The sequence below is a fragment of the Nuphar pumila genome, chromosome 5 (genome assembly GCF_984573655.1).
Source record: "Nuphar pumila chromosome 5, dmNupPumi1.hap1.1, whole genome shotgun sequence".
Taxonomy (NCBI): Eukaryota; Viridiplantae; Streptophyta; class Magnoliopsida; order Nymphaeales; family Nymphaeaceae; genus Nuphar; species Nuphar pumila.
In genome coordinates, this window is record NC_143253.1 from 133,532,749 (window position 1) to 133,588,532 (window position 55,784).

At 38.1% G+C, this 55,784-nt stretch overlaps 1 protein-coding gene across 1 annotated transcript; it reads right to left on the bottom strand.

Moving 5' to 3' along the window:
• Window positions 1–5,488: 5,488 nt before the first annotated feature.
• On the bottom strand, window positions 5,489–51,596 carry LOC149838830 (mitogen-activated protein kinase kinase kinase NPK1-like). The gene is made up of 17 exons (XM_090008331.1): window positions 51,236–51,596; window positions 51,080–51,121; window positions 50,624–50,689; window positions 50,429–50,539; window positions 50,265–50,345; window positions 50,079–50,156; window positions 49,861–49,943; window positions 48,944–49,025; window positions 48,709–48,809; window positions 8,785–8,824; window positions 8,628–8,687; window positions 8,503–8,549; window positions 8,195–8,411; window positions 7,915–8,115; window positions 6,566–6,900; window positions 6,420–6,487; window positions 5,489–5,746 (listed from the first exon to the last, which is right to left on the bottom strand). Exons 1-17 carry the CDS (start codon window positions 51,530–51,532, stop codon window positions 5,664–5,666), a joined length of 1,992 nt encoding a protein of 663 aa, XP_089864457.1. The 5' UTR covers window positions 51,533–51,596; the 3' UTR covers window positions 5,489–5,663.
• Between the last annotated feature and the right edge of the window lie 4,188 nt (window positions 51,597–55,784).

The following is a 55,784-nucleotide window of genomic DNA, read 5'->3' on the forward strand; positions in this document are numbered from 1 at the left end:
AGATATGAGTTGGATTCTAGAAATTGTTATATTCATTTTATTCTAGTCTATATATAGTTAATTTTCTGTCTTTTCTTACAATTTCTTTGATTCTGCACCTTGTTCCTCACAACTGCGGCCAAGCTACTGAAGGGCCTCCGTGATGAATTCTTGCTGATCTGCCCACTCGTTGGGTGGTTCGTCATTTGTCGGGCGAATCATCTTTGATTTGAGTCAGCAGTTTACAAATAAAAATGACCAACTTATTTTTATATTTATTTCCCGTTTTTTCCTAAATAATTCATAATTGATCTGATTTTCCTCGTAAATCCAGCTTCTGATTTATATCACAAAAGCATGCATGTACCCTCCATCCTCATGTTGGGCCAGAAGACTCACGTAGGTTGGTGGTTTCAAGGCCTCAATCCTCCTGTTTAAGATTCTCCAGTAGAGACCTAACGACACCCTTAGCCCACAAGAGTTCCACACATTTGGCTAGGTGGTTCAGCATAAGACATTCAAGTTGAAGGATGTCACAAGTTCGATACACGAGCATGCATCCCTTGCTTTATGGCCAAAGCAGCAAGCTGTCTCGTGGGCAAGGCGGACAGCCCATGAGTTCCAACTGCTTGAAGGTGGGCCATATGGCAGAGCACCAATCTCTCTCCGGCCCCATCACCTGAACTAGGTTTTTCTCTTGATAAATATCCAAAAAAAAAAAAAAACCCTTAACACACAGACCTTTCATTTCTAGTTTGTTAACCTACCCTTTCAATCTAACAACCTAACACCCATGTCTTAACTTAGATTATGGATGGACGGCTGCAAGCATTACTTCAATTTTGACAAGTTCGACAGAGAATGCATGAACATGAAACAACAAATGCTATGTCATCTTCAAATAAGGAAACTTAACATCATATTTCCAAAGCAGGAATGTTGATATAAAATGTGCACCTGTTGCAGGTGATTAACTAGACTGGCAAAGTATTCCAAATTTTAGCTTACACTGTATGGTCCCACCAATAAGGCAAACACAATAATGGTAGGCATGTAAGTCTGCCTGTCACTTGATATCTAGGAACATTTATAGGTAGGACCTGTTCAGGGTGCAGGATCCTACAATTCATGGGGACCAATGTTTGCAGCTCCTAGTTTTATTCCCTTGGTAGTTTCAAGAACTCCATGCGCAGATTTGTAACTAAACCCACAAGTCCACAAGCCAATCTGTTCCAAATTTGCAGGCATAAAGAGTCGGAAGTAAACTAGGCTCGAGCTCGGTTCAATGGCCAATTTTCCAGGTCCTAGTGAGTGATACAGGCTGATCCAGATGGATATGCAACTCAATGCATGATTAAACTTCACATACCCGACCTAATGTGGAACCAGTAGCCTTTTCATCGTAGATGGATTTGGGTGTGATTCTTCAAACTAACACGACACCGAATCGAACCCAACCTGATTTAGCCATACATGATCCAGGTCAAAGTCAAGCAGTCAAGATCTTGGTCACTTGTAAGAACAAGTAGAATGTACCCAACTAGATTGAACAGTGCCCCATGCCCAATGGAGCCAACCAGGATTTGCTCATCCCTGCTCGGCCAATCACATGACAGCATTTTGAATGGGGCCCACATAAACACGGTCGGGCACGGATGTCGAGATGACTTAAGGGATGAGTATATCCCAGTTGCCATGGAAACAAAAGGGCAGAAAAACAAAATGTAATCAATCAAGATCAGGTAGTCCAGCCCTTGGAATGAGGACATGAGGATGAAGCAGCACATGGAATCAGAGCCAGCTATGTGAAGGAAAACAAAATAGCTTTGATGATAGTTTCAGTGCCACCCCATAATCTATGTAGGCAGGTTCAGCACCCCCAAGGTAAAAGAAAATATAGGAAGGGTATAGCCTGAAAAGGGAGGCCCCAAAACCATTGAAGGCCACAAGATTCAGAAGATACCAACCGTTGCACCGCAACAATTGTTTGGAATCTTGGTCAGTCTGTTAGCCTCATGGGGCCTGCTATTACAGCCAGTGGGTGCTGAGGGAGCTACCTTCCAAAAGCAGGAGCTTTTTGAAGTTCTAGATATTAGTGACACTTATTCAGTGCTACCACCTAAATCTATCACTGGTAGGTCATGGTGGGACCGACATTGGATGCTGCCATTTTCATGCTCCCACTGTGGATTCTTTTTGGATAATTTACATATAGGTCCCTAACATATGGTAGATTTAGGTTTAGGCATCTTAATTTTTAATTATTTAGGATAATACACATCTTTCTAAGAAATTGCCCAAATGACGGCTAAGTTAATTTTGGTTATCACCTAACCCAAGTTTGCTCTTTAAAATGATACTTTTAACCTTTTTTTTTAAATTTTTTGAACGTCACTTTTGTGGTAGCTCTCCATTTTTGTGGTTAGGAGTAAATAAGTAATTTCATAAGGTAAAAGTAACATAGGCAGCCATGCGAGCAATTTCTAAAAAAGTGAGGTGATTTCCTTAAATATTTAAAACATGAGGTGGCTAAACATAAATTTAGCATAAATTAGGTGCCTACATGTAAACTACTCTTATTTTTCCTTTGGGAGTCATGTAATAGGAAGGTCCTGCAATGACAAAACCATAATACCTTTTTCTCAAATTGTTGACAACGATTGAAGCGATTAGTTGATCTTGACTTTAAGAAATTTTATAGTTTGGATATGATTCAAGTGAATCCTTTGGTGTCTAAGTAGTTGGGAATTGTAAATTTTGGGACTCAGGATGCAGTTCCAAACATAACTTCAATAGAATTGGATGACAAATAAATAAATAAATATATATATATATATAACCAGGTTTCTAGTAAACTTGGTTTGCTAAAAAACTGAGTTTTCAGGTGTTTGGGTGACAAAAATGGTGGATTTTAAGATTTTTTTGTAAAATAAAAAAAGACCGGGCCACCCACTTTGTCTCTGAGCTAGATTTATCAAAGCCTGTTTTGCTGGCATCCAAACAGTAACCAAAAGTGACTTTTATATGTCCATGTGTAACACCAATTATAAATACTTAGTAGGTGCTATTTGTCTAGGTGCTTTACAGTGTATTATTGCAAGTAGATGAACTGTTTCACAAGAATCACAAGCATGGCCCATATAAAGCTCTTAGAAGCAACCTGATTAGGTTCCGTAACGCCACCAGGAGCCTCATAACATCATATAAGATGACAAACTTTCGTATTGGCCCCTATAACAATAGATTTTCATGCAATCACATCATTGCACAATTTATGAGGATGGGACCGTTATGGACCTGTGGTTGCTTGGAGTTAAGAGTTGCAAAGTTGGAATCCAACCAGGAGCTATTCCTCAGCTTTCCTTTAAAAAGTGAAAAGAAAAATAAGGATGACATGCAGAATTGCTGATGAAGATGAGGCCAGGCATGTCTATAAATCCTATGTTTGTTGTCCACACGCTTAACTATTTCCATGTTGGAATTAGGTGTGGACAACCCACAGGGCGGCCCCATGGGCCAAGCCGACCCGGCCCACCATGAGTCAGGTTTGGGTTAAGATTATAGGTTCAAGGGCTTTAGCTACCGGGCCGAAACCCAACCTGTTATATACGTGGGTCAGATTCAGGTTGGTTTGCAGGTTATCGGGCCAGCTCGATGAGCCTGAGCTATTTATTAATTTTTAATAATATTAAAAACAAAAAATAATTATTTGTATAGTAACTTGATAACTATTATTATTTACCTAATTAGCTGTGCATTAGTTTTATGAAAACTAGAAAGATAATTAGTTGGATACACGAAAACTTGTTAATTATTTATTATTTAGCTAATTAGTTGCACCAATTAATTGGGTTTGGCTCGGCCGGCTTCACATTGGCCCATTGGCCCAATGAGCCAGGTCATGGGCTGGTCTTCAAACCCAAGGCTGTTAAAAACTGGGGCAAAGCCCAGCCCGTTAGTAAATGGGCCGAGTCATCTCCAGACCGGGCTGCACTTAAAGCCCGGGGGATGATCTCTAAAAGGGCTCAGACTGGGCTGGGCCAGCCGGATGCCCACCCCTAGTTGGAACAAACATAACCCTTCGGCTGATATGGTATCTCCATGGTCAACAAGCAAACATGGCAATTTGCAATGCAATTTAGTTAAAATTGCATAATTTACAAAGAAAACACTTTACTTATCAGCTATTTAAAAAAAGCTGCCTAACATTAGGCACCTGCTTTATCCCCAAGGGGTTTGGCATAGCGGGAGGGAGACCTTGGCGGACAGACAGGTGGTCAGGTTTTCATTTCCACAGGCATCAGCCCCTTGAATAAAAAAGAGGGCAAGGGTATTAAGTCTTTGCTTGTGCCGAAGCAAAGTGAGTCCTTGGGGACAAGGGGTATGCCATGGGTTTACACCATCGAGAAAGCAACAGCAGGCACAATCAGTTGGAGGTGGTTTTCCCATTTCTGGTGGAAAAAAAAAATAGCCACTTTTATAATTTATGCTTCAAAGATGTGGTTGGTTCTAAAATCATTCAATCATTCAGTTATCATGTTTAATCAAACATAATGACTAATGTCCACTTCTGAATTTATTAAAAAAGACGATAACGTGGCATAAAATGAGTAGTTTTATTTTTTTAAAAAGGACAATGTCATTTGAAATGCATTCAGATAAAATAGGCAGGTAAATGCAAAATGTTGAGCGGCTTTTCATTAATAGCTGATAAGTTGAACATTTTTTCTGTAGATTACCACAAATATTGAACAAGAGCAGCAGTAACTTGACATGTTGCCACAATGCCTCATCTTTTTTAGAACCTGTGTATAACTTGATCCAGTTCCTGGACCACAAACATATTATCCTGGAACATGAGATCTTAAGAATGATCTTGATTATTAAGAATAACTGTTATTTAATTTTAAGGTGCAATAAGCGGATCTTACATAAAACAAATCAAATCCTGTAATAAAAGTTTTTTATAACGTAATTGAGGTATTATGACATTTCTTCTCTCTAGAGGTATTTGCCAATTCCAAGATTTGGACGCCTTTATTTTCCCAACTCTCCAGCTCTATTTAATGTGCAGCTCCCTAAGAGATCCTATGCATAGAACTGTGTCAATATGTTTTGAGACAATAAATCCAGAAAATAGTACTTCATTATAAATGTTTGAGTAGTGATAACTGAAAGTTTGGGTGTCAAATCCAAACATCGTGTTATTGCATGCATGCAACGTAGTTACGTAGGGACGGTAGGGTATTGACATAAGAGAGGGTAAACTCTTGAAAAAAGTAAACTACATCTTCACATTGGCAGTATATCAAAAAGAATATTTACAGGTGACACCAAAAGTTATTGTTACTTTCTTCATAATCAGGCAATCATTTGCCCCTTCCAAGATTCTGTAGCTTTTCTCGAACAGATAAAACTGTTATATGCATAGGAACTGTCTGAATATATTACAAGAGGTAATTATGAAAAAGAAAATGTAGCATTGTGTGCTACCTGTGACATTAGGGGCTGTGCCCAGGCAATAGATTTCAAAATTGTTGCACATGAATCTGTTGATTTGGGGATGGTAGGATGAAGAAGCAAACACGAGGCATAAAAAACTGTGCCCCGGAGGAGCTCACATTCATATTTCCACAGTTTTGAGGATGTGAGAGCTATGAAGGAATATGCTGACATCAATATTTTCATGGAGATGCAAATGCTGCCAATCCTGTGTCCCTTGGAGAAGATGATTTCCTGCCATTGGCTGCCAAACACTTCTTTCTTTCTGCAAGCATCCATCACAAGAATGATAATGATTATTAGACTGTTTGAAGATAAACAACCGAGGCTAACTGGTGCTTGGCCCACGTGCATGCTTTCTATTACATCCTAAAATGTCCCTCGGAAAAAAAAGCACATCAACACACATATTTCAGGGATTTATGCCATTGGATGTGCCTATTGACAAATCATGCATGTATGTTTGCGTTAAATAACTAGGAATAGTCTTTTTCTGGTTAGGCAAGGGAAAACTCCCTTGTCACCAACCACACATTGGCAGGCCTCCAGTTGGTAAAACCCTTGAGGTCCCTCCTGCCCACCAGCAAGTAAGCCCAGCTTTTACCTTGCAGCAATGAATGCCCCTTGGGTTTTTGAACTTGTGACATCGAGTCAATTTGGTGTCATGCACAAGTTGCCCCCATCGCCCCCACCAGATGAGTGAAGCCCTTGTAGGAACTAGGAACACAATCTTTATTCTTCTTTTATTGCCCCACGTTTCAACAAATGAAAAATTCAGTGACTAAACAAGAATTTTGCAAGCGCAACTCATTCAATCAATTTGTCCTTCAGAAAAGATACTCTTGTGCCATTGGTTTGATCCTACTCATACAATGTAATCTGTAGCCGCCCCTTCCTCTACAGTAGCATAAATTGCTATAGAGTTTAGATGCCAGTACCTCGTTCTCTCTCAAGTTCCCTATCTAGCTCTTCTTTCCACAACCTCTGCCGCTCAGAATAGCTTACGCTGCATGATAACGATGCAATTTAGATGACATATATCAGGAGATACAATGGCTAATATAGTTGACAGTTATACACTGACCTCCGAGTGTCAGGTTCATGCTGACCATCTTGTGCTAGACCTTGCCCCACATTCAGCCTTGAGGATGGAACTTCCCACAAAGCACTGCTACTCACAGAGTTTCCACCATTTGAGATGCGACGACTGCAACTCTTTGGACTCATAATTCCTTTTGTAGCATCTATCACTCCCACTGGTTCATTCCTTGTTACTTTGCTGGGTGATCTGCTCTTGGGAGGCAATTTCCAAGTGGCATTTTTTCCATATCCAGTCCCCTCAATGGTTGGAGGAACAGCATTCAGGGTATTGTAGAATTCTTCATACAGTGGTGTCTGCAATTTCTTTAGCTCCGAGGCCTATATACAAATATAAACAAAATGAGGTTGCAGTAGCAACAGAAGCTCATATTTGCAATCCTGCCTAGAGATTATGGCAAAATAGTAATCTTAATTGGAAAGGACCGTGATTCTTATGCAATATGATCAATGCATTAAGGCAGAAACTTTTTTCTTTTGAATGTTGATTTCTTTACAAGGTCTATTCCTCAAACAGACAGCCATGAATACACGAAATTATAGAACTGTAAATAGAAAAAAGGGGGAAAGCACAAGAAGAGAAGGAAAAAGAAGGATGAAGTGTTTAGTTTCCATTTTTGTTCACTTCAGGTAAATTATTATTATTATATTATACATTACATTTGCTCAAATAATTAAAGAAATTTTTGAATTAATACTAAATCTCTTCGCTCAGTTTATAAAATTTATCTTTTAACAAAAAGTTTGATAATTTCCATCTTTAATGCAAGAAACTTTTCCACATTATTCAAAACTGAACACAAAACTTAGATAAGTAAAAATGTCTACTATTAAAAGTTTCAATATGTATGTATAGTTTCTATCTTGTATATGCGGACTAGGAGATTGCAACCAAAAGTTCATTTTTGCAAAATATAATTTTATAAAAATCGGTATTTCTTCAGATAATGGAAAATATAATATGTTTATTCCAACCTTTCCTATTTTTATTTTTAAATATATATTTTAAATTTAAACAGAAAAAAAATTTCAATTTGTACAATAAAATTCACAAGTAAATTGTGTTTTCCCAAATGAATCACTAAATTAAAATCTGCAGACAAACTTGTGCATATTCTTTGGTGTGGCAAGTAATGCCATGTAAGCTGGTGCTTGGATTTTACAAAGTTACAAGGAAAACTTAAGTGTAGTTTGACTACTGCAATCAATGCAATGGAGAATTTTTCCAAACCATTTTTTTATCTGTTTTTTTGTTTTTAATTCTCTCTTAACGGGCTGCACTACAAAGAAATCACAGAAAAAGCCTGCTTGGTTCTATGTAAATGACATAGATACCTTCTCATCCAAGAATGCTCTTATTTTAGACTCCGTCACTTCATCATCATCTTCGCACATTGATTGACCACAAGGAAAGCTGAAATCACTCTCCCTATCATCAACATCTGCAGCCATACTGAGACTGCTACCAGTTCCATTCTTAGACTTACCAACATCATCTCGCCAATCTTCAAATGGCTCAGACATGGGATTGAAGCTCTGGAGTCAAAACCAAAAATGTAAGTTCTAATGTTTATTACTGTGTAACTATTTCATAAAAAACTGCAGTTCATATTACCTTTGTAAGAGGGTCCACTGCTGAAGCAGGATCAATCCTTGAGACATCCTCCCTATCTTCTTCACCTAGTTGACACAAATCACCACTTGTGCTGGTCGCCCATATGGGACCTGTTCCAGATTGCCTCTCGAGGTATATAGTGGAGCACCTCACACTGCCAAGATTTGGGACATCATGAAGGCTGCTAATTGTGCTTGGACTGTTCAATGGGTTAAATCTGCCACAGAACTCTTATATTTCCATCAAAGAGTAGATAACAATTAATGATTTATAAATTACTAAAAGATGGCACATCAATATAAACTTACGAGCTTTTCAGAAAAGAACCTGACTGTTGGAAGTTCACGGGTTGCTCCTGAGGTGATAATATGCCATTTGATCAGGCAAGGAGACTATTATTTCCAGTGTAAAGAAAGTAAGAAGGTAAACTCACAATAGCAGATGAACGAGAAAAAGGATGAACATCCTGGCATTCACCTACAACAAATGGATGCTGCAAGCAAGGGAATAATGTGCAATTAACTTAGTAAACTAATATGTTGGAATATGTGAAGATATTTTCTTTCCTCTACACCAGTTTGAGAGATTACCTGCAACAAATCAGAAGCAGATGGCCTCGAGTTTGGTTCCCTGTTGTCATGCCATGTTAGTCATATGGGAATATGAACGGAGTGCTAAGACTTCAAAGGCAACCAACTTCAGTGGAATTATCTTCAAATATTTACAACAAAATCAAGCCACAATTAACCGTGTGAACTAGCATTGGACATGGTAAAGGCACACCACTGAACTGCTATAGCAAATAACTGCATAACCATGACATAAATCTCAGCAAGTGCATAATGTTGTTCACTAATAGATTACTGAACAGCAAAAAGGGTATTCATAAAGTACCCCAACAAATTCTCAGCAGATGTATGTGACTTGGCACTTGCGTATGTCACAACACCAAATCAGAAGCAGTGTAAGCAGACTCCTACTTAACAATGTAAAGCTCTATCAGCAAAAATTAGTCAAGATCATTTATTTTACATCTTGAAGATAAAAAGGGTTGTAAATCCAATTAACTCAAACTTTTTCAATGTTTCTAATGCACGGAATGAGGCAAGAAAAGTTTCACTACATGTTGAAAGCGTAAATGAAGTAAAACATGACACAAAAGGGGTGGAAGTAAGAGTGGAAACAGTTATGAGATCACTCCTGACAAAACAAAGTATTTGAATCAGGCCCCAATGGTAACGTGTCACTTCAGCTTAAATCCAAGTGGCAACTGTGTCTTAGCTATTTAACATTTGCATTAATGTCATGATGGATGTTTGACATCTGAGGTAGTAGTCTTGAGACTTGAGAGAAATCAGAAGCTTGTCGTTCACTCTAACCATTGACATCCATAACGCTGATTTGACCGACCACTTGCAAAAACATGTTCTTTTTAATTGCCCAAAACAAACACCCTGTGGTTCATCCCATCCAATATGCCTTTCGCCCATGCCAGACTGTCAAAAATAGTTCAAGTAGGAAAGTACATCAAACTTTCTAAACATTAGAGGAAGGAACAAGTCACATCCTGCACCAAATAAAGCACATCTCATGAGAATATGGTAGACCTTTGAGAGGCTATGCAACTTCACCTAAGAACTGGGGAAAATGGGGAGATGCTCAATATAGTACTCGTGACACAACCCCACATCAGCATATGAAGTTGTTAACATGGATTTTGAAAAGTGAATATAGTAAATGCCATCCACCTGCAAAATTAGGTACCTTTGAATGATTTTATTGATGCTTGGCCTAATTAACTGTTAAAGGAAAATATCTTTTTGGTTTTGGGTAGCTTTATGTAATTAGTAATAAGTAGATGGGTTCTTTTAGTAACCTAATTTTGTACTAATTCCTTTAAGTAGGGATTAGGGACTAATGAAACAGACGATTACTCTTTCTCTCTCTCTCTCTCTCAGTTACTGTTTAATCAGGAACCCAACCGACGTTAACATGGTACAGAGCAGCGTGCGATCTTGGGTGCCTGAGTTCCCGTCTCAGCCTCCTTCAAGCAATATCTCATCGGATAGTCAGAGAAGATCAACATCCCATCGCTCCTCTGCTGATCAGTGATCAACGCCTCTTGGTGAAGATCAGATCTGGCGACAGATCTGTAGTCAGACGTAGTCACGACAATGAAGATCTGACTGGAGGTCATGACTCACATCTGAAGCCAGATCTGGAAGTTGGATGAAGACCCAATGGCCGTGGGTGCCCGATCTCGTCGTGTACAGGGTGAAGATCTGAAAAAAAAAGGGGGGGAGGAATCAGATCTTACTCAGATCTGGGTATGTCTGTCGTGATTAAGGAAGGCTTGGGAGAGAAAATCAAGTCTTCGATTTTCTGTCATGGTTGAAGTCGCCAGCTGCTACCCATCAAGTGGAGATCGGGTCTGCTGAAGATTGACGTGGAAGTTGATTGTGGCGTGTGGATCGTGGAGAAGACCAGATCAGGTGGAGATCGGGTCTGCTGAAGGTATTTTTTTTTGTCGTTGTGTCAGACGTTGATCTGAAACCAGATCTAACGACAGGTCTGGTTGTGAAATAATCGTGGTGGAGCCCAACCTATATCAGATCTGACGAGTCCCTATGTCAGATTGGAAGTGCCTTTCCTGTATCATCTGATTTTGATTGACGTATTTTCTTGGTTCTTGCGTGATTTCCTGTTTTGTGTGTGCCACAAATCTGATCTGGACTGATCAGATCTAGATAAAGTCTGGTGACTGTTTGAGACTAAGTCAAGATGGCGGGTGTGTTAGAATACAGTTTGCATATGCGTATGGATCTGGATCCAGATCCATACGCATATTATATGAAACACATGTTAAATAGGATCTCATTAATGGCATTCTTGTAATATGTATATGTTTTTACTTTATAATGCTTAGGGTTTTGGAGGTCGTGTATTGCAGTGCCGCCCCAACCATTGTGAATTTCTCTCTCTCTCTCTCCTTATTTCCTGTGAATGAATCTGATATGGTATCAAAGCTTAGGTTAATCCTGTGCGTGAAGAAGTTCTAAAACTTGACAAATCGTGATTCTTCAGCATGAACAGTAACAGTTCCAGCGTGAGTTCATGATTCTTCAGCGTGAACAGCAACCCCAGATCGTGATTCTTCAGCGTGAACAACAACCTCAGCGTGAACAACCCAAATCGTGATTCTTCAGCGTGAACAACAACCCCAGATTGTGATTTTCCAGCGTGAACAGCAAACCCAGCGTGAACAACACCCCAGATCGTGATTCTTCAGCGTGAACAGCAACCCCAGATCGTGATTCTTCAGCGTGAACAGCACCCAGCGTGGACTGTTTTAGCGTGATCATCTTCTCTTTATCTCAAATCTCATCTTCTAAATCAGAAATCTCATCTTCTGAAAGGTGGTCCCTTTTTTTTCCCTTTTTCCTTTCAGCCTATGTCACAGGGATTCGGCTAGCAGGGTGCCGCACCCACGTCGACGCGACTCGACGCGGGTGCGGGTGCGGCACCGGGTGCGGTCAACCCGATCCTGGGTGCGTTGACCACACCCAGGATCATTTAGGTCCATTTTATTTTTTGGATTTTTTTTTTTAAAAAAAATTGCCCAAATGGGCTGCGAATTTTTTTTAAAAAAAAATATGCTGACACCTGCTGACAGCAGCTGTCTGTCAGCTACAGCAGCTGCTGTTGTGAAATTTGAAAAAACCCGACCCCCTTTATATATATATATATATATATATATATATATATATATATATATTACATTTTTGCCCTTGCCGCACCCCTGCACCCGGGTTTTTTGGAAGTGCTGAATCCCCGCACCCGCACCCGCGCCTGCACCCGCACCCGCACCCATGTGACGTAGCTTTCAGCGTGCTCATCTGTTTTTTTTCTTTTCTGTTACCCATTTTTATTATTCTCGTTCATTGGCATTTGTTTATCTTCTTCATTCCATCGTTGTGTTGATTCCATCTTTTCCTCAACATCAACGACTGTTTTTCAGACCTGTGTTGGTTTCATTTCTCCTTTCCTTTATTGTTGTTTTAGTGTTCTTTGTGCAACACTTTTGGTAGTACAGGTATTTTTCCTCTATTCATCTTGTTTGCTTATTCATCGTTTCACTGCTATGGATTTCTCTTCGTCATCTGGTCCCTCTGCCAATTTCTTGAGTCAGCTTGTTACTGAAAAACTTACTCATTCTAATTTTTTGACCTGGAAGAGGCAAATCCTTCCTTTTATACGGAGTCAGGATCTCGATGAACATTTGGGTGGTTTAGTTCCTATGCCACCACGGCTTATTTTGCAGGAAACCAAGGATGAGAAGGGTGACACAATTACCATTTCTATTAAGAATCCAGAGTATACAGCTTGGAGGAAGCGGGATCAGTCTTTGGTTGCTTATATTACGTCAACACTCTCTAAAGAAGTGTTGGTTACTCTTTCAGATGATTGCACTGCGGCAGATCTGTGGAGTAAGTTGTCTCAGACATACTCTCAGATATCAGAAGCCCGAGTTATGTACTTAAAAAATGGATTTCAAAGTTTGAAGAAAGGCTCCATGACCGTCATGGAATACATAGGCCGCTTGAAGAGTATTACTGATCAATTGGTTGTTGTTGGAAGTGCTATTGCAGATAAAGATAAAGTTCAACAACTTCTCGATGGATTGGGTCCTGATTTTGACATGTTTACCACAGCTTTATCCTGCCTTCCTCACTTGCCCACTTTTGACGACCTCCAAGCGAAACTTCTCCAGCATGAGATGATTATGAAGCAAAGGGCAGAAGGAAATGAGTCAGCTCGTCCTCATTCAGTTTTGGCCATGGACACTTCTGTAGGTTTTGGACGAGGGAATGGAGGGTATCAAGGAGGCAGAGGCCGCGGACGTTTCGGGCAGGGAGGACGTGGTATCTTACCTACACCTAATATTTCAGGGGTTTTTAATACAGGGAATCAGAGGAGAGTGCCCACTTGTTTCTTATGTAACAAAAGAGGACATGTGAAAGCTGATTGTTGGTTCAATCCACAGAATAGAGAAAAACTAAACAAAATTGAGAATAAATCAACTATTGCTGTCGACACAAAAGTGCCATCCACAGATGTGCAACAACTTTTGTTATCAGCATTGTCACAGATGACGATCAAGCAAAATGAACAAGGCAAATGGTATGTTGATTCAGGTGCCGCCACACATGTTACGGCTAATGCGGGTAAGTTATCTCACTTATTGCCTTATTTTGAAAAAGGTAGTATAGTTACGGGAGATGGAACTTATCACTCCATTAGTCATACTGGCAATACACATATCCCTATGTCAAAGTCCTCACTTCATTTGTCAAATGTCCTTCTTGCTCCTAATATTAAAAAGAACATTGTTTCTGTAGCTAAACTTGTTGACGATATGAATTCTTCCGTCAAATTTACTCCATCTTCTGTTTATGTTAAGGATCTACGAACGAATGAGACGTTCGCTAAGGGGGAGCGACAAGGAAACATGTACGTCTTCAAGGAGATTCCTCCAGTGTCTTCGCCCTCAGTCCCAGTTCTCCAGTTGAAGTCGTCCAAGCATTCTTCAGTGTCTTCGCCTTCAGAGTCTTTGTTTTTTCCTTTATTGGAAGTTTTTAATTCATCTCATTGTAATAAGCCAGATATTTGGCATAGTCGTTTGGGACATTGTAGTCGAGGTTTCGTTGAAAATCTTGTATCTGATGGTCTCCTTCCAGAGTCTAGTTTAAGTTCATTTTTTGATAATAATAATAAATGTTCTTCATGCGAACTCTGCAAAAGCCATGTTCTTCCTTTTCATATTATAAATAAAAGAGCTTCAAAGTCATTTGAGATTATTTGTTCCGATGTTTGGGGACCCGCACCTATTCCTTCTCTTTCTGGCAGTCGTTACTATGTTGTCTTTATTGATTCCTATTCCCGTTATACTTGGATATATTTCTTAAAACACAAGCATGAAGTTTTTCAAATATTTCGGGAATTCCATTCGATGGTCAAAACAAAGTTTGCTTGTGATATTGTGCATTTACAATGTGATGGTGGAGGAGAGTATTCGTCGAACGAGTTTATTGCCTTTCTTCGAGATAAAGGAATAAGCCGACAGGTTTCTTGCCCTCATACTCCTCAACAAAATGGGGTTGCAGAGAGGAAACACAGGCATATTGTCGAGAGTGCGATGAGCATGTTACATGATAGCAATGTGCCTGTTAGTCTCTGGACAGAAGTTTTTCACACATCAGTTCATATCATAAATCGTCTTCCTATGGCACTCTTGGATCGGAAATCTCCCTATTATACTTTATTTGGGCAACATCCCTCTTACGATGAACTGCGTGTTTTTGGTTGTGTATGTTATGTACATATTGATTCATCTCTGCGAAATAAGTTTCAGGACAAGGCTGTCAAGTGCAGATTTGTTGGGTATGCAGATGAATACAAAGGTTATCGATGCTATGACCCTACTATAAAACATATTAGGACCTCCAGAAATGTTGTTTTTGATGAACAAAATTTTCAGGTCAATGACTCTGCAGTGTTGCCACCTCGAGAATTAGAAGTATATGATCCATGGATGAGCGCAGATCTTTTTGCTAATACAGGAGAAACATGTCAAACAAATTGTCCTTTCTTCGGCTTGAGTAGGGAGTTGAATGACTCACAAATGCATGGTGAATTATCTCCAGTTGAGCCACCCCCAGTAGAACGTTTCTCTGGACAGATATACACTAGACGGGACAAAAATACAGAGCCGAGGAATGTGGAGGAAAGCATCGCCAATGATTCGGCTCAAAGGCCGTCACGCATTAAGCATCCTATTCAACGATGGGTGAGTTATGAGACCTTCACCCTTGATTTCCAGTTGTTTATGTCTCAGCTCACAAAACAGGATGAACCCACTTGTTATAATCAAGCTCTTCAATCCCGTCATTGGACTGAAGCTATGAATGAAGAAATGGAAGCTCTTCATGAATGCTAGACTTGGGAAATAGTATCTCGGCCAGAAGGAAAGAATGTAGTTGGCTCAAAATGGGTTTATAAAATAAAATATAAGCCTGAAAGAAGTATTGACAGATATAAGGCGCGACTTGTTGCTCGAGGATTCACACAACAATATGGTGAAGACTACGATGAAACTTTTAGTCCCGTAGTCAAAATGGGTACTATTCGTATCATCATATCCCTAGCAGTCGATCAAGGTTGGAGCCTTAGCCAGATGGATGTTAAAAATGCATTTTTGCATGGAACTTTAAAGGAAGAAGTGTATATGGAGCAACCACCTGGTTATGCCGAGAAGGATCCTATTGCCTGGGTGTGCAAACTAAGAAAATCTCTGTATGGGTTGAAACAGGCGTCCCGTTCCTGGTTTGAAAGTTTCTCTATGCAGATTCAGAGTTATGGTTTTAGAAGATGCTCTCTGGATCACTCACTTTTTATTTACCAAAAGGCGGACATTGTTATACTTCTTCTTATATATGTTGATGACATTGTGATCACTGGGAGCTCAGATAGTCATGTGCAAGACGTGAAACAGTTTTTAATGAAAACTTTCAAGATGAAAGATTTAGGGGAGTTGCGGTACTTCCTTGGTGTGGAAGTTGACAGACAACAAGACACATTGACACTCATGCAACAAAAATACACTCTTGACCTTCTGGAAAGAGCCGGGATGACGAATTGCAAACCAGTCAGCACTCCTAGTGTATTACATCAAAGGCTGAGCTCTGAAGATGGTCGGTCATCTTTGTGTCAACCCTACAACGTATAGAAGTCTCGTGGGGATGTTACAATACTTGACCTTTACCAGACCTGATATAGTTTATGTTGTCAATCAGGTATCCCAGTTTATGCATGCTCCAACGGAGGGTCATATGGAAGCTGTGAAGCGCATTCTACGCTATTTAAAAGGAACTATAGGAGACAGACTTGTTTATCGCAAGAACGATAATCTGCATAGAGGACATGCACTTATCACTTATACAGACGCAGATTGGGCAGGGGATCCAGATGAGAGACGATCTGTCTTTGGATATTGTGTTTATATTGGGCACAATTTAGTGTCTTGGAGCAGCAGAAAACAAAAGGCAGTGGCACGATCGAGTACAGAGGCTGAATACAGATCGATGGCTGCAGGCACGGCAGAAGCCACATGGATTAGACACTTATTGAGTGATCTTGGGGAGACAATTATTCGATCATTTCTTTTATGTGACAATCAAAGTGCAATAAACATTGCATGTAATCCTATCCAGCATAGCAGAACGAAGCACATTGAGATTGATCAACATTTCATACGGCAGAAAGGAGATAGAACTACGTCATGTTCGAACAAAAGATCAAGTGGCAGACCTGTTTACCAAGGGATTAACAGGACGCCAATTTTGGCTATTGAAGAGCAAGTTGTACATGCTCCAAAATCACGTACAACTTGAGGGAGGGTGTTAGAATACAGTTTGCATATGCATATGGATCTGGATCCAGATCCATACGCATATTATATAAAACACATGTTAAATAGGATCTCATTAATGGCATTCTTGTAATATGTATATGTTTTTACTTTATAATGCTTAGGGTTTTGGAGGTCGTGTATTGCAGTGTCGCCCCAGCCATTGTGAATTTCTCTCTCTCTCTTTCACTCTCTCTCTCCTTATTTCCTGTGAATGAATCTGATAGGGTGATCTAAAGAGGGAACTGATTGGAGATTATAAAGCCTTTGCGAATCCTTTTTCGTACGAGTCATCTGTCAAGCTAGACGACTCTAACTATGCAAGGTGGTCCCGAACTTTTATGATGTCCGTCTTTGGTCATCGAAAAAAGCATATTCTTTTAGAACCAGAACCACCTGATAAAACTAGGAAATATAACACATGGGATGAAGATAACGACATCGTTATGTCGTGGATGAAGAACAGTGTATTGCCTCATATCGCTGATGGACTTATTTACTACACCACTGCTAAAGAAATGTGGGACAACCTTCGAGATACGTACTCTCACGAGACAAATGTGAGCCACATCCTACAAGTCGAGCAGGAGATTTACCAACTACAACAAGGAGATCAGACGCTGGCTCAATATTATGCATCTATCAAATCTGCATTTGAGAGGCTGAATGCACACAGGCCCCTATGTTGTACAACGCAGAAATCCCACCAGGAGCAAACCATGGTTGCAAGATTCCTGACAGGACCATCATCTGAATTTGCTGTTGCCAAAGTTCAGATGTTGACATGATCGGATGTCCCTACTCTTGCCGAAGCCTACAACCGCCTGAGTAGATTGGCTATCGCTCTTCCACAAACTCATTCTGACTCACAAACATCTGTTCTGGTAGTCACCCCAGGTCGGGGAAGAGGAAATTTCCTAAATATGCGTGGCAGAGGTCGAGGCAGAGGTACAGGGGGAAGAGGTAGATTTCAGTGCACCTACTGTGGCAAATTGGGACATCTTGAGGATAGGTGTTGGGATAAAAATGGTAGACCGCCTACTTCTTATCAGATATCAAATGTGTCCAAGGCTCAAATTGCAAAGCTTGACATGGAGGTGTAATGAGATATTGCGGAAATATAAAGAGTGCATACAAGCACATACAACAATGAAAAAGAGACAATATCACAAGTCTACGAAGGGACAATACAAGCACAAGCCTTTAAGAAGGCAACAATATACAAAGCCTCTTATTGAAAAGAGAGAGAAGCTCTCAAGAATGAAAAATATACAAGGGGATCACCCCTATTTATACAAAAGGAAGAGGAGAGAGGAGGAGGCAAAATGCCTCAAAAGGGGAGCCAAAAAGGGGGCTCCCATGGAGTCGTTGGGAGCCCCCAACGGTCACATTTGTGACCGTTGGGGGCTCCAACGACTCTATGTTGGAGCCCCTTTTTGATATTTAAAAAATACAAAAAATAAAAGGAAAAAAATAAAAAAGAAAAATACATTTAAATGAAAACTGAAAATAGTTGTTTTCTAAAACAACTATTGTGAAATTACAAAACTACCCCTATCGGGTATTTTGTAATATACAGAATATATATATATATATATTATATATATATATTATATATATATATATATATATTAGATACATTTTAACACCCCCCCTCAAACTTTACGGGGAGATGACGGAAAGTTTGCCAAGAAGAAACATGAAGCGAGGAGCCGGAAGAGCTTTAGTGAAGAAGTCCGCCAACTGATATTCTGAAGTGACATACGAAAGAGAAATAGTTCCTCGCAAGAATTCGTCACGGACATAGTGGCAATCCATTTCGATATGTTTTGTACGCTCATGAAAAGTATGATTGCTCGCAATATAGATGGCACTCTTGTCGCAACACAGCTTTGAGGCTTCGGTGATATCAACTCCCATGTCTTTAAGCAAATTGCGAAGCCATACAAGTTCCATTGTCGTGGTTGCCATAGCCCTGTACTCAGCTTCAGTGGATGATAGTGAAACTTTCTGCTGCTTCTTGCATCGCCAGGCAATCAAAGAGTCTCCTAGAAAAACACAAAAACCAGTAGTTGAGACTCGATCATTGGGATTACCTCCCCAATCAGCATCAGTATAAGCAAGAAGATTCAAGGAAGAAGAGGAGGATAGAAATAGCCCTTTATTGATGGTATTCCGAATGTAGCGAATGATTCGGAGAACAACACTCATATGCACAGTTGTAGGAGCATGCTGAAATTGGCTAACAGAGTGAACCGCATGAGTGATATCTGGTCTGGTGATAGTTAAATAGGTAAGAGACCCAATGAGTTGTCTGTAAGGTGTAGGATCTTCCAGAAGAACCCCATCTTCCAACCGCAATTTGGCATTAATAACCTCGGGAGTCTCTACTTTCTTTTCATCGGAAATCCCAGACTTAGAACATATATCTGCAGCAAGCTTCATCTGTGACAAAATATATCCTCTAGGAGAATATGCAACTTCAATTCCAAGAAAATATCTGAGAAAACCTAAGTCAGACATATCAAAATTATTTTTTAACATATTTTTAACATTAATAATACTATTTTGATCATTTCCAATGATAATCATATCATCAACATAAAGCAACAAAATTACGATACTAGAACCTGCATGTTTGACAAAAAGAGCAGTGTCAGTATAACAAGAGTGAAATCCTAACTTTATCATGATATTACTGAAACGATCATACCAAGCCTTAGGAGCTTGTTTAAGGCCATATAATGCCTTTAAAAGCCGAAGAGTTTGACCTTGCTTAAGATTTATTCCGGGTGGCGGATCCATATAAACTTCTTCACTTAAACTTCCATTTAAAAAAGCATTTTTTACATCAAGTTGATAAATGGGCCATTTTTTGGTTGCTGCAACAGCTATTAAAGTCCTAACACTGGTCATTCGAGCTACAGGAGCGAATGTTTCTTCGTAATCAATGCCATATTCTTGGGAGTATCCCTTAGCAACTAATCTAGCTTTATATCATTCTAAAGAACCATCGCTTTTAGTTTTAACTTTGAAGACCCAGAGACAACCAATAGGTTTTTTGTGTGAGGGTAGATTAACTATTTCCCAAGTATTGGCCTTTTTTAATGCATTAAGTTCAACTTGCATTGCTTCAACCCAATGAGGTATAGATTTAGCTTGATTATAATGTGCCGGTTCAAAATAAGAGTGTAAGGTTATTAAACATGCTCGATAGTTGGGAGTTAAGGAATCATAGGATACAAACCTATTTGGAGGTATTGATATTCTATAAGAATGCCTAACTTGTGGTTCCTCAGTGGATTCAGAAATTTGAGAGTATTTTTCGAGGGCACTAATAGGATTTTCTTGATTTCTTCTTGAGTAAACATTTATATTGGTATCACTATCATGAACATTTATATTCAAATCACTATCATTTGAGGGAGTTATGTCAAGAGGGGATACCTCATGAGAATGATCAATGTTTTCAAGAAAATCTTCTTGTATGTCATCAATAAGATCATATAAGAATATGTAGTCAATTTCATTTGTTTCTTTTAGTTTATCAAAACTGTTTTCTTCTTCTAGAAATGTTACAACTTTTGAAATATATAGTTTATCATTCTTAAAATCATAACATCTATACCCTTTTTTATTTTCACCATATCCTAAAAAAACACATTCAATTGCTTTTGGAGATAACTTATCTCTTTTATGTAATAGGACAAAACATTTGCAACCAAAAATACGAAGACGATTGAAATCGGGTGAAAATTTAAAGAGTTTTTCATAGGGAGAAACATTTTTTAACTTAGAAGAGGGCATTCTATTGATTAGATAGGTTGAGGTTAGAACGGCTTCGGCCCAAAACTTCTTTGGAATATTTTTAGAAATAAGTAATGTTCTAGTGGTTTCTATAATGTGCCTATGTTTCCTTTCCGCTAGGCCATTTTGTTGGGGAGTCCTAGGACATGACTTTTGATGGCAAATGCCATTTTGGATTAAATAGTTTTGGAATTCATGAGATAAGTACTCGCCACCGGAATCGGATCTTAACATGGATATGTTACTTTGAAATTGATTTTGAACTTTTTTATGAAAATCTTTAAAGAAAGCAAATACTTCCGATTTATGACTAAGGAAATAAATCCAAACATACCGAGTAAAGTCATCAATAAACGTAACATAATATGAATAACCCCCTTTAGACATAACCGGAGAGGGCCCCCACACATCCGAATGCACCAATTCAAAAGGCCTTGATGAAAGAAAAGTTCTATTTGGAAATGGAGTAGACTTCATTTTTCCAAAAATGCAATCTTTGCAATTAATTTCTTTTTCCTTACAAAATTTGTTTCCAAAAGGAAAGAGATACATTTTAGAATAACTTGGATGACCAAGTCTTTTATGCCAAGTTTCCATGCTTTTCTCTTGGACATAAGAACAAAAAAAGTTTGTAGGGAGATCAAGATGGTCCAGATAATAGAGGTCTCCCTTTCTATGGCCTTGCCCAATCCGCTTCCCGGACCGGAGATCCTGCACAAAGCAACCATTAGATGAGAAAGATATTTCACATCCATGGTCGGCAATTTGAGAAACCGAAAATAGGTTTAAATTTAGTTTGGGAACAACTCTTACTTTTGGAACACAAAAATTTTGTGCATCTTTAAAAGAGCCAATACTTGAAATTTTTAAAAAGGTTCCATCGGCCGTAGAAACACAAGAGTCCTTTGAATTGGTGCAAACATCAACAAGTGCATCCTCATGAGGGGTCATATGAAAGGAAGCTCCGGAGTCAAGGATCCAAGAATACGTACCGGGTGAAGATGATGAAGCAATAGCCGCACCCGATGTGGAGGAAGAAACCTTTAGCATTTGTTGGAGAGCCATGGATATTTGTCCAAGAGTTTCTTTGATGTCATTGTTCTTGCCTTCATCTTCTTTGGTGGTGGTTTCCTCAAGAGAAGCCACTTTAGGCTTGAAGGTTCCAATAAGCTTTGGACAAATGGGTCTAATGTGACCCGGCTCATTGCAATAATGGCAAACAATCATTTTTCTTCCTCCATTGTAGTTTCCTTGTTTCCCAAAATGAGGAGGTTTATAGGTTCTAACATTATTACCCGGTTTTGATACGGCAAGGACTTCATCGACATGCTTACTCATGCCAAGCCTTGTCTCCTCTTGAGTGATTTCGGCAATAGCATCCTCAATAGGAGGAAAAATAGATCTATGGAGAAGTGAAGATCTCACTTGCTCAAATTCAGGACGTAGCCCAAAAAAAAATTGGAACAATCGCTCTTGTTCCATTTGTTTTTGCCTTAAATCAATATCTTCCATAGAAACCCATTTTGACTCCAAGAGAGCCAATTCATCCCATAGTGGGTTTAAAGCACTATAATAGTCTTGAATGCTAGAATCACCTTGCTTGGTGGTTCTAATCTTTTCTTGCAAGAAATAAGCCCTTGCAAGATCCTTTTGGGTATACATACCCTTCATAAAGGACCAAGCCTCATTGGCTCTACGAAATTTAGCTATATTAGCACATACCTTAAGCTCCACATTGTTCATAAACCACGCAAGGATTTTTGCGTGATTGTTTTCCCAATCTTCCACTTCCTTTTGATGACTTTCAATGGCCTTGAGGCGAGCATCTCCTTCAAGAGCCTTTTCTTGACCTTCTTCCATCTTTGTGAGCATAAGCTTAGGTTCCGGAACGGTACCCATGACAAAACCCCAAACCCCAAAGCTTCTTCACTAGTCATGTGTAGGTTGTTAAAAGGATTCTTAGGTACCTTAAAGGTACACTAGGGAATGAACTTTATTATAGAAAGAGAGATGAAAATGATGATATGATTATAGTAATGGCCTTCTCAGATATAGAGTGGGTAGGAGATCTAGATGAAAGAAGGTCAGTTTCAGGATACTGTGTCTTTGTCGGAAGAAATTTAGTTTCATAAAGTAGTAAGAAGCAAAAGGCAATAGAACGTTCTAGTATAGAAGCTGAGTATCGAGCCATGGCTGCAGCCTCTTCAGAAGTAACTTGAATCAGATATTTGTTGAGCGATTTGGATCAGAAAATACCAAGTTCTATTTTGTTATGTGACAACCAAAGCGCAATTAAGATTTCCCTTAATCCTATTCAGCACGGAAGAAGGAAGCATAATGAGATAGATAAGCATTTCATCCGGAGTAAGATAGAAAATGACGAAATTGAGTAAAAAATCATTGGAACAGAGGATCAAGTGACAGATTTGTTTACAAAGGGACTGAACAAACAACGATTTTGGTACTTGAAAAGCAAGTTATCCATGATTCTCACCATATACAACTTGAGGGAGGCTAATGAGACGTGATAATGGGTCTGGATCCAGATCCATGTATGGATTCATATTCACATCAATCATAGATTCATATTATTTTATTCCTTTATAATATTTTGCATTTCATGTTTTAACCCCTACTAAATATTATGTTGTATATTAGTGAGAGGGGTAAACTTATACTTGTAGCAAATCTGTTTTGTTATATTAGAAAGGAAAACCTCCCACATGGTACACATTGGAAGGACGTGCTTTGGAAATTTCTGCAGCCTCTCTCTCTCCTTGCTATCTCCTTTTTTCTTCTCTCTTTTTCTTTAGTGGTGCAGCTCTGTTTCACATCTTATTCCTGCCAGAAAAAATCAACATGTGATAGGGTGCAAGTAGATCTATAAAATTAAAAGAAGAGCAGATTGATCCTTAGAAAGTTATAAAGCGAGGTTGGTAGCCAAGGTAATCAAGAAGGATTGGACTATTTTGAAACTTTCATCCCTGTCATAAAACCAACCACTATCAGAACTGTGGTATCCTTGGCAGCCAGTAATAATTGGGTGATTCAATAGCTAGATGTAAATAATGTCTTTCTAAATGGGCATATTTCTGAAGTGGCATTCATGGATCAACCTCCTGGGTTTGAAGACCAAAATCATCACAATCATGTGTGTTTACTAAAGAAGGCTCTATATGGCCTAAAGCAAGCACCTAGAGTTTGGTTTTCTAGATAGTTCTTTTTTGAGATCTCTAGACTTTAAAGATTCCAAGACAAATACTTCTTTGTTTATTTTTCACAAGAGTGAGGTAAATTGTATATTTTAGTCCGTGGATGATATTATTTGTAATGAGATATTGCGGAAATATAAAGAGTGCATACAAGCACATACAACAATGAAAAAGAGACAATATCACAAGTCCACGAAGGGACAATACAAGCACAAGCCTTAAAGAAGGCAACAATATAAAAAGTCTCTTATTGAGAAGAGAGAGAGCTCTCAAGAATGAATTACATACAAGGGGATCACCCCTATTTATACAAAAGGGAGAGGAGAGAAGGGGAGGCAAAATGCCTCAAAAGGAGAGCCCAAAAGGGGGCTCCCATGCAGTCGTTGGGAGCCCCCAACGGTCACATTTGTGACCGTTGGGGGCTCCAACGACTCTATGGTTGGAGCCCCTTTTGTGATATAAAAAATACAAAAAATAAATGAAAAAAATAAAAAAGAAAAAAATACATTTTAACAAAATATGAAAATAGTTGTTTTCTAAAACAACTAGTGAAATTACAAAAATACCCCTATCGGGTATTGATGTAATATACAGAATATATATATATATATAAGATACATTTTAACACCCCCCCTCAAACTTTACGGGGAAATGACGGAAAGTTTGCCAAGAAGAAACATGAAGCGAGGAGCCGGAAGAGCTTTAGTGAAGAAGTCCGCCAACTGATATTCTGAAGTGACATACGAAAGAGAAATAGTTCCTCGCAAGAATTCGTCACGGACATAGTGGCAATCCATTTCGATATGTTTTGTACGCTCATGAAAAGTATGATTGCTCGCAATATAGATGGCACTCTTGTTGTCGCAACATAGCTTTGAGGCTTCGGTAATATCAACTCCCATGTCTTTAAGCAAACTGCGAAGCCATACAAGTTCCATTGTCGTGGTTGCCATAGCCCGGTACTCAGCTTCAGTGGATGATAGTGAAACTTTCTGCTGCTTCTTGCATCGCCAGGCAATCAAAGAGTCTCCTAAAAAAACACAAAAACCAGTAGTTGAGACTCGATCATTGGGATTACCTCCCCAATCTGCATCAGTATAAGCAAGAAGATTCAAGGAAGAAGAGGAGGATAGAAATAGCCCTTTATTGATGGTATTCCGAATGTAGCGAATGATTCGGAGAACAACACTCATATGCACAGTTGTAGGAGCATGCTGAAATTGGCTAACAGAGTGAACCGCATGAGTGATATCTGGTCTGGTGATAGTTAAATAGGTAAGAGACCCAATGAGTTGTCTGTAAGGTGTAGGATCTTCCAGAAGAACCCCATCTTCCAACCGCAATTTGGCATTAATAACCTCGGGAGTCTCTACTTTCTTTTCATCGGAAATCCCAGACTTAGAACATATATCTGCAGCAAGCTTCATCTGTGACAAAATATATCCTCTAGGAGAATATGCAACTTCAATTCCAAGAAAATATCTGAGAAAACCTAAGTCAGACATATCAAAATTATTTTTTAACATATTTTTAACATTAATAATACTATTTTGATCATTTCCAATGATAATCATATCATCAACATAAAGCAACAAAATTACGATACTAGAACCTGCATGTTTGACAAAAAGAGCAGTGTCAGTATAACAAGAGTGAAATCCTAACTTTATCATGATATTACTGAAACGATCATACCAAGCCTTAGGAGCTTGTTTAAGGCCATATAATGCCTTTAAAAGCCGAAGAGTTTGACCTTGCTTAAGATTTATTCCGGGTGGCGGATCCATATAAACTTCTTCACTTAAACTTCCATTTAAAAAAGCATTTTTTACATCAAGTTGATAAATGGGCCATTTTTTGGTTGCTGCAACAGCTATTAAAGTCCTAACACTGGTCATTCGAGCTACAGGAGCGAATGTTTCTTCGTAATCAATGCCATATTCTTGGGAGTATCCCTTAGCAACTAATCTAGCTTTATATCGTTCTAAAGAACCATCGCTTTTAGTTTTAACTTTGAAGACCCAGCGACAACCAATAGGTTTTTTGTGTGAGGGTAGATTAACTATTTCCCAAGTATTGGCCTTTTTTAATGCATTAAGTTCAACTTGCATTGCTTCAACCCAATGAGGTATAGATTTAGCTTGATTATAATGTGCCGGTTCAAAATAAGAATATAGGGTTATCAAACATGCCCGATAGTTGGGAGTTAAGGAATCATAGGATACAAACCTATTTGGGGGTATTGATATTCTAGAAGAATGCCTAACTTGTGGTTCCTCAGTGGATTCCGAAATTTGAGAGTATTTTTCGAGGGCACTAATAGGATTTTCTTGATTTCTTCTTGAGTAAACATTTATATTGGTATCACTATCATGAACATTTATATTCAAATCACTATCATTTGAGGGAGTTATGTCAAGAGGGGATACCTCATGAGAATGATCAATGTTTTCAAGAAAATCTTCTTGTATGTCATCAATAAGATCATATAAGAATATGTAGTCAATTTCATTTGTTTCTTTTAGTTTATCAAAACTGTTTTCTTCTTCTAGAAATGTTACATCTTTTGAAATATATAATTTATCATTCTTAAAATCATAACATCTATACCCTTTTTGATTTTCACCATATCCTAGAAATACACATTCAATTTCTTTTAGAGATAACTTATTCCTTTTGTGTGATAGGACAAAACATTTGCAACAAAAAATACGAAGACAATTGAAATCGGGTGAAAATTTAAAGAGTTTTTTATATGGAGAAGCATTTTTTAACTTAGAAGAGGGCATTTTATTGATTAAATAGATTGAGGTTAAGACGGCTTCGACCCAAAACTTCTTTGGAATATTCTTAGAAATAAGTAATGTTCTAGCGGTTTCAATAATATGCCTATGTTTCCTTTCTGCTAGGCCATTTTGTTGGGGAGTCCTAGGACATGACTTTTGATGGCAAATGCCATTTTGGGTTAAATAGTTTTGGAATTCGTGAGATAAGTATTCGCCACCGGAATCGGATCTTAAAATAGATATGTTACTTTGAAATTGATTTTGAACTTTTTTATGAAAATCTTTAAAGAACGTAAATACTTCCGATTTATGACTAAGGAAATAAATCCAAACATACCGAGTAAAATCATCAATAAACGTGACATAATATGAATAACCCCCTTTAGACATAACCGGAGAAGGCCCCCAAACATCCGAATGCACCAATTCAAAAGGCCTTGATGAAAGAAAAGTTTTAGTTGGAAATGGAATAGACTTCATTTTTCCAAAAATTTGTTTCCAAAAGGAAAGAGATACATTTTGGAATAACTTGGATGACCAAGACCATAAAATTAGTTATACACTGTTCTAGCGGTTTAACTCCGCCTGTGTAGTTATACACTGCCGGTCCCAAGCCCGGATAAAGGAGGAGGGTTGCGGTAGGCCTGTGACAGCCAGCATAAAAACTTTGTCATATCCTATGAAAATGAACCAATATGAGAATTTCGTTGGGGCGTTCCCTACTGAGCGACGCGCTGTACTCTCTAGGCCCGGAGGCAGTGATAAATGTGCAAGGGTTGCTAGGTCGTCGCCCAGAAGCGACGCGTCACACCGGCGCCCGGGTGTGGTGTCAAATAGGCAAGGGTTCCCTCACTTTGTTGGACGGGTGGGGGTAAAGAAGTTAGTCCAAGACCATAAAATTAGGTTAGCCACTTGGAACATAGGGTCTTTAACTGGTAAGTTGGTAGAGTTAGTAGATGTTATGTGTAGGAGAAAGATTGATATTTTATGTCTTCAAGAGACCAAATGGGTAGGTGAGAAAGCTAAAGTGATAGAACCTTGGGGATATAAGATTTGGTATACAGGAATAAATAGGAATAGGAATGGAGTAGGGATTGTTATGAGTCGTCAGTTTATAGATAATGTAGTTGAGGTCCGTAGGAAGGGTGATAGAATTTTACTTATTAAATTAGTATTAGGTACGAATATTATTAATATTATTAGTGTTTATGCACCTCAAGTAGGTTTAGATGATTCCATTAAGCATCAATTTTGGGAAGATTTAGATGGAGTAGTACAAGAGACATCTTATGGAGAAAAGCTTTTCATCGGCGGTGACCTTAATGGACATGTAGGCATTAGTAGGGATGGATTTGAGAATATCCATGGAGGCTATGGTATAGGAGAAAGAAATGAAAGTGGAGAAAGGATTTTAGATTTTTGTTTGTCCTATGATATGATCTTAGCAAACACTTGGTTTAGGAAGAGGGAGTCTCACCTAGTAACATTTAAAAGTGGGGTTAATACGAGTCAGATAGATTTTTTCCTACTTAGAAAGAGAGATAGGGGTTGTTGCATCGATTGTAAGGTTATACCAGGAGAAAGTGTAGCTACACAACATAGAGTCTTAATTTTAGATCTTAGAATTAGACAATGCCGCAAAAGGGATAGACATAGGATAGATCCTAGAATTAAGTGGTGGGCACTGAAAGGAGCTAAACAAGGAATGTTTGTAGAGCAGGTAGTTAAGGAAGTTGATTGGTGTCTCAAGGAGGATTCAGAATCAATGTGGAATAAGATAGCGGGTGGTATGAGAAAAGTAGCTAAGGAGGTATTGGGTGAGTCTAAAGGCGGTGCACCACTAGGTGATACATCATGGTGGAACGAGGATGTCAAATTAGCTATTAAGGTTAAAAGAGAGTGTTATAGAAATCTAAGTAAGAGTCGTGATAATGAGAATTTGGAGAAGTATATGATAGCAAAGAAGGAAGCTAAAAAAGTTGTTCGAAACGCGATGGCTAAGGTATATAAGGAGGTTTATGACAAGTTGGATACCAAAGAAGGCGAGAAGGATATTTATAGGCTTGCAAAGATGAGAGATAGGAAATCGAAGGATTTGGGTATGGTTAGATGTATCAAAGATGAAACGCAAAGGGTTTTAGTCAAAGATGAGGAGATTAAAGAGAGATGGAAAGATTATTTTGATAAGCTATTTAATGATAGTCATGCTCAAGATCTTGGAGACTTCTCCATTCCTTTTCATGAGATAAATCGTGACTTCATGCGCAAGATTCAAAAGAAAGAAATTGCAGAGGCTTTGAAGAAAATGAAATCAAGAAGGGCAGTTGGCCCAGATGGTATACCTATCGAGGCTTGGAAATGCTTGGGAGAGAAAGGTTTAGAATGGTTGACAAATCTTTTTAACTTGATTTGGCGAACAAATAAGATGCCTAATGAGTGGAGGAAGAGTACTTTGGTGCCTTTATATAAGAATAAGGGTGATATACAAGATTGCACAAACTATCGTGGTATAAAACTCATGAGTCATACTATGAAACTTTGGGAGAGGGTGATTGAGTCTAGGTTGAGGAAGGTTGTCATGATATCGGAGAATCAATTTGGTTTTATGCCTGGAAGATCAACTATGGAAGCTATACATCTTCTTAGACAACTTATTGAAAGATATAGAGAGAGGAACAAAGATTTGCATATGGTTTTTATTGATTTAGAGAAGGTATACGATAGAGTACCTAGGGACGTTCTCTGGTGGACAATGATGAAGAAAGGTGTTTCTCTCAAGTACATTAGTATAATTAAAGATATGTATGAAGGAGTAGTAACCAATGTCTGCACTTGTGGAGGGGTGACAACCGATTTTCCGATAACGGTTGGGTTACATCAAGGATCTGCTTTAAGCCCTTTCCTATTTGCGATAGTGATGGATGAGCTTACGAGATCAATTCAAGAAAATGTACCATGGTGTATGTTGTTTGCTGATGATATTGTTTTGATTGATGAGTCTAGAGCTGGGGTTAATGCTAAGTTAGAATTATGGAGACAGACATTGGAAGCTAGAGGTTTTAAGTTGAGTAAGAGTAAGACTGAATATATGGAATCTCGGTTTAGTAAGCAACGAAGTAGTGATGGGAGTGTAGTGAAGCTTGGTGAGCAAGATATACCGGTGAATGATTATTTCAAATATTTGGGATCCATCATTCAAAAGTATGGAGAAATTGATGGAGATGTAAATCATAGGATAAAGGTTGGGTGGATGAAATGGAAAAGTGCTACTGGAGTGCTGTGCGATCGTAGAATGCCATTGCGGTTGAAGGGAAAGTTTTATAGGACGATTATTAGACCCGCTTTACTATATGGTACGGAATGTTGGGCTGCCAAGAGACATCATATTCAAAAAATGAGTGTAGCTGAGATGCGGATGCTTAGATGGATGTGTGGAAATACAATAAAAGATAAGATTCGGAACGAAGAGATACGTAAGAAGGTAGGTGTTGCACCCATTGAAAATAAGATGCGAGAGAATCGTTTACGGTGGTTTGGACATATTCGGCGAAGGCCTAATGATGCTCCAGTTAGAAGGTTGGAGAAATGGGAAAATATATTAGTTAAAAGAGGTCGAGGTAGGCCTAGGAAGACTTGGATGGAGATGATAGGAACGGATATGAATGCTTTGAACCTCACCGAGGACATGGCGTTGGATAGAAATGATTGGAGGAAAAGGATTCATGTGGAAGACCCAAAATGAATTTCTTTTTTGGTTCATATCGCTGACCCCAATTGTTTTGGGATGAAGGCGTAGTTGTTGTTGTTGTTGGATGACCAAGTCTTTTATGCCAAGTTGCCATGTTTTTTTCTTGGACATAAGAACAAAAAAAGTTTGTAGGGAGATCAAGATGGTCCATATAATATAGGTCTCCCTTTCTATGGCCTTGCCCAATCCGCTTCCCGGACCGGAGATCCTGCACAAAGCAACCATTAGATGAGAAAGATATTTCACATCCATGGTCGGCAATTTGAGAAACCGAAAATAGGTTTAAATTTAGTTTAGGAACAACTCTTACTTTTGGAACACAAAAATTTTGTGAATCTTTAAAAGAACCAATACTTGAAATTTTTAAAAAAGTTCCATCGGCCGTAGAGACACAAGAGTCCTTTGAATTGGTGCAAACATCAACAAGTGCATTTTCATGAGGGGTCATATGAAAAGAAGCTCCGGAGTCAAGGATCCAAGAATACGTACCGGGTGAAGATGATGAAGCAATAGCCGCACCCGATGTGGAGGAAGAAACTTTTAGCATTTGTTGGAGAGCCATAGATATTTGTCCAAGAGTTTCTTTGATGTCATTGTTCTTGCCTTCATCTTCTTTGGTGGTGGTTTCCTCAAGAGAAGCCACTTTAGGCTTGAAGGTTCCAATAAGCTTAGGACAAGCGGGTCTAATGTGACCCGGCTCGTTGCAATAATGACAAACAATCATTTTTCTTCCTCCATTGTAGTTTCTTTGTTTCCCAAAATGAGGAGGCTTATAGGTTCTAACATTATTACCCGGTTTGGATACGGCAAGGACTTCATCGACATGCTTACTCATGCCAAGCCTTGTCTCGTCTTGAGTGATTTCGGCAATAGCATCCTCAATAGGAGGAAAAATAGATCTATGGAGAAGTGAAGATCTCACTTGCTCAAATTCGGGACGAAGCCCAAAAAGAAATTGAAACAACCGCTCTTGTTCCATTTGTTTTTGCCTTAAATCGATGTCTTCCATAGAAACCCATTTTGGCTCCAAGAGAGCCAATTCATCCCATAGTGGGTTTAAAGCACTATAATAGTCTTGAATGCTAGAATCACCTTGCTTGGTGGTTCTAATCTTTTCTTGCAAGAAGTATGCTCTTGCAAGATCCTTTTGGGTATACATACCCTTCATAAAGGACCAAGCCTCATTGGCTCTACGGAATTTAGCTATATTAGCACATACCTTAAGCTCCACGTTATTCATAAACCACGCAAGGATTTTTGCGTGATTGCTTTCCCAATCTTCCACTTCCTTTTGATGACTTTCAATGGCCTTGAGGCGAGCATCTCCTTCAAGAGCCTTTTCTTGACCTTCTTCAATCTTCGTGAGCATAAGCTTAGGTTCCGGAACGGAACCCATGACAAAACCCCAAAGCTTCTTCCCTTTGAGATTATTTTCCATTGCCGATGCCCACATCATATAATTCTTTCCATTGAGCTTGAAAGAAAGATCAATTTTTGTCTCCATGATGTTGCCAAGAAGTGAGAAGATATCTATTGGATATGAAATAACACGATCCACACCTTTCCTTCAAGAATCGAGTGGCTCTGATACCATGTAATGAGATATTGCGGAAATATAAAGAGTGCATACAAGCACATACAACAATGAAAAAGAGACAATATCACAAGTCCACGAAGGGACAATATAAGCACGAACCTTTAAGAAGGCAACAATATACAAAGCCTCTTATTGAAAAGAGAGAGAAGCTCTCAAGAATGAAAAATATACAAGGGGATCACCCCTATTTATACAAAAGGAAGAGGAGAGAGGAGGAGGCAAAATGCCTCAAAAGGGGAGCCAAAAAGGGGGCTCCCATGGAGTCGTTGGGAGCCCCCAACGGTCACATTTGTGACCGTTGGGGGCTCAAACGACTCTATGTTGGAGCCCCTTTTTGATATTTAAAAAATACAAAAAATAAAAGGAAAAAAATAAAAAAGAAAAATACATTTAAATGAAAACTGAAAATAGTTGTTTTCTAAAACAACTATTGTGAAATTACAAAACTACCCCTATCGGGTATTTTGTAATATACAGAATATATATATATATATATATATATATATATATATATATATATATATATATATATATATATTAGATACATTTTAACAGGAGGTTCCCACTGGCTCCTCCAATGACCCGATCACTATAAGTCGCACAGAGTATGAAGAATTGATGTCTCACCGCCCTTCTAGTTCGAACGCAGCTACTCCCATTGCAGATGTTGCTTACTCCGTAGGTGAAGGATTAAATCACCAAGGTAGTAAATGGATTATTGATTCAGGTGCCTCTAGACACCTATGTGGATCTTCAAAATCTTTTTCTAAGCTAGACCCCATGTGTGATCATCACAAGGTTGTTCTTGCCGATGGGAGTTCCTCACCCATTGTGGGAAAAGCAATTGTTTCCATCTCTCCGTTACTTCAGCTGACAGATGTGCTTCATGCTCCTTCCTTTCCTCAAAACTTATTGTCAGTTAGTCGTATTGCAAAGGAGCACAATTGTAGAGTGATTTTTGATCCTTTGTGTTGTATGTTTCAGGATTTGCTGACGGGGAAGAGGATTGGTGGAGGCTATGAAGAAGGAGGTGTCTACTATCTTCATCAACCTCTGGGAGTCGTGCATACTGTGTCTGAGTCATCCTCCAGTTCTTATCAATGGCATCTTCGTCTCGGTCATGTGCCTTTGCCAAAACTGCGTAGAATCCTTCCTCAAATCTCTCCTTCTGCCTCATTCCAGTGTGAAGCCTATCAGTTGGGTAAACATCACAGAAGTTTGTTTCCTTCAAGTCAGAGTCCATCGAGTCAAAGATTATTTGAGCTTCTTCACGTCGATGTGTGGGGACCTAGTAGAGTTCCCAGTAGGTCTCAGTGTCGTTATTATTTTAGTCATTGTTGATGATTTTTCTAGATTATCATGGGTATTTTTAATAAAAGACAGATCAGAAGTTCCTTCAATTCTTATGTCTCTTATTGTTGAAATAAAGACTCAATTTGATTCTCTTGTAAAGATCATTCACACTGACAATGCTCTCGAATTTAAAACCAATGAGTTACTACGGTTTTATAAGATTCATGGCATTCTACCTCAAACTACTTGTGCTCATACCTCTCAACAAAATGGGGTAGCTGAAAGAAAGCATAGACATCTTCTAGATGTTGCTCGCAGCCTTATGCTACAATCATGTATGCCTCCTTTATATTGGGAGATGCCATTCTTACAAGTTGCTATCTTATCAATCACATGCCATCATCCTCATTGGGAGAACAAATTCCTGTGAACATCCTATATCCCAATGCACCTCTTTTCTCGATTCTTGGGTGTGTTTGTTTCATTCATAAACTAGGGCCTCATCGAGACAAACTGTCGGCTCAATCCATAAAGTGTGTTTTTGTGGGCTATCCAAGAAATTAAAAGGGGTACAAGTGTTATGATCCCATCGATCGTAGGGAGTATGTCAGTGCAGATATATCGTTCTTTGAGTCTATTCCCTTCTTCTCAAATACTGCCGCTAGGTTCCTATGTGATCAGGGTGATGCAATGCCATTACCTATTCCAACTTTTCCTATGGAATCAACTCTCACACTTAGTCACAATATCATTCCTTCAAGCTCTCCTACCTCTCACACTCAGTCACGGTATCACGATCCACCTCTGGTATATACTCGAAGATCTCCTCCAGAATCAGAACCTACACTACCTTCTCCCTCAGAAGCAAGTCCTCCAACCATGACTGAAGCATCTATTGTGGATGATGATTTGCCAATAGCTATCAGGAAAGCAAAAAGGCAATGTATCTTACATCCCATTTCTAAGTTTGTTACAGATGCGAGACTTGGGAGTCATATGAAGAAGTTCATCATAGCTCTATCCGCTGAATCTCTACCTCTAGATCACCATCAGGCTGTCCTAGACTCAAAATGGAAAGTGGCTATGCAAGATGAGATGGATGCCTTAGTTTCACGGAATAACTGGGAGTTAGTTACTCCACCGGAGGATGCTGATATTGTTGGGTGTAAGTGGGTCTACACCATTAAGTACAATTCAAATGGCTCTATTGAACGGTACAAAGCCAGGTTGGTGGCAAAAGGGTATACACAGACATATGGGGTAGACTTCTTTGAAACTTTTTCTCCTGTGACACGCTTTGGCACTATTCGGCTAGTCATATCTGTGTCTGTCCATAGTGGTTGGGGCTTATGCCAGTTGGATGTGAAGAACGCATTTTTGTATGGTGATTTGTCAAAGACGGTGTATATGCAGCAACCTCCGGGTTTTGAGGTTCAGGGGGAGTGTTACAAGGTGTGCAAGTTAAAGAAAGCAATATATGGTCTAAAGCAAAGTCCACGTGCGTGGTTTCAGAAGTTGTTTGAGAGTATGTCCGCTTTCGGTTTTAACAGGTCAGCACCAGACCACTCATTGTTTGTTAAGAAAACTCCCACTAGTGTTGTGTTTATGGTTGTGTACGTGGATGATATTATACTTACATGGAGCAATAAAAAGGATATCTTAGATACCAAAGCTCATCTGCAGAAACACTTCGTTACCAAAGATCTTAGTTCTCTTAGATATTTCTTGGGTATAGAGGTAGCTCGAAGCCGTGAAGGGTTAGTTTTATCTCAGAGGAAGTATGTACTTGATTTGTTACAGGAAACAAGAATGTTAGGAGCCAAACCTGCTAACATTCCAATGGATCCTAAACTTCACTTGTTTGAAGAGGCAGAACCTATTGACAGTAGAAGTTTCCGGTCTCTAGTTGGTAAACTCTTGTACGTTACAGTGACAAGACCAGATATTTCTCTAGCCGTGAGCAAGATTAGCCAGTTCATGAATAAAACAACCCAAGTACATTGGCAGGCAACAATGATGATTCTTAGGTACTTGAAGTCATCTCCGGGTAAAGGACTACTATACATATCAAGCGCTTCTCTTGATATAGTTGCCTATTCGGATGTTGACTATGCAGGAGACATTAGTGATAGAAAATCCACTGCGGGGTTTTGTGTGTTTATAGGTGGAAATTTAATAAGCTGGAGAAGTAAAAAGCAGACCGTAGTAGCTCGATCGAGTGCTGAGTCAGAATATAGAGCCATGGCCCAAACTGCAGCTGAAATGATATGGGTCAGATCAATTCTCAGAGATCTACATGTATAGACCTCAATGCCGATGGTGATGGGATGTGATAGCAGAGCAACCATTTATATTGCTAATAATCCCGTGTTTCATGAGAGGACTAAACACATTGAAGTTGATTGTCACTACATAAGAGATCTAGTACAGACAGGTCAAATCTCTACTTGTCACGTTGCTTTAGAGAATCAAGTTGTCGATGTGTTTACTAAATCTCTTGCTAGTGTGGGCTTTCTTAAATGCTGTGACAAGCTAAGCATGATAGATATATATGCTCCAGCTTGAGGGGGCAGTGTTAAAGGAAAATATCTTTTTGGTTTTGGGTAGCTTTATGTAATTAGTAATAAGTAGATGGGTTCTTTTAGTAACCTAATTTTGTACTAATTCCTTTAAGTAGGGATTAGGGACTAATGAAACAGACGATTACTTTCTCTCTCTCTCTCTCTCAGTTACTGTTTAATCAGGAACCTAGTCGACGTTAACATTAACCATCCATTCATTCTTTGATACAGTTCAACTGTTGTCCTATACTGCTCCAAAGATTAGAATAATCATAAAAATAGCCAGCTGGAGCTTTCTTATATCATAGGTCAATTGAAACAGCTTACCTCAATAAAAAATATAAAATTCCCATCAGGTCCTTGAGCTTTAATATTTCAATTCACCATTTCAATCTATAAGTGGGAAGTAGAGCATAGGTTTCCCTGGTATGCACTCATAGAAGCTGATTTTGTATTTGCAATGTTGTATGAAGCATGCAACACATGATTGCCATTTGTACAAGCATGTATTTCTTTCTTTTCTTTGGCTAGGCCAAGGGAAAACACACCCATCACCAACAGCACATTGGCAGGTCTCCAGTTGGTAAAGCCCTTGAGGTCCCTGTAATGAAATGGTGGTCTTCAACAAATGCACAAATAACTCACAAACAAGTGTCTATTGGAGACACTACAAGCATGACCCTTGAAAGGGTATAAAAGAAAGAACACTTGAAAAATAAATAATACTTTATTCATGAACAAAATGCTTAAGAAGCATGGTAATATACATTGAAGGGGTTCACCCCTATATATACAAAAAAGTGGGAGAGAGGAGAGCTCATTTTGAGCTCTCCAAAAGAGACGTTGGATTCCAACGTCTCTTAATATAGCTGTTGGACTACAGTCCAACAACATTTATTATTATAGCTGTTGGACTATAGTCCAACAACATTTATTATAGCTGTTGGACTACAGTCCAACAGCTATTTGCACAGTCAAGTTCCAACAGGAACTTGACTGGATCAAATATCTAGTTTCTATTAAACTAGATGCTAAAAAAGAAAATAAAGAAAAATAGAAAAAGAAAATAATAAAAGAAAATATAATAATATTAAATAATATATATATATATATATATATATTACAGTTTACATTTTAACACTCCCCCTCAAACTTACGGTACAATGAGCGAAAGTTTGTCTAAGAGGAAGTGAAATCTGGGAGCAGCGAGAGGCTTGGTGAAGAAGTCTGCTAATTGATATTCTGATGTAACATATGGCAGATCAATGGTTCCATGTAAGTATTCCTCTCTGACATAGTGACAGTCCATCTCAATGTGTTTAGTGTGCTCATGGAATGTCCGGTTGCTTGCAATGTAGATCGCACTTTTGTTGTCACAACACTGTGAAAGCATCTCCAACAAGATACTAATATCAAGACCTTAATATTCTTGATATTGAACCCACCACGAAAGCACAATAAGAACACTTTAGAACACTTGTGCACAAAAACCACAACCCACAAATAACTCACAAATGCACAAAGGCATAAAATAATGGAATCAATTTATTGAGAACTTGGGCTTTGACTCAAAGCCATGAAGAAATACAAAGGGGAGAACCCCTATTTATAACATCACTAAAGGGGGCCTTGGAGGGGCTCCCCACCCATAGTCGTTGGAGCCCCTCCAACGGTCACAAATGTGACCGTTGGAGAGGGCCCAACGACTATGTTGGTGGGCCCCCCAAGGTACCTTTTTGGTACTCATCCAAAAAGAAATAAAAAGGAACAAAAAGAAAAATAAAAATAAAAGGAAAATAATTACAGTCACATCCGAAAAGTGAATGTGCGCAAAAATAGGGAAAAGACTAAACTACCCTTATGACAAAACAAATAGAAATATATATTTTATATATATATTTGAGTAGATACATATACATATATATTAATATATGTATATGTATTACCATATATATATAAAATATATATATTACATTATATGATTATGTACATAATTTAACACCCCCCCTCAAACTTAGGGCAGGATGACCGAGAGTTTGCTAAGAAGGAAGTTGAAGCGCGGAGCACACAAGGCTTTAGTGAAGAAGTCTGCCAACTGATACTCGGACGTGACGTATGGAAGGTCAATGATTCCTTGGAGATACGCCTCCCGAACATAGTGACAGTCCATCTCGATATGTTTAGTCTGCTCATGAAAAGTGTGATTTTTAGCAATATAAATCGCACTTTTGTTGTCACAGCAAAGCTTGGTAGGCCCTTCAATTTTGATTCCCATATCTTCCAGCAACTGATGAATCCAAACAATTTTCATGGTAGTAGTCGCCATGGCACGATATTCAGCTTCAGTTGATGATAGAGATACCTTTTGTTGCTTCTTGCATCTCCATGAGATCAATGAGTCTCCTAAGAATACACAAAAACCAGTTGTGGAGTGACGGTTATTTGGGTCACCTCCCCAGTCAGAGTCAGTATAAGCAATTAATTTTAACTCAGAACAGGAAGACAAAAAAACTCCCTTATTAATAGTGTGCTTTAGGTATCTCACGACACGCAAGATAGCACCCATGTGAACAGAAGTTGGTGCATGCTGAAATTGACTTGCTGTATGCACCGCATGTGAGATATCTGGTCTGGTGATACTTAGATACATCAACGAGCCTACTAGTTGCCTGTAGGGAGTAGGATCGGAGAGAGGAACACCATCATCAATCTTCATTTTTGCTCCTACTATAGCAGGAGTTTCACAAACTTTATCATCTGTAATACCTGACCTGTCAATAATCTCAGATGCAAGCTTAGTTTGAGACAAAAAATACCCTCTATGAGAGTATGCAACCTCAATACCCAAAAAATAAGTTAAGAAACCCAAATCAGACATTTCAAACTTATCCTTTAATATGGACTTTATGCTTTTGATCCCTTTAGAATCACTCCCAGTAATAAGCATGTCATCCACATATAGCAACAGAATAACAATCCCTGCATTAGACTTTCTAACAAACAAAGCAGTATCAGTAAAGCATGATGAAAAACCATTATCTAGCATCACAGAGTTAAACCTATCATACCAAGCTTTGGGAGCTTGTTTTAAACCATACAGTGCTTTCCGAAGACGAAGCACTTTCCCTTTAGGATACTCCATTCCAGGAGGAGCATCCATATATACTTCTTCGTTTAGATCTCCGTTTAAAAACGCATTCTTAACATCCATCTGATAGATGTTCCATTTGTTTATTGAAGCAATAGTTATAAGACATCGGACGGTGACCATCCGAGCAACGGGGGCAAAAGTCTTCTCATAATCAATCCCATATTTTTGACCATACCCTTTTGCAACCAAGCGGGCCTTATATCTCTCAAGAGACCCATTACTCTTAGTTTTGACTTTAAACACCCATCTACACCCTATTGCTTTCTTATCTTTAGGAAGGTCTTGAAACTCCTAGGTTTTTGCTTTCTTTAGGGCTTCAAGTTCATTGTTCATAGCAACTATCCATTCTGGGTATTTTCGTGCTTCCTCAAAATCTCTAGGTTCTATGTACGAATGAATGGCGCTTAGACAAGCTCTATATTTTGGTGAAAAAGACTCATATGAGATGAACCTAGAAGGGGGTTTTCTTGATCTTTCGGTCCTACGAAGATTTCCTTCACTTGAAGGGGTAGACTCACTATCATATCTTTCGAGGGCACTTCTAAAAGTACTCCTATCTCTATGAGAGTAGGTTATAGGATCTCTATGTGGTTCTTCATTAATGGATTGATCAGTATGAGTTTCAACATTTTGATTTGTTTCATCATCGCTAGTATCATCATCTTCAGTTAATAAATCAAACAGAAAAGAATAATCTATATTCTCATCATTAGTTTCAAGTTTTTTGAAACCACTAACATTTTCCAAGAAGCTTACATTTCTGGAAACATAAAGTTTATCACTCTTAACATCATAACAGCGAAAACCTTTATGAGTTTCAGAGTAACCAAGAAAGGCACAAGGAATGGCCTTAGGGGAGAGTTTGTCATTTTTATCAGTAAGGACAAAACATTTACATCCAAAAACCCTTAACCTGCTATAATTAGGTTCTTTTTCGTATAATTTTTCAAACGGGGAAATCTTGTTCAAGTTTTTAGATGGAAGTCTATTTATGAGATAGACAGAGGTAAGAGCGGCCTCCGCCCAGAGTTTTTTCGGTATATTTTGAGAAATGAGCAAAGTTCGTGTGGTTTCAATAATATGCCTATGTTTCCGTTCAGCCAACCCATTCTGTTGGGGGGTTTTGGGACAAGACTTTTGATGAAGAATTCCATAGTTTTCAAGATAGTTTTTAAATTCATTGGAAAGGTATTCGCCACCCGAATCGGTTCTAAAAATTTTCAAATTTCCATTGAATTGATTTAAAACCATCATATGAAATGTTTTGAAAGTTGAAAAAACTTCATATTTATGTTTAAGAAAATATATCCAACTAAACCTGGTGAAATCATCCACAAAGATAACATAGTACGAAAAACCTCCCTTGGATATCATCGGAGCTGGACCCCATACATCGGAGTGAACGATTTCAAAAGGTTTTGTTGTAAACATGGATCTTTGAGGAAACGGAAGACTTCTCATTTTTCCAAGAATACATTCATTACAAACAAAATTTTCATTACAAAGATGCTTAATAAAAGGCAAATAAGAGATTTTAACAATGTTGGGATGACCCAATCTCTTATGCCATACATGAATATCTTTGTTTTGAGCAACATTACAAAATTGATTCTTGGGAATTTTAAGAAAATCAACATAGTAGAGGTCTCCTCTCCTAGAGCCTTCCCCAATCAATTTCCCGGACTGACGATCCTGTATCCAACATTTATTAGAAGAGAACTTTATATCGCAACCATAGTCCGAGAGTTGAGAAACGGAAAGTAAATTTAAGTTTAGTTTTGGAATAAGACGAATTTTTGGAATAAAAAAATCTTGTTTTTCAAAATTACCCATTCCTTTAATTTCAAGAGGGGTTCCATCCGCGGTTGAGACAAAAGATGGAAGGCGATTTTCAGAATAATTAGAAAGAAAACAATGACTTGGAGTCATATGAAACGAAGCACCAGAATCAAGTAGCCAAGATGTCTTACCAAGAGAGGAAGAAGATGACATGGCGGCTCCAGAAGTGCCTCCTTTGAGAAGAGGTTGAAGAGCATCCATAATTTGATGAAGCGAAAGAGGTTCATTTGATGTTGAAGGCCGTTCCTCCGATTGGGATGCTAAAGCCACGGCGAGGAATTTCTTTCATTTAGGACAATTGGGTTTAATATGTCCCGGTTCTTTACAAAAATGGCAAGTTAATTTGCTATAATCTCTCTTGCCATATCGATCATTTTGCCCTTGATTTTTGAAATGGGGCGGTTTGTAGGTCTTCAAATTATTACCGGGTCTTGACACGGCATTGACCACTTCATAGTCATTTTGAGAAGGTGTAGCAAGAATGCTTGGATTATTTTTACTAATCCCCATACGTGTTTCCTCACCACTTAGCTTGGTGATGACATATTCAATAGATGGGGAGGTAAAAGCCGATAGAAGGGAGGACCGAATTTGCTCAAATTCGGGTGTAAGACCATTCAAGAAGTTGAAGAAACGATCTTCCTCAAGTTGTTTGTGCCTTAACTCAATAGCTTCTCCACTCCATTTTGGTTCGAGCATGGCAAGCTCATCCCAAATAGATGATAATTCGGCAAAATATTCCCGAATAGATAAATCATTTTGTTGAAGAGTCAAGGCTTTCTTTTGGAGGTAGTATTTGTGAGACAAGTCTCTTGACGTATACATTTTTTCAAGGTATAGCCAAGCTTCGGAGGCCCTTTTAAATTTGATGATGTTGGCATTGATCTTGGTTTCAACGGACGAAAAAATCCAAGACAATATTTTGAAGTTCTTCATTTCCCACTCATAATGCCTTTTGGAATATTCTTCTAAGGCCTTTTGTCTATCTTCTCCTTCAAGAATTTTGATTTCCCCTTTCTCTATAATAGAAAGCTTGGGTTCGGGTTCCGATATGGATCCTTGAACATAGCCCCAAAGACCTTTCCCTTTGATGTGGGCTTCCATGTTGCCAGCCCAAACATGGTAGTTTGACCACTAAGTTTAAAACCAAGGGAGAAGTGGGAGTCTTTTTCACCCATTATGGAGAAGAGAAGATGAAAAATAAAGCATACTTAACGGATTTTCAACCTTTTCTTGACAAAAGTTGCTTCTAAAATATTGCCCGGAGCAAGTGCTTTACTCAAAAACTTCACTAGCTTGAGGGCACGATTTTCGAGGTGCTTCACAAGAGGCGAGATACACGATCATCTTTCTTCCAACGAGGCTCTGATACCATGTGAAAGTATCTCCAACAAGATACTAATATCAAGACCTTAATATTCTTGATATTGAACCCACCACGAAAGCACAATAAGAACACTTTAGAACACTTGTGCACAAAAAGCACAACCCACAAATAACTCACAAATGCACAAAGGCATAAAATAATGGAATCAATTTATTGAGAACTTGGGCTTTGACTCAAAGCCATGAAGAAATACAAAGGGGAGAACCCCTATTTATAACATCACTAAAGGGGGCCTTGGAGGGGCTCCACCCATAGTCGTTGGAGCCCCTCCAACGGTCACAAATGTGACCGTTGGAGAGGGCCCAACGACTATGTTGGTGGGCCCCCCAAGGTACCTTTTTGGTACTCATCCAAAAAGAAATAAAAAGGAACAAAAAGAAAAATAAAAATAAAAGGAAAATAATTACAGTCACATCCGAAAAGTGAATGTGCGCAAAATAGGGAAAAGACTAAACTACCCTTATGACAAAACAAATAGAAATATATATTTTATATATATTTGAGTAGATACATATACATATATATTAATATATGTATATGTATTACCATATATATATAAAATATATATATTACATTATATGATTATGTACATAATTTAACAAACACATCTTTGAAGCTTGCGTTGCTTTAGCTCCCATATCCGCCAGCAATCGTCTGAGCCAAACAACCTCCATAGTGGTGGTTGCCATGGCTCTGTATTCAGCTTCGGTGGAGGAAAGAGAGACTTTCTGCTGCTTCTTGTACCTCCACGAAATTAACGTTTCATTTAGGAACACACAAAAACCAGTAGTTGAGTGTCTATTATTGGGATCACCTCCCCAGTCAGCATCAGTATATGCAATTAAATTTAATGAAGATGAAGCAGACAAGAAGAGTCCTCGTGAAAGAGAGGATTTTAAGTATATAATAATACGCAAAATCGTTCCCATGTGCACGGAGGTGGGAGCATGCTGAAACTGACTGACTGTATGAACCGCATGAGTTATATCTGGCCTAGTAATGGAAAGATAAGAAAGAGCTCCAACAAGCTGTCTATAAGGAGTAGGATCATCAAGAAGTTCTCCATCATCAATTTTCATTTTAACATTGACCACTTCTAGAGTGTCTACTTTCTGATCATCTGTAATTCCAAACCTGCAAACGATATCAAGAGCAAATTTAGATTGAGATATCAAATACCCCCGAGGGGAATAAGCAACTTCAATGCCTAAAAAATATCTTAATAAACCTAAGTCAGTCATTTCAAAGTGAGTTTTAAGAAGAGATTTGATATTTGCAACTCCCTGTTTGTCGCCTCCGGTGATGATCATATCGTCCACATAGAGAAGAAGAATAATGATGCCTGCATCAGATTTCTTAACAAACAAAGCAGTGTCAGTTAAACAAGGTTGAAAACCAATATCAAGCATAACATGACTAAATCGGTCATACCAGGCTTTTGGAGCCTGTTTAAGACCATAAAGAGCTTTTTCTAGACGAAGAGCTTTACCCTTAGGGATACTAATACCAGGTGGGGCTTCCATGTATACTTCTTCAACGAGATTCTCATTCAAGAAAGCATTTTTGACATCTAATTGAAAGATAGGCCATGTTCTAATGGAGGCCAAGGCTATTAAAGTTCTAACAGTGGTCATACGGGCCACAGGAGCAAATGTTTCTTCATAATCAATGCCATACTCTTGAGCATATCCTTTTGCTACTAAACGGGCCTTATATCTTTCCAGGGTCCCATCACTTTTGGTTTTGACTTTGTATACCCACCTACAACCTATAGGTTTCTTACCCGGAGGAATATCTTGTATCGTCCAAGTATTGGCCTTTTCTAGTGCATCCAATTCTATTTTCATGGCTTCTATCCATTCTATATGATTTTTTGCTTGAGAATAGGATGATGGTTCAACATATGATTGTATTAATGTAATGGCGGCCCTATACGTGGGTGAAAAAGATTCATAAGACACAAATTTTTCTGGAGGTTTAGAGATTCTAGACGTTCTTCTAGGTGAGACTTCAGAGTATTTTTGTAATGCACATGGAAGATTTTGCTCTCTACGTCTTGAATATTGTAGACTAACATCCCTATGGATTTGCTCTTCATTATCATCATTTTCAACAACAATAGGACTTTGATCATTGTCAAGGTCACATCCAACATCACATTCATTGGATTTTGAAGTTGGATCAATTAAAAACGAGTATTCAGTGACATCCTTGGATTTTTCAAATTCAAAGAAGCTTTCTTTTTCCAAAAAAGATACATTTCTTGACACATATAATTTGTCATTTTGAAAATCGAAACACCTGTAGCCTTTTTGATTATCAGCATATCCTAAAAAGGCACATGGGATTGCACGAGGAGAGAGTTTGTCATTTCTGTTGGTGAAAACAAAACATTTGCATCCAAAGACTCTTAATCTAGAATAATCTGGAGTTAAATTAACAAGCTTTTCTATTGGAGTTGTATTCTTTAATGAGGAAGATGGCATCCTATTAATGAGGTAGGTGGCAGTTAGGACCGCTTCAGCCCAAAAACTTTTTGGAACTTGATTTGCAATTAGCAATGTCCTAGTAGTTTCCATAATGTGCCGATGTTTGCGTTCGGCTAGGCCATTCTGTTGTGGAGTGTGTGGACATGATCTTTGATGTGTAATACCATGTAAATTGAGATAGTCTTTGAATTCGTTGGACATAAATTCTCCCCCTGAATCAGTGCGAAAAACAGAAATATCATTTTGAAACTTATTTTTAACCATTTTATGAAATATTTGGAAGTTAGCAAAGACATCAGATTTTTGTTTAAAAAAATAAATCCAAGTATGTCTAGAAAAGTCATCAACAAAAATGACATAATATGTATAACCACTTTTGGAAATAACTGGTGCGGGGCCCCAAACATCCGAATGTATTAACTCAAGTGGTCGTGAGGAAACAAAAGTTCTACTAAGAAATGGTAACCTTTTCATTTTGCCAAGAATGCAGTCTTTACAAGAAAAATTTTCAGAATTACAAAATTTTTCCAAACTTGGAAAATATTGAATTTTAGACATATGAGGATGGCCAAGCCTTTTGTGCCATAAATCCAATTCTAATTTCTGAATATTATAACAAAATGCATTCTTGGGTAATTCCAAAAAGTCCATGTAATAAAGTCCTTCTCTATGGCCTTCCCCAATCAGCTTCCATGACTGGCGATCCTGTACCCAACAACCATGAGAAGAGAAAGAGATATTACATCCATAATCAGATATTTGCGAGACAGATAAGAGATTCAAATTAAGTTTAGGGATATATCTAACTTCTGGGTTAAAAAATCTTTTGGATTTTTGAAGATTTTCAAAACATCCTATTCCTTTTACTTCGAGAGATGTGCCATCGACTGTAAAAACCTTTGACACACTTGAGTTATTTTTAAGACATTCGGATAGACTATTAACATTTGGGGTCATATGAAAAGAAGCATCAGAATCTAAAAGCCAAGGAAAGTTACCTGGACCGGAGAAAGATACAACTGCCGCTCCAGTTGAGGCTTCGGTTGAGGAGGATACCCCTTTGAAAAGAGGTTGAAGGATTTCCATCAGTTGAGCCATAGACACAGGTGCATCTTGATCTTTTGACTCAGATTCAACAGATGCAACTCTTTTTTCTTCTCTTCTTTTTAACTTTGGACATTGAGGCCTATAGTGCCCCGGTTCATGACAATGATAACAAATAACTTTTCTTTTATCAAAGTCGCCGTTTTGCCTTCCAAAATGAGGCGGCTTGTAAGTACGAGTATGATTTCCCGGTCTAGATACAGCTAAAACAGAGTCATCATCAACTTTTGGAGTACTTTTTCTAAGTCTATTTTCCTCCATAGTGAGCTCTTCTATAGTATCAACAATAGAAGGAATTTTTCCACGATGTAAAAGGGCCGATTTGGTGGATTCAAACTCCGGCCTTAGACCATTCACAAATTGATAGAAATGTTCCATATCGAGTTGCTTTTGGCGAAGCTCGATGTCTTCGGCACAATGCCATTTGGGCTCAAGAAGCGCCAACTCTTCCCAAAGTTCGGACAACTCATTATAATATTCTCGAATAGTTTTATCTTTTTGAGTTATTGTCCGAACTTTATCTTGTAAATTGCATACATGTGCAATATCTTTAAGGGAATACATGTTTTTGAGGTATTCCCAAGCCTTATCGGCATGCTCAAACTTAGCTAGACTAGAGCATTTTTTAATGTCTATGCTATTGATGAGCCATGACATAATTTTTGCATGCCCTATCCTCCATTCTTTCCATTTCTTTTCATAAGTGGCTAATGCCTTACTCTTCTCTTCTTCCGTTAGAGGAACCTCTTTATCACCCTCTTTCTTGGTAAGAGATAGTTTAGGTTCCAAATCGGAACCATCCACTATACCCCATAAACCTTTTCCCCAAATGTGGTGCTTCATAATCGAAGCCCACATTACATAGTTAGTATCATTTAACTTCATAGGAATGATGGTGATCTTATCATTGTCATCTATCTTTTACAAGGGTAAGAGAGGAATAAATAGGAGGAGAGAGAGAGAAAAATAAAAAGAAAAGAAAAAGAGTAGACAAAGGAATAAGAGAGGATACAAAACCAATTTTTTTTGTAGCACAAGTTTGCCTTTCTTCAAACAAATCTTCTTGAGCCAAGAACAAGGTGATGAAACACCTTTTGTAAATGTGGCACGAAAATCGAGGCGGAAGCACTTCAAGATCTAAGGATTTCGTAGCTCTGATACCATGTAATGAAATGGTGGTCTTCAACAAATGCACAAATAACTCACAAACAAGTGTCTATTGGAGACACTACAAGCATGACCCTTGAAAGGGTATAAAAGGAAGAACACTTGAAAAATAAATAATACTTTATTCATGAACAAAATGCTTAAGAAGCATGGTAATATACATTGAAGGGGTTCACCCCTATATATACAAAAAAGTGGGAGAGAGGAGAGCTCATTTTGAGCTCTCCAAAAGAGACGTTGGATTCCAACGTCTCTTAATATAGCTGTTGGACTACAGTCCAACAGCATTTATTATTATAGCTGTTGGACTATAGTCCAACAGCATTTATTATAGTTGTTGGACTACAGTCCAACAGCTATTTGCACAGTCAAGTTCCAACAGGAACTTGACTGGATCAAATATCTAGTTTCTATTAAACTAGATGCTAAAAAAGAAAATAAAGAAAAATAGAAAAAGAAAATAATAAAAGAAAATATAATAATATTAAATAATATATATATATATATATTACAGTTTACATTTTAACAGTCCCCCTGCCCACCAAGGAGTACACCCAGCATCAACTTTGCAGCAAAGGATGGCCCCCGTGGGTTTCAAACTCGTGATGTCCTGTCGACTTGGTGATTCATGGTCGTTTTATATTGCTTGTAGCTCAATGTTTGTGCTTAAAAGCTACCTCATTATCCGAAAAGCACATTATGTGATTTGACAGTAATTCAGTAATTTTCAGCAATATATCATATGCATATCAGCACGACGATATATAATTTTCTCTCCCAAACATTTCATTATCCATTTTTCTCTTTAGAAATTTGATCAGGTTTGAGGCTCAACCTGAAATATTGTCCTTTTGTTTGTGAGTATTACCCACATCTGTCATTAAATTTGCTGGGGCCAGCATCTTGCATTCATCATGTGAGAAACATAAAAAATGAAGTGGAAAAAAAATTATAGGACTTCAAAATATCTACTGTCAACATACACCAGTTCTGATCATGCAGAAAGTTATCATCTTGTAGATATCTAGAATACATATCCACACCAGACCGATCCAACATTGAGGAAGCAATGGAGATAAAGCCCAAATTACATAGATATCTACTATGTGTTGTCAACAGACAAAAGTTTTGAGCAAGCAGGGATATATTATTGTGTAGATATCTAGAATATATATTCACAATTAATTGATCCCAACATTGAGGAATCAGTGGAGTTAGATCCCAGTTTATATAGATTATTCCACTTCACTGTAATATCCATGTCAAACACTTATTAGGCACCAAGATTGAGACCATAATAGACACTCATAGTTCTGGATTCTTCTTAATTTTCTAAGATCCTGAATGAGAGTTTAGTTCTATGTTTATTCTCTGAGAGGCTAAAAAACTAAAATAACTAACATGGGGAAATGCACTTTCATTGAACATTCGGTGCTTCCATCAGTTATATACTGGTACTTATAAATGCACTTTCAGTGAATAATGTATATGTTAAGAGATGCAATCTGAGTAGAACAGTGTATGCTACAGAAACTGTGATCTCATTGTTCATGGCTCAATGCATCAATAATTTTCACAAGCATGTTGGGAATATGTTCACTCCATTCAGTAAAAGGTCATACAATCAAGTGAAAATAGTCATAAGAAACATATTTGTCAATATGTTCAAGTCTACTGGATTGATATGTAGTGGCACTGACATATTATTTATTGTTTGATGAAGAAAGTATTTATTATATCAAAAGCGGGAAAATGCCCTTCTCCATGTCAAAATATAACTATTTTCCATGCCACTAAAACATTGAATTGATATGGAATGCTATGGAAATACAGAGTATAGAGATGATAGTCAAAACTAATATTAGTGACAAGCTAAAGCCAAAAGAAAACTAAAACTCCAACATACTTTTGCAAGCACTTAAGAAGAAAATCCTGCCCCTCTAGAGAAAGATGCTCAGGAATAGGTGGATGTGATTTAGTTGTCCCAATATGAAACAATGCAGCCACCTGAAGTAGGGAACAAATATTAACAAAAGTTTGCAACTTTTTTAATTCAAATATTTCATATTCCAATTCAATATTATTTTGGTACACTACTAAGCAAAAATACATGGCATGAAAAGAATATTCAAATCACATGCCTCTTGGTACTTTTCACTCCAAGGGGGCTTTCCTGTTGCCATCTCAATCACAGTACACCCAACGCTCCATATGTCAGCAGAGCTACAAGAATGGTTTCCATTAATATATAAGACACAGTTCCATCCATTCAATAAGAAACATTTTGCAATGTAAGATTCACTGTTGGAAGAAATAAGCATTTTTTTGTGGCAACAAAATTCATGAAAGAGGGTATGTGGGTATATAAAAAAAAAACTGTTGCAACACCTATCCATGCTACAGTTTCTGATATAGAAAAATATCACTCATTTTTTATATTTCACACTTTCAGATTAACTAGAAGACTCACACATATTGAGACTCAATAGACAGCTTTGCTTTTCTGCTCCTGCCATATTTATACTAACAAAATATACTGTTTTGCTTAAAAAATAAATTGCAAAGGAATATTGGGTTCAATTACATGACTGCATTGAAAAAAAAAAAGATAAGAAAAATTTCTGCAGTTTATTTGTAATCATCAACTGGTTTGTTTGAAAAACTTCAAGGACTAAAAGGTAACAGTGTTTGCCGAAACATATACACGTGCCTATTTGAGGAAGCATGCCAGGAAAAATGCATAAGACATTAAATTCACCTGCACATGGATAAGTTGGTTTGTTTCATTGTGAATATTAAATCTAGGGTAATCAACACACATACAGCATATGGATATGCTTGCATGCGCAGGCCATAAAAAGCAAAAGCTTTTGGTATGGAATAAACTGTTTTTATAGCATTCAGTCCTTAAAATATGTTAAGACTGCAAAAATTGACAATGATAAAAGCCACAAGTGAAGTGAGATGTCATTAGAAAACGAAGCTAACCCAGGAAACATTTTGGTTTCCACTAAAATCTCAAACTATGAAAAATACAGAGGTTTAGTAGCAGTCTTACAAGCCATGCCCAGTCTGAAGAATAACTTCTGGAGCCATCCAGTAGGGGGTCCCTTTCATTGACTTGGCCCCTGATATGGTTGCCTATCATACCCAGAAGTGCTAATGAATTAGTGGCCCATAGGATATAATGGCAATGGTTAAGCAACCATAAAAGGGTAGGAGTACGCACACCCACATTTATCACAAGCAAAAAGGAAATGTAGAATCTGAAAATACCAGTTCAACTACTTGTTTAGAAGCACCAAAATCAGCTAGCTTGATGCAACCTTTATTATCAACTAGAATATTTGCACCCTGAAATCCAAAGACATCTTCAAATACCGATAATCAAAGTCGAGCAGTTGAAAAATAAAGGCAACAGAAAATAAATTGGATCACAAAACCATTTTCAAACAACAAAACCTTGATGTCTCTATGGATGACTCCTTTTCCATGGAGATACTCCAGTCCTTGAAGTAGTTGTTTCGTATACATTCTTATAACCTGTAGATGCATCCAATCACAAGAATAGATTAAACATCCAGAATTTAGAAAGTAAACAATGAAGGGGAAGAGTAAACACTTACAGGTTCCGGAAAAGAGCCAAACTTCCCAAGAAGGGATGATATGGATCCACCAGGAACAAATTCCAACAGAATAATTAAGGCTTCCTCTTCTCTAGCTGTGCCTAGATAGCGCTGATAAACACCAACATGCAAGAAACATTAGTTGAAGCAGATCAGTTATGTGCATGAAAACATAAAAACGGATTCAACGCTCACCACTATGTTCTTATGAAAGAGATTCTTCAACAGCTTGACTTCTTCCTCAAGTTCCCTAATATGAGCCTAGAATCCCAAGCCAAATACAAAAACCACCATAAAGAAAAACAGAGAATTTCAAGATCCCAGTATTGAATAGGAAAAGAAATAGCAAGGTCCAAAGAAAAGCAATCACCCCTCCTATCGTAGCAAGAAAAACAATTAAAAATGAATCCTGCTCGCATAGCAATTCCCAAAAAGAATTAGCTTATACTATTCGATCAGCAGAGTAAGCAGGAATTGCACAACAGATGAAGTGTGTTGCTTAGTAAACAAAAAAGACAACCGAATTCGTGAGGAGATCATTCAGAGCTTGGAATTGCTATGATCGTCAAGAGAATTAACAAAAAAAAACTGAAAATGTGAAAAGAACAAAAGTTAATAAAAAACAGGAACAAGAGCAAACAGACTTCTTACTTGCGCTTTCTCGTTGGACACATTGTTAACGGCGATCAAAACCTGACAAAAAATATAGAAGAAACACTCGAATTCAAGGAACCGCAAAATCCAGTATCAGGAACGAAAAGAAGCCCTATATTCAAGAAAAAAAAACGATTGGAAAAATACGCCGACCTGCTTGACAGCAAGAAGCTCTCCCGAATCGAGATTCATGCCCATGTAGACACGGCCATAGGCTCCGCACCCGATGATCTCCCCCTTGCGCCACCGGATCGGCAGCGCAGCAACCTCGGGGAGGGGCTGTGGTAACGGCGACGGCGACGCCGACGCAGGGGATCTTTGGAGTAACCCAATCCGCGTCCGTCTTACGCAGTTCCGGATCCCTTTCATCAGGCTAGCGTCTTCGCCGGCATCGGGCGAGGCACTCGGAGAGACGAGAGACCGCCGGATCGATCCCAGAATCTCCCGCATCTTCTTCAACCTAGGGTTTCAGGACGGAGAAGCGAGGAGCGATCTTCTCATGGAAGAAACGCCCAAGATTCAACGAAAACAAACAAGAAGAAGATAAAAAATGAAAATATCTGAGAGAGGTGATCGGTTTGCTGTTGCAGGGGTCCTCTAGAATTAGGGTTCCGTATGGGTCTGAGGGTGTGTGGGGATGGAGAGGAAGTGAGGGAGAGAGAAGGGAAGAAGAGGATGGCTTTTTTTCTATCCGTCGTTTTGAAAAATGGGGGTTGTCGGTGCGTAACGGTCAAGGGTTCGGAGCTTATGCGCCGTTGGATCCTGATATCCAATGGCTGATTGTGTTCGACCTCCCAAACCATCTGTGTGGACCGTTTAAATTTGAAAGAGAGGGAAAGGCTGAAGAAGTTGGTGAGGTGGGTTAGGACGGGAAACTGTAATATGATTACCTACAGATTTAAGATTTTCATACTTTTTTTTTTTTTTTGCAAATCTAACCTTTGCTTTACCATTAGGCATGGTCCATTTGCTAAGAATTTATGGTGGCATCGTTCCATTTCTAAGTCATTGATTTTCAACCCTTAAAAATTCTTCTTAAAAGTCTGTTTTTATAAAACCAAAAATATAAAAAAACTATAAAAATCTTGGTTCATACCAATAAACATATTTTAGTTACCCGTGCTGACCACAAGTGGTCATATAACTATGTTGATCGTAGCCATCCAGATCCCTTTTCCGTCTCGTTACTCCATTTTGAAATTGTTCTTTTTTATATTGTCACATGAATACTTCGTATCCCCCTTATATACGAGTTATATTTGAAAGCTTCATAAAAATGGCCGTATCCCCTATATCTGGAGCCGTATCCATGTGACATGGGCGCACCCCTTGACCTCAGGGAACCACCGGCTTCGGCTTAAGCAAGAGAGATTACGCCCACAGGAATCGAACCTTGACTGCCCGTCTAACACCGAGGTTTGTTCCAACTAGGCTAACCCCCTGAGTCTTCTCACAATGTGTGTTTATCGCAACTATAACAACCCAAATATCAGAAACTTTGATCTAAAGCAAGGGAGTTGCTAAACTTGTTACAAAAAAAAGGGGTGTGTATGGGTAGGGATGTAAACAGTTTGGATTTGGATCGGATCTAGGCAGTACCAAGTTCAACTTAATCAGGTTTGGCCTAATTGGGTTCAGAGTTGAATGAAAAAAGCTAAAAGAAAATCGGGATCTGACTACTTAAAACCTGATGTTTACACTTAATCGGGTTTGGTTTTTAGTCAGATTTGGGTTTTAGTTAGATTCGGGTTTGGGTATCATGTTGCACCAGAACTGTTTACATTCTTATATACGAGACAAAATCCTCTTTACTCCCTAAACAATGTTAAGGCCGTATAAACCCATCTTACTAGCTTGGTCCCTCTCCTCTTAGGGTATGTTTAGTTGCTTGTGGGGTACTCTGCAAATGAGATTCACTTTCTAATTCTCATGACACAAACTAGATTCACTTTTGAAAATGATTCTCATGAAAATACTTTTTGGGCAGATTTGAAAGCAAGAAAGATGTAAAAAAAGTGGTGTAAAATAAAAAATCTGTACGGATTTTTTGACCCTTTCAAACCAAAGAGACTTTTTGGCTGAGAGATTTTTTTTTTAAAAAAAGTAGACTTTTTTACAAGAAACATTCCTCCATGAGGGGTGGAGGAGGAATCCTTCTTACCAAAAGAAAATTTATTTTAAAACTCCCCACCACACATCTCACCACCACCACCCACCATCTCGCCATCACCACCACTCTCTTCTTCTCTCTCATTTTTTTTTACATTTCTCCACTCTATTTTTCTCATGCTATACAAACAAGCTAAAAACTTTCTTTTGGAGAACTCATCAAAAACTCTCGTAAGCAAAATTTGTTTTTTTCTCTTCCAAACGTGCCCTTTATGTTTGGTTGCTTTTGCAAAAAAACAAAAACAAATGAGATTCACTTTCTAAAGTGCATGAAGAAGTGAATTTCATGTGATCGAACCAAAAGTACCCTTAGCATGAGAGACTTTGCAATGTATTTTATCCGTTCATATTATTGTAAAATCTTATAACCCAATCAAGTGTTCAGTCCCTCTCCTCTTAAAAACCGATATTTTTGCATATCTTTTCAAAAAAATAAAAAACTTTCAAAATCTCCCAAGATATTCGACTGTTTAAAAACCATTGAGATGAAATACTGGTCGAAACTCACACGTGTGTGTCCCCATATCAAGCACCCTAATATTGAAAATAGTCCATTCAATTGTGCGGGGCGCACAATTGGCTAGGTAGGTCAATATTCCTGATGAACATGAAGTAGGGGTGGCAATGGGTCTGGTTTACCCAGACCAAACCCTATAGGCTTCGGGTATGGTGATAAATAAGAAGACCCAATTAAGACCTGGGTCCAGACCCGAAGGTTTGATTAATACATGAATCCAGGTAAAATTTATGAAATTTTATACTAGACCCGAATTTTGATTAAGACCCACAAATTTTCAATGTAAAAATGATAAAAATATTATTTTGCTGGGTATGGTTCTATAACGCCACCAAAATTTTAACCTTAATTATCATTTAAATATTGAAATTTTGAGACCAATTTTCTTTTTTTGATAAGTATAAATAAATTGAATCTTACAATGCGAAAATGATTTTAAAAAATAGTTAAGACTTTGGATGAAGTTACACTAAAGATAACAATCAAATCAAAATGTACGAGATATACACATTTCAAACCACGTTCAATATAAGAGTAAAATATGAAGAGTTTTAATTGCATTTCAAATCAAAGTATAAAAACAATAGTTCAGTCTCTACATGATTAAATACTTAAAATGAAAAGATCATGTCTACCAAGATTGCAAGGTAAGAGTGAACCTTCGAGGAGGTAGCTCGACCAGTCCTTCGCTCCAACTATTCATCATACTTTACCTGCATTACATATCCCCCATAAAACATGGTCAGACTCGTTAAAGTTTGGTAAAGCAACCCAAACTCAAAGTTAAAAAAAATACATCAAGCAATTAAAGGTAAAGACATGATATATTATTCATCAATCATCAAGTGATAAACAAGAAAATAATACCCTATGAGTCATTCATTTCAAGCATTCGAACATAAAGTATTTAAAAGCATTTCATCACTTAATATTCTATTTAACCTTAACTCACATAATAAAGCATAATCTATAAGCATTCAAGTCATAAAGGTCATCACACACACACACACACACACATATATATATATATATATCTAAGACATTCAGATCATTGCATCATTTTCATATGCATTTATAATTCTTATAAACAATAAGTCAAATCACATTTAACCATTCCAACGTGAAACATGCACACATACATTCTAAGTAATTTAGTTAGATATTTATAATACACATCAATCATGATACATAGGTGTGATACATTCACTCAGACAATCATAATGCAACCATTTGCAATAAAACCATGTAGGCACGATGTATCATTCACCTAATAAGTCAAAACTAATCATTTGTATATGTGATGTGTTATTCACCTATATGCTAACATAAACATCACAATCATAACCTTATACCAAGTAAAGATCTGATTCTCACATCTGAGTTCAATATATAATCATGATACAATAGAAAAGTTAAATCTATAGATTCATAACTGGTTATCTCAATCAACTCAAAAGATCATCATAATTTATCATAATATTTTATTTAATCATATAAATATTTACAAGATCCATGTCAGATCGTCTGGTCTAAAAAATGTACAACTTCAAAAGGAGTTACCGCCCTAGACAGATGGTCTGCCTGGTCTTAGACAATGCACTTCCTCACAAGAATATATTGTCTTCACAGGCTATCCACTCTTGGACAATGCATTTCCTAATAGAGACTTATTGCTCTAGCCGAATTACTTGATCTAGTCATGCATACCCTCACAGAGAATCTTTTGAGAACAATTCCTCAATGGGTACCATATGCAGTGAAAACTATTGTGATACATGTATCAATACTATAGCCACCAACATGGGCACAAGCATGTATATAATCAATATGTATCACTTCATATGACACTTAAATCATAAAATCACACATTTAACCAATATGGTTCTATGAACTATAGTTCATTATTGAACTTAAACATTTATCGCATGCATTCATAATTTTATATCACATGTTATTTAAATCATATTATATAGAAGTATATTATCATATGCATCATATCATTACCACAAAGAACAT

Bases quoted from the DNA above. Each gene is read 5' to 3' on its own strand.
- LOC149838830 (XM_090008331.1), bottom strand. From the start codon at position 51,532: ATGCGGGAGATTCTGGGATCGATCCGGCGGTCTCTCGTCTCTCCGAGT. The intron at 51,122-51,235 runs GTCGGCGTATTT...ATTTTTTGTCAG, and splicing joins AGCTTCTTGCTGTCAAGCAG to GTTTTGATCGCCGTTAACAA. The intron at 6,901-7,914 runs GTATCTATGTCA...ATTTGTATATAG, and splicing joins GAGCATTCTTGGATGAGAAG to GCCTCGGAGCTAAAGAAATT.